This window comes from Engystomops pustulosus, chromosome 1 (assembly GCF_040894005.1).
Source record: "Engystomops pustulosus chromosome 1, aEngPut4.maternal, whole genome shotgun sequence".
Classification (NCBI taxonomy): Eukaryota; Metazoa; Chordata; class Amphibia; order Anura; family Leptodactylidae; genus Engystomops; species Engystomops pustulosus.
Window position 1 is genome coordinate 150,164,031 of NC_092411.1, and position 72,089 is coordinate 150,236,119.

At 40.2% G+C, this 72,089-nt stretch overlaps 2 protein-coding genes across 2 annotated transcripts; both read right to left on the reverse strand.

Moving 5' to 3' along the window:
• Positions 1-11,252: 11,252 nt before the first annotated feature.
• Positions 11,253-33,406, reverse strand: NCLN (nicalin). Its single transcript, XM_072110677.1, has 15 exons — positions 33,014-33,406; positions 30,517-30,707; positions 27,743-27,887; positions 27,552-27,646; positions 26,279-26,359; positions 26,093-26,196; positions 25,536-25,624; positions 25,224-25,363; positions 22,949-23,127; positions 22,323-22,410; positions 22,194-22,232; positions 21,789-21,952; positions 19,472-19,525; positions 11,946-12,024; positions 11,253-11,746 (listed from the first exon to the last, which is right to left on the reverse strand). Exons 1-15 carry the CDS (start codon positions 33,186-33,188, stop codon positions 11,687-11,689), a joined length of 1,683 nt encoding a protein of 560 aa, XP_071966778.1. The 5' UTR covers positions 33,189-33,406; the 3' UTR covers positions 11,253-11,686.
• Positions 33,407-45,411: 12,005 nt separating this feature from the next.
• Positions 45,412-56,235, reverse strand: S1PR4 (sphingosine-1-phosphate receptor 4). Its single transcript, XM_072126557.1, has 3 exons — positions 56,175-56,235; positions 48,256-48,474; positions 45,412-46,951 (listed from the first exon to the last, which is right to left on the reverse strand). Exons 2-3 carry the CDS (start codon positions 48,456-48,458, stop codon positions 46,030-46,032), a joined length of 1,125 nt encoding a protein of 374 aa, XP_071982658.1. The 5' UTR covers positions 48,459-48,474; positions 56,175-56,235; the 3' UTR covers positions 45,412-46,029.
• Positions 56,236-72,089: the final 15,854 nt, after the last annotated feature.

The following is a 72,089-nucleotide window of genomic DNA, read 5'->3' on the forward strand; positions in this document are numbered from 1 at the left end:
ATATTGGGGCTTATTTACTAAGGGTCCCGCGGCCACATTTCCGTTGGGTTTTCCAACGTTTTTGGGGATCGTGCCGCTGAGACAGGCGTTTAGAAGGGGATTGTGTCGATCGGAATTTGGCGCATCGGTGCCGGCTTTCATGCGACAGAAACCACATACACTTACATGCACCAGGAAGGTGGTGAACTCCGGCAGAACTGAGCAGGGAAACGACACATACAGAAAATCAGGCGCATGATCTTAGTGAATCCATGATCGTTGGACAACGCACAGCGGGGACAGGACCGGGTAAGTAAGTGTGCCCCAATATGTTAGACTACTCTGGAAGCGTTTTTCTTTAAGTGTAAGCAACTGTGAAAATGTTTACACCTGCACTGCTTGCACTTCCGGCAATGAAGGAATCCACAAATGTGTTTAAAACAAAAGTAATAGAGTTTTTTTTACTCAGACCGTGACTGGGTTAGGGAGATACAGTATGAAAGAAAAAAAGAGTTGTCCAATTAGAGACTGTCTATATACCCATTAGTCACTAAAATGTAACTTTTATTAACTAATTTAAAAAGATGGATAGTTGTCCATCCATGATGGTTTTTTAAAAAGAACAGTCATTGGTTGACAATCTTAGGTTGACCTTAATTATTGGAGGGACCGAGATATTGTAACCCCTGGGAGTAAATGCATACACATTGACAGTGCCATAGTGAGGATTGGAAACTTTTGTTTTTATTTATTTCTTTATTTCCTTCAGAGAGACCAGCATTTTAACCCCCGATACACCTGAGGACGCCACTCTATGTGACGAAACATGTCGGGGGGGCTACTTAGTTAGGTTTCAGCTCAGCAGTGTTGATGATGGGTAGACTTATAGGGAGGACTGTTAAGAATAATCAGCATTAGAGTGAACCAGCCTACAGAATACAATCAGATTACAAGTCTCAGTTGTGGTTGTACCATCTTCTTCCTCCCTCCAACAGAGCGGGGAAGGGAGGCGGTATCCCATTACCCTGGAACCTGGGGATGGAGATGTTATGGTTGTATTACAGACCACGGAGCCCCAAGTCAGGCAAGCAAGTCTTTAGTGAGTAACTATTGTTGACACATTAGGATCCAATGGTATAGCCTAGAGCAGTGGTGGCAAACCTATGGCACGGGTGCCAGTGGTGGCACTTGGAGCCCTTTCTGCGGGCACTCAGGACATTGTCCAACGACAGAGTTCACCAAACACTGAATCTTCAACTTATGAGATGGTTCTCTCAGCGCTATTTTAAAGCGACACTTTATTGGCTGTTTGGAACTGCAGGGAAAGTAAGAAGGTGTTGACAGAACTGCATTATCATTGGAGGTTGTCCTACTGGTCCCACCATTCTTCCTGTACATAGAGGCCCTGGAGAGCAGGTACAAGGATAGTTTGAATTTGCCTTCCTTCTGGCAACTATATTGGTGGCCTCAGGCGGCCGGTACAATTGAAAGATGTGGAAGAACAGGTAGCAGTAAGTTACTATTTAAAATTCCATGCTGGCACTTCATGGTAAATAAGTGGATCATGGATGTAGTTTGGGCACTTAGTCTGTAAAAGGTTCGCCATCACTGGCCTAGAGCTTGGTGCTGATATCATGTCCTAATAAGTTAATGAATTGGGATCAGGGACAAACGTTACACATTCCCCCCTATAGTGGGAACATGATATAGTTGTACTGGTCTCTCTAAAGGAAATAAAGAAATAACTAAAAACAAAAGTTTCCAATCCTGACCAAAGCACTGTCAACGTGTATACACTTACAGGTGTTACAATATCTAGGGATCAGTCCAATAATTAAGGTCTACCTAAGATTGTCAACCACTAACCAAAACACCATCATGGATGGACAACTATCCATCTTTTTAAATTAGTTAATAAAAATTTTAGTGACTAATCGGTATAGACTGTCCCTAATTGGACAACTATTTTTTTTTCTTTTATACTAAAAATATATAACACATAAAGTAAGAAGCTCCCTTTCCCTGCCAAGGAGATACGTACTCACAGAGTGGCATATATATAGCATAGGACCTATGTGATACGTCCTCCCTTCAAAGGGCTATAACATCGGCTCTGTGGTACCTAGAAACAATTATTTTTGTCATATGAAACAGGAGAATGTCAAAGGAATCTAAAATGTGTTTCTAGGTGCCAGGGAACAAGAGATATTCACGTTTAAAGTGAGAATTTCTAGTGCCATTTTTATATGTAAAAATCTCTCTCCAGCTGTTGCAATGCATTTTGAATTGCATGTGTTAAAAACAATGTGTAACTGCACCCTCACTGCTTGTAGCTTTGTTAATCTATGCACAATTGAAACCAAGAACACATGGGACAGGACTCCATGCATCATAAAGATAGATATCGATATATAAATAACACAAGGCAAACCCAGTGGGTTTGCTATGCCTGATTGCTATATATCCACAGAAATTCATGCAATTGGTAATGAGCACCTGCAGTTTTGCATTTTTATATGCAAAACAGTGAGTGATCGTTACTGATCACAGTTTTTTTAATAGTTTTTTTGTCAGTTTGAGGCATTGTGTTTGGAAATGCAAAGCAACAACTGAGGAGAAGAGAATTGCCTAATTACATTGCTGGTAACATTTGCATTTATAAAACGCAAAGTTAACACAAGTGTTAACATTTCATTAACATTTTGTACTGACCAAATTATACCTTTTTCCTTATTCTGTGAGTTGGTACGATCGCAGGGATAACAAATACTGTATATACTTGAGTATAAGCCGAGGTACCTAATTTTAACACAAAAACTGTGAAAACTTATTAACTCAAGTATAAGCCGAGGGTGGAAAATGCATTGGTGTCAGACAATGCCCCTCAGTATATAGCCTGCCAGACCATATCCCCCAATATATAGCCTCCCAGTATATAGCCAACCCCCTGCCTCCTAGTATATAGCCAGCCTCTCCCCCCTAGTATATAGCCAGCATTCCATGTCCCCTAGTATATAGCCAGCCCCCTAGTATATATCAAGCAGCTTCATGCGTCCTAGTATATATCCAGTGCCTGCCCCCTTAGTATATAGCCAGCATCCCCCTGCCCAGGATATTTAAATAAAAAAACCTCTGTACTCAGCTTTCCGACACCCCCTTACAGGTCCTCTTCTGTAGCTCCAGGTCCCCACATGCCGCCGTTGTATATACCATGACTTCAGTCGCTTGCTGACATCATAGTGTGTGCGGATGGCAGCGCACACACTAAGTTGTCGGCAAGTGGCTGACGTCATGGTGTGTGTGACACAGCAGGAACCCAAAGACGGAGCCATATACTGTAGCATGGCAGTACTATACTATACTGTAGGATCGTACAGACACCCTAGGGTTAAAGTACCCTAGGGTAGTAAAAATAAAAATAAAAAAGTTAAAAAAAATTATAATAAAAAAACTTAAAAATTCAAATCACCCCCTTTCCCTAGAACTGATATAAATAGACAGTAAAAATCATAAACACATTAGGTATTGCTGCGTCCGAAAATGCCCGATCTATCAAAATATGATAATGGTTTTTCACTGCGTTTAACCCCGTAACGGAAAATCGCATCCAAATTCGAAAATGGCACTTTTTTGCCATTTAAAAAAAAAAGAAAAAATTCTATAAAAAGTGAACAAAAGGTTAAACAGTCCTAAAAATGATAACATTGTAAACATAATCAAAATCCGCAAAAAACAGCACCACCCACAGCTCCATACACCAAAGTATGAAAAAGTTATTAGCGCCAGAAGATGGCAAAATCCCCCCCCAAATTTTTGTACAGGAGGTTTTAATTTTTTTAAATGTATGAAAACATTATAAAACCTATACAAATTTGGGTATCCCCGTAATCGTACCGACTCAAAGAATAAAGCAGACATGTCATTTGGGGTGCACAGTGAAATCCGTAAAATCCAAGCCCACAAGAATACGGCACAAATGCGTTTTTTTACCAATTTCACTGCATTTGGAATTTTTTTCCTGCTTCCCAGTACACGGCATGGTATATTAAATACCACCATTTTGAAGTGTAATTTGTAAATAAGCCATCACAGAGCTCTGTACATGAAAAAATAAAAAAGTTATGGATTTTTTGAATGTGGGGAGTGAAAAATGAAAACGCAAAAACGAAAAAGGGCTGCGGCGGGAAGAGGTTAATCTGAAACAGCTTACCACCATATTTTTTGTATGGACCATTTATATATTTAACCCCTTCCCGACATTTGACGTAATAATACTGCATGGCGGTAGGTGCGTTCCCGCAATTTGCAGTATTATTACGTCATACTTCTGGTACCGGCTCCTGAACGGTCTCGTGTGATCGCGACGTGCAAGGGTCCCATGCGCCAAATCGGATCCTCCGCTGTCATCCCCGGGGTCTGCCAGTGCCCCGGGGATACGCAGCTTCTTCCGGGAGCCGGGTCCTGCCTATATCTGTATTACACTGTATTATGTGAAGAAGAGCTTGAGGATCGCTTGTTCAAGTAAAAAAAAAAAAATGTTAAAAACACTTCATATATACATTTATTAATAAAAAGAATTAATTAAATAAAGTTAAAGTATCCTAAACACAAACATTCCCTATACATATCTAATAAAGTAATAAAACACAAAATCACCAGAAAAACCCCACATATTTGGTATCATCGCGTCCGTAACAATCTGTACAATAATTCCGTAACATTACTGGACCCGCTCGGTGAACGCCGTAAAAACAAAACACGAAAAACTCGCCAAAAATGTCCATTTTTCATAAAATCTCTGCACAAAAATGTTCTAAAAAGTGACCAAAAAAAGTTATGTACGCCAAAATGGTATCACTGAAAAGAACAACTCAACACTTAAAAAATGAGCCCTAAACCAGCTCTGTCAACCAAAAAATATTAGCGTTATATCTCCGTAAAGATGGTGATGCAAAAACAAATGAGATTTCCTCTATACAGGCGGTCCCCTACTTAAGAACACGCGACTTACATACGACCCCTAGTTACAAACGGACCTCTGGATATTGGTAATTTATTGTACTTTAGTCCTAGGCTACAATAAACAGCTGTAACAGTTATCACAGGTGTCTGTAATGAAGCTTTAGTGTTAATATTGATTCTTATGACAACCCAATATTTTTAAAATCCAATTGTCACAGAGACCAAAAAAGTTCTGTCTGGGATTACAATGATAAAATATACAGTTCCGACTTACATACAAATTCAACTTAAGAACAAACCTACAGACCCTATCTTGGGGACTGCCTGTACTAGTTTTTTTTCCAGTAAAATTGTAAAAATAAATGAAAAACTATATAAATGAGGTATCACCTTAATCGTAGTGATCTGTAGAATAAAGATAATATAGTATCTTTAATGTACGGTGTACAACCCCCAAAAAATACAAAAAGAAAGGAAACCAAAATTGACAATTTTCTTTTCACCCATACATTCAAGAGTTAATAAAATCTCATTAATAAGCTAATGACCCACTAAAATGAAGTATTTGTAAAGTGCATCTCATGTCGCAAAAAATAAGCCCTTATATGTCCAAATTGCCAAAAAAATAAAGATTGTATAGCCAATAAAAAGTGACTCTGCTCTGAATGGCGCAGCTTCCCTTCGATGCCCCGGCGTGTGCCCATACAGCAGGTTACTACCACATATGGGGTAATGTTATACGCGGGAGGGATTGGGTATCAAATTTTGTGGAGCATTTTGGTATTTTATCCACTGAGAATTTGTAAATTTTTTGAAAAACACATTAATTTAGCCCAAAAAAATTTTCAGAATTGTATCTGATTTTGATTTAACCCCTGTAAAACAATTAAAGGGTTAACAAACTTCATAAAAGTTGTTTTACATATGTTGAGGGGTGTAATTTCTATAATGGGGTAATTTATGGGGTTTTACTTTTATTTAGGCCTTTCAAGTGACTTGAAACCTGAGCAGGATTTGGGGTTTTTTATGAAAATGTGAAAAATTGCAATTTTAAAATCACTTGGATATGTTAAAGCGTTCCAAAGTTATAACCATTTATAGTGACACAGGGCAGATTTGAAAAAATTGGCCGGGTCAGGAAGGTGAAAAGTGGCTTCAGCGTTAAGTAGATTGCATGCTGTTATTCAATTTATTCAATGTTATTCAAATGATCTACTAGTACCCCCAGCTCCTTCTCAACAAGGGACTCTCCCAGATTTACTCCCCCAAGGACATATTTTGCCTTTAGATTACTTGCCCCCAGGTGTATAACCTTACATTTATCCACATTAAACCTCATTTGCCAAGTGGATAACCAAACATTCAGTTTGTCAAAGTCACCCTGCAGCCTATGAACATCCTCCATAGACTGTATTACACTACACAGCTTGGTGTCATCTGCAAAAATAGACACAGTGCTATTAATTCTCACCTCTATATCATTAATAAATATATTAAATAGTAGAGGACCAAGCACAGAACCCTGAGGTACACCACTCATAACTGGTGACCATTCTGAGTAGGAATCATTGACCACAACTCTCTGGATACGATCCTTCAGCCAGTTCTCAATCCAATTGCAAATGATTTCTGCCAAACCAATAGACCTTATTTTACCCATCAGGCATATGCTCACCTCCTCATAAAAGCAGATCAGGTTAGTTTGACAACTTCTATCCTTAGTACACCCATGCTGGCTGTCACGTCACTCAATATACTATTTGATGTCACATACTCCAATATATAGTTTTTTACTAACCCTTCCAATATTTTCCCCACAATGGAAGTTAAGCTTACAGGCCTGTAATTGCCTGGCGAAGTTCTAGAGCCCTTTTTATACACTCACCGGGCCACTTTATTAGGTACACCTGTCCAACTGCTCGTTAACACTTAATTTCTAATCAGCCAATCACATGGCGGCAACTCAGTGCATTTAGGCACGTAGATATGGTCAAGACAATCTCCTGCAGTTCAAACCGAGCATCAGTATGGGGATTTGAGTGCCTTTGAACGTGGCATGGTTGTTGGTGCCAGAAGGGCTGGTCTGAGTATTTCAGAAACTGCTGATCTATTGGGATTTTCACGCACAACCATCTCTAGGGTTTACAGAGAATGGTCCGAAAAAGAAAAAACATCCAGTGAGCGGCAGTTCTGTGGGCGGAAATGCCTTGTTGATGCCAGAGGTCAGAGGAGAATGGGCAGACTGGTTCGAGCTGATAGAAAGGAAAACAGTGACTCAAATCCACCACCCGTTACAACCAAGGTAGGCAGAAGAGCATCTCTGAACGCACAGTATGTCGAACTTTGAGGCAGATGGGCTACAGCAGCAGAAGACCACACCGGGTGCCACTCCTTTCACCTAAGAACAGGAAACTGAGGCTACAATTTGCACAAGCTCATCGAAATTGGACAGTAGAAGATTGGAAAAACGTTGCCTGGTCTGATGAGTCTCGATTTCTGCTGCGACATTCGGATGGTAGGGTCAGAATTTGGCGTCAACAACATGAAAGCATGGATCCATCCTGCCTTGTATCAACGGTTCAGGCTGGTGGTGGTGTCATGGTGTGGGGAATATTTTCTTGGCACTCTTTAGGCCCCATGGTACCAATTGAGCATCGTTGCAACGCCACAGCCTACCTGAGTATTGTTGCTGACCATGTCCATCCCTTTATGACCACAATGTACCCAACATCTGATGGCTACTTTCAGCAGGATAAAGCGCCATGTCATAAAGCTGGAATCATCTCAGACTGGTTTCTTGAACATGACAATGAGTTCACTGTACTCAAATGGCCTCCACAGTCACCAGATCTCAATCCAATAGAGCATCTTTGGGATGTGGTGGGACAGGAGATTTGCATCATGGATGTGCAGCCAACAAATCTGCGGCAACTGTGTGATGCCATCATGTCAATATGGACCAAAATCTCTGAGGAATGCTTCCAGCACCTTGTTGAATCTATGCCACGAAAAATTGAGGCAGTTCTGAAGGCAAAAGGGGGTCCAACCCGTTACTAGCATGGTGTACCTAATAAAGTGGCCGGTGAGTGTATATTGGCACCACATTTGCCTTGGGCCAGTCACTTGGCACCACACCAGACATTACAGAATCCCTGAAAATTTATGGGCAATAACCGTTTTTATATACCGTAATAGATAAAATATAATCAAAAGAGGAGTATGCGAACGGTTGGACCAGCGGAACACTAAATAAAGCACCCAAAGTTAAACTATAGCTCATGTCTAGTTTTATTGATGCATTCTAAACCACACTTACAGGTGACTTTATAGATCATTGCATGGAATCTAATGAAGTCACGTGTACTATAGGGTTTTTAATGAGACATCACTGTAGAAATATTTGCCAACTTGAACATGCACATATGCAACACAAACTACTCTTGATGCAATTAACCCCTTAAGGACGCAGCCAGTTTATAGTTTAAGGCTCAGCCACATTTTTTTGCCCCAGGAATCCAAGTCAGAAGTTATAGGGTCGTGTCTATGGGCAATTGAAAAGGTGTACACCAGGACTGATAGAGACAGGTTGGATTTATATCTGTGAAATGCTGTATTTTTGTTAATAACATTGAATTAAGAGAATTTGTTATTTTGTTATCCTGAGTACATTTAAGAAACTTGTCATTATGGGATTACCCCTATAAAATCTATCTTTCAGAACTTGGCTTTGCTAAAATAAATCTTGATCATTTCATAGCCTGTGTTGGAATTTATAAACAGTGCAGGATGCCGGGGTAAAGGAAAACTGCTCTCTACTTACAAGAGCACAGGATAAAACTTGCATATCATAAAATCTTTAAAACGCCAAAGACACCACCTCGTCCTACCTAGGTTTCGCCTCTTCAGGCTTCTTCCGGGGCATGGTCTTTGACGCCATCTCCGGCATTATAAGCACACAAAATTTGCATATTTAAAAAGTTTACATACAAATATTTAAATATTTAAGACAAAACAAAGATTAAAAAAGCGTTAACAATTGCAGATCATGATATTAGGTCAAATTCAGACAATAAAATACTGATTTATGTACTAACGGAGCTTTTATATAGCTCTTATGTTGATATCGTGTCAAAGGGCCCAGTGTCATCATTGGAACCAGATCGACAAAACCCTATTAATTTATACATTTCTCCGCTACTGAAATACAATATTCTACATTAATACCGAAAACCCTCATTCTACGTATGGGCAACCAATCCCGGAATCGGACTCCAACAGCCAATCATAGGTCAAAGGTAGTTCACCGCCCCCACCCACCTTTTCTCCAATCGGAATACTTCTGACATAAATGATCCTACCCATCTTTTTATCATGAAATCTCCCATTCCGATCCGGTTCCTATAGTATAGCAAGCAGGTGTTCATCCTATAAATTCATCTCTACCTGCTCCTTCCAGGAGGGATGAGGAAACACCGTACATAAAAGTCACAATACCGTTACCTTTTATGCAGCGCCCGCTGTTTTGGGGCTAGGCCGCTGCAGTGTTCCATCACAGACTGCTAGTGGTGCGTGAAGAGGGCGTTTTGAGACAGCCGGCTCAGTCCATACCGTCATGTAAGGAAACTTTTTAATTCAAAGTCTATGTTCAGACCGTGCGGTTGCAAGGTCTCTAGGTGGTAGATCCAGAAAGCTTCTCTGGTGTTGAGCTTTTTATTTAAATCTTTACCCCTCCAGTTAACCCTAACGTGTTCAAGACCAAAGAAGCGCATTCCTTTTGGGTTATGATTGTGTTTTTCTCTAAAGTGGGCTAATAGACTATGTGTTCTCAAACCTTTTTTTATATTCCTGGTGTGCTCACCAATTCTTGTTTTCAGCTTTCTCCCCGTCCTCCCTACATACTTTAACCCACACGGGCAGGTAATTAAATAGATGACTGCAAAAGTAGATAAGATAGAGGGACCGACTCCTCTCTTATGCAGTTGCGACGTTACGGTGCTATATACCTCCATCCCACAGGATATGGGGGTGGAGGTAATTAAGAAATGCCTTAAAAAGATGGGTAGGATCATTTATGTCAGAAGTACTCCGATTGGAGAAAAGGTGGGCGTGGCTGGGGTGTGTGAACTACCTTTGACCTTTGATTGGCTGTTGGAGTCAAATCCGGGATTGGTTGCCCGTACGTAGAATGAGGGTTTTCGGTAATAATGTAGAATCCTGTATTTCAGTAGCGGAGAAATGTATAAATTAATAGGGTTTTGTCGATCTGGTTCTAATAATGACACTGTGCCCTCTGACACGATATCAACGTAAGAGCTACATGAAAGCTCCGTTAGTATATACATCAGTATTTTATCGTCTGAATTTGACCTAATATCATGATCTGGAAATGATTGGAAGACCATGCCCTGGAAGAAGCCTGAACAGGCGAAACATAGGTCGGGCAAGGTTGTGTCTTGGGTGTCTTAAAGATTTTATGATATGCGAGTTTTATCCTGTGCTCTTGTAAGTAGAGACGATTAAAGCAGTTTTCCTTTACCCCGGCATCCTGCACCATCTGTTTATAAATTCCAACACAGGCTATCAAACCACGAGTGAGGAGGTGACACATAAGACACACTGCATATGAAAAACTGAACGTGTGGACGCATCCTAAGTAATATAGTAATAGTAATATCAAGGAAGAATTACATAGATTCTTGCAAGCAGGGCTCTCACTGCTATTGTTCCATATGACCATATGGATTTGTATATGTCCACTAAGAGTTGTGAAGCGCTATGGAATATGATGGCGTTATATAAAAATTATTATTAGCCAACCAATTATACATGAGATATTACTTGTTCAGCTAACAACTAGTTCTTTATTGCTGATGGAATATGGACACAACCTTTGAACCTACTGTGGTTCATTGTTGCTTTAGCATGCATGGCAATTTCCGAGTTGCATCCATACAAACCCCCCCCCCCCCTGAATTTATGGCAACAGTCAGTGGGGGATTAAGGTCTTTTCTAACTGATAAAAGTGGTAAACATTTTATCACATGAAATGGTTATGTGATAAGTTTGGAAACGTGATTAGCAAGTTCTCATCTTACCACTTTTCAAATGCAACAGCAGAGCCACCCTTTTAGAATATATGAAACATGCCCTTTGCAGGAGGGTAAAATGTAAAAAAAAAAACCCAAAAACATTTAACAATACCTTGTTTTGCACACTTATATTAAATATGAATTATTTCAAAATAACTTTTTGAATTAAGACTCCTATAACTGTGCTGCAGTTTTGCATGATGTTATGGATACACATTCACATTACTTGGTTTCCTTTATTATTTCATCAAGTCAGTGTCTTTTAGACTTTTATCCTCATCTTTAATTAAATTATCACAATGGGGCAATTCAGTGCATAAACAAAAAAAAAAATAAATGAAAAAGGCAAAAAGGTGGGATATTCCCGGGTATCATAAATAATTAAAAATATTCAACCTTCAGAGTTAAATCCTGAGTACCAGCAGAGAGTAGTCTGTTTCTCCAAGGCAGATGGAAAGATCTGCATACTGTGATAACTATATTTAACTACCAAATTATTCTGCTGAAAAACATCTCGTGTTGAGATCCATGCAAAAGGAGTATAAAAGGGCCATGGCAAAATTCAGCTTCCAGTGCCTAAAATGACAAGTATCAGAAACCCCTTCTCAGGTGGTATTATGATCCCAATGGCGGAGACTTGGCAAAGGAATGTGTCTTCACAACTGTTTTGGTTTCAAGGCCACTCTCTGGACTAATTTATAAAGTACGCCAAAATTCTGTAAAAAGACCAAGAAGAGAATAATTAGATATTTATGATTTTCAATATAAATTGGAAAGAATTGGACATGCAAAAGCAGGAGCTGCCCAGAGTAGCCACTCAGAATTCAGGTTTCAGTTTTAATACTGCTGGTGAAAACCTTGCTCCAATTGCCTTCTTTGGGCAACACCTATACCAATTGGCTTAAAGTCATATACCTGAACAGCAAGATATGCCAGACCAAGGTAAGCTGCGATGCACATCGCCAACAGGAGATCAAATATTGCCGGCTTCACTCTGGAAAAAACAAACAAACAAAAAAAAAAACTAATTAACCAACACATATGCTTTCAGGTGCCAGATACCAATAATAATAATAATCTTTATATAGCGCCATCATATTCCATACCCCTTTACAAATCATAGGGGACAAATACAAATATAATAGAACATGACAGAGCACAAACATTCGTATGGAACAAAAGGAGTGAGGTCCCTGCTCGCAAGTGCTTACAGTCTATGAGGAAGAGAGGGGTGCCACAAGAGGTAAAATAATATATAATGGTCCAACCATTCTTCATAATGGGATAGAACAAAACATAATAAATAGAAGTGCTGTCGCTTGACCCAGTCATCAGCCGTCATCTTATATACAAAGTATCAATATTAGACCACCTCAAGCTCTAGACCTACCGTATTTTTCGGACTATAAGGCGCACAAATAATCCTTTGATTTTCTCAGAAATCAAAAGGTGCGCCTTATAGTCCAGTGCGCCTTATATATGAACCATACTGACAGACAACAGCTGCCTTGAACTGTGCACAGGTCTGCCACCTGCTGGTCATTCATCCTTATAATCAGGTGTGCCTTATATATGAACCTAGATGTTTCAGCAGGCATTTATTGATGGTGCGCCTTATAGTCTGAAAAATACTGTATTTTGGGTGTCCTATTGCCTTTTTTCTGTGAATGCACACAGTGGTAGGATGCAGCCAATTCTATAGCACCCAAAAGTCTCCATAATGAAAATTTCCTGAATGTCTGCTTTGGCATGGGTTTTTATGCATCCTCTCATTTTGCAAGTTGCTATAATTTGGTGGTTTATAATTGTGTGCAACTTTTCACATTTTTATGAAAAAAAAAATGGCCAATACCTATTTACAGGGTAAAACAAAAATCTAGACAACCATTACCTGTCCCACAGTCTTCCTTTTCAAAATGCAGGGATAGGGAAAATAACTGTAATGTTTGTCAGGACATAGAGCAGCACATAGGCTGCCCTTGGTACTCATGATGCAGCGAGTGCACTCAGGAGCATGTGACACTTGTCCATCAGGAATCACTCATCACATGGCAGGCTAGTTTTCAGCACTGCACAGCATATGTTCTGACAAAATGGGGCAGATTTATCAAGCTGTATGAAAGTCAGAATATGCTTAGTTGCCCATGGCAACCAATTACAGCTCAGCTTTCATTTTACCAGTGCTCATGAATTTTTCAAAGCTGTGATTAGTTGCCATGTTGCAACTAAGAATATTCTGACTTCACACAGCTTGATAAATCTGCCCAATGAGTGTAGACAGGATCCAGGAGAGTGCACTCTGTTGCAGGGGGCATGGCCTTTAAAGGGAACCTGTCACCAGGAGACCCATTTTTAGCACTCCCCCAGTCCCCACAGAGCATAGTACATACACTGCCAAAGTGTTTTTGTATTAAAAATTGGTTTTACAGAAAAAAAGGTATGTTATATTGTACATTTCATTAGCATCTGCTGTGTGACTAGGCAGTTGCCGAATAGGAGGGGCTGGAAAGGAGCAGCCCCCCCCACCCTTGGGAAACAAGTGACCTTTTCAAATATATGAAAAACTCCCCTCACTCGGGATTGGCTGTAGAGGAGCAGGGGGCGTCGCTAAGCCCAGTGATGGGTGTTTTCATATATTTGAAAAGGTCACATGGAGAAGCTGTTCCCCAAGGGTGGGGGGGGGGGGGGTACTGCTCCTTACCAGCTCCTCCCAAAAAGGCAACTGCCTAGTCACACAGCACATGCTAATGAAAGGTACAATATAACATATCTTTTTTCTGTAAAACCAATTTTTAATACAAAAACACTTTAGCAGTGTATGTACTATGCTCTGTGGGGACTGGGGGAGTGCAAAAAATTGGTCTCCTGGTGACAGGTTCCCTTTCAGTGACTTTGAGAGGCCAAATAATAGTAAAATCCTGTAAATTACCCCACTATAGAAACTACACACTTCAATGTTTGAAAAAAAAAAAACTTAAATAAGTTTGTTAACCGTTTAGATGCTTCACATGGGTTAAAACAAAATGTAGGTGCAATTTACAAACTAATTTTTTTTAGACAATACATTCATTTTGGCCAAAATTAAATTGACGAAAAGCTCCCCAAAGTTTGATACCCAATTTCTCCCGAGTGTGGAGATTTCTGATAAGTGGCAGTAAATGTTGTATGGGAAAACGGCAGGGCAAACAATCAAAGGTGCGACATTTAGAGCAGATTTGCAGCGTCACATTTCACAGGCTAAATTTCTTTTTTTCATTGTAAAAAAACAAATGGGGGATTGTTATGGGGGCCGAGATTCACTTTTTCAGGTACATCATTTAGGGGGATTCAATAGCTAATCACTATAAGTTGTTATAACTTTGGAACGCTTTAACATATCCAAGTGATTTTAAAATTGTTTTCTCGTGACACTTTGTACTTCATGTTAGTTGAAAAATTTTGGTGGTATGTTTTGCATTTATTTATGAGAAAATCAGATATTTGGTGAAAATTTGGAAAAATTCTTGATTTTCGAACTTCAAAATGTTTTACTTTTTCCATACATAGTCATAACCACAAAAATACTTACCGTATATTCCGGCGTATAAGACGACTTTTGAAGACATACACGGGTCACGCTGCATGGAGAGGGCTCATGGTCTGAGCCCTCTCCATAGCCGGTAAGTCTTTGCTGCATATTGCTAGCACCGATCACGGGCGTTTTCACAGTGATGGCTGCCGGCAGCCTCAAAAAGATAGCGGTGCATGGGCGCCGCCATCTTACCTGGGATCGCCGCTCCCCGTGACGTCATCGGGGGCGGCGATCCGTCTACACGGTAGCCTCGGGTCTTCAGAAGACCCGAGGCCATTTCGTTTTAACCCCTTCATTACAATGTGCTGATAGCTGCCGGAGGCTTCAAAAAGCATCTTGGCGCGGATCTTCGCTCCCCGATGACGTCACAGGGAGCGGTGATCAGTTGCCATGATAGCATCGGGTCTCACGTAGGCCGAAGCTGTCTCGTTTTAACCCATTCATTACAATGTGCTATCAGCACATTGTAATGAATGAGGAGGGAAATCCCCATTTACTGCCATACTGTAGTATGGCAGTATATGATAGGATCGATCAGACAACCTAGGGTTAAAGTACCCTAGGGAGTCTGAAAAATAGTATAAATAAAAAAAAAAGTTTAAAAAAAAAAAATTATAATAAAAACCCTAAAATTAAAAATCACCCCCCTTTCCGTAGAACTGACATAAATATAAATAAACAGTAAAAATCATGAACGCGGCACGGTGGCTGAGTGAGTAGCACCTCTGCCTTGCAGCACTGGGGTCCTGGGTTCGAATCCCACCCAGGTCAACATCTGCAAAGAGTTTGTATGTTCTCTCCGTGTTTGCGTGGGTTTCCTCCGGGTACTCCGGTTTCCTCCCACACTTCAAAACATACTGTTAGGTTGTTTAGATTGTGAGCCCCATGGGGACAGGGACCAATTTGACATGCCTGTGCAGCGCTGCGTAATCTGTGTGCGCTATATAAATAAAGAATTATTATTATTATTAAACACATCAAGTATCGACGCATCCGAAAATGCCCGATCTATCAAAATATGATAACGGTTATTCAATGCGTTTAACCCCGTAACGGAAAATAGCGCTTAAAGTCGAAAATGGCACTTTTTTGCCATTTTGAAAAATATAAAAAAAATATATAAAAAGTGATCAAAAGGTTGTACAGTCCTAAAAATTATATAATTGAAAATATTATCAAATTTCGCAAAAAATTACACCACCCACAGCTCCGTACACCAAAGTATAAAAAAAGTTATTAGCGCCAGAAGATGGCAAAAGCCAAAAAATAATTTTTGTACAGGTGGTTTTAATTTTGTTTTAATGTATGAAAACATAAAACCTATACAAATTTGGTATCCTCTTAATCGTACCGACCTAAAGAATAAAGTAGACATGTCATTTGGGGCGCTCAGTGAAAGACGTAATATCCAAGCCCACAAGAAAATGGCGCAAATGCGTTTTTTCACCATTTTCATTGCATTTGGAATTTTTTCCCCGTTTCTGAGTACATGGCATGGAATATTTAATAAAATAAAAATTTAAGGTACAGTATGGTAACATTTACAGTAAAATGGACGATGGTAATGTTGTTGTTGTATGCCTTATGTTTATGAGCGACAGTTTTCCTGCTATATGCCTGCATGTCATAAGAATTTAAATTAAAAAAAGGACCATGTTAAATTCAAATCTGTTTTTTTTTTTTTTATTATTTTTACCGGTGTTTTGTATGCGTTGGAAAAGGGGTAGTCTTATACGGCGAATATATCTTAACTCTATATTTAAAACAGGAAAGTAGGGGGGCCGTCTTATACACCAGGTCGTCTTATACGTGGGAATATAACTAAAATTCACCGAATGTCTAATTTATGTGGACATAGTTTTTTATGCACACTTATTTTTGTAGGATGTTATGAGGCTTTGAACGTTAGGTGCGATTTTTCACATTTTCATAAAAACCGCAAAATCCTGCTATTGAGCGACCTGCTCAGGTTTCAAATCACTTTGAGAGGCCTAAATAAAAGTAAAACCCCATAAATTACCTCATTATAGAAACTACACCCCTCAACGTACGTGAAACAACTTTTGTTTGTTTGTTAACCCTTTAAATGTTTTACAGGGGTTAAAACAAAATAGGATGCAATTTTGAAAGTGAAATTTTTTTGGCTAAATGAATGTGTTTTTCAAAAAATGTACAAATTTTCAGTGGATAAAATACCAAAACACTTCACAAAATTTGATTCCCAAATCTCTCCCGTGTATAACATTACCCCATATGTGGTGGCAACCTGCTGTATGGGCACACGCCAGGGCATCGAAGGGAAGCTGCGCCATTCAGAGCAGATTATGCATTGTCACTTTTTATTGGCTATACAATCTTTATTTTTTTGGAAATTTGGACATATAAGGGCTTATTTTTTGCGACATGAGATGCACTTTACAAATACTTCATTTTAGTGGGTCATTAGCTTATTGATGACATTTTATTAACTCTTGAATGTATGGGTGAAAAGAAAAATGTCAATTTTGGTTTCCTTTCTTTTTGTATTTTTTGGGGGTCATATACCATACACTAAAAATACTATATTATCTTTATTCTACAGATCACTACGATTACGGTGACACCTCATTTATATTAGGTTTTCATTTATTTTTACAATTTTACTGGATAAAAACCAATATAGAGGAAATCTCACTTGTTTTTGCATCACCATTTTTTCGGAGACGTAACTTTAATATTTTTTGGTTGACAGAGCTAGTTTAGGGCTTATTTTTTTACGTGTTGAGTTGTTCTTTTCAGTGGTACCATTTTGGCACACAACTTTTTTTGATCACTTTTTAGAACATTTTTGTGCAGAGAAAAAAAGTACATTTTTGGCGTGTTTTTCGGGTTTTGTTTTTATGGCGTTCACCGAGCGGGTTCAATAATGTTTCAGAGTTATTGTACGGATTGTTACGGACGTGATGATACCAAATATGTGGGGTTTTTCCTCACTTAATTGCATGTGTATAGGGAATATTTGTGTTTAGGGGACTTTAACTTTATTTAATTATTTTTATTAAAAATGTTTTTATTTCATGTTTTTAACTTTTTTAAATGTACTTTTACAGGAAAGCTTGAACAAGCGATCCACTGATCACTTCACATTGCACAGTGTAATACAGATGTATTACACTGTGTAACGTAACACAATGAGCATGCTGCGCATGCTCAGTGTGTTACAGCCGGGTCCTGCCAGAAGGCACAACGTACGACAGCGGCATGTTAGGGGTTAACACCCGCGATCGGAGAAGTCTCTGATCGCGGGTGTTAGAGGCAGATGTTGCCTATAACATATAGCCGACACCCGCAGCTTCTGGCCCCGGCTCCTGAACATAATAGTACTGCATTTTGGGGGAACGCACCTCCCGCGATGCAGTACTATTACGTCAAATGTCGAGAAGGGGATAAAGAACTGTTTTAGGGCTTGTTTTTTGCGTGATAAGATGTACTTTTATTGATATAAATGTTGGGGTAGGGGGTCGGCGCTGCGGAGAGGAGCAGGGGATGAGCGCAGCTCACCCCCCCCCCTCTACATAGGCATATACAGCCACGGCGCCCGTACAGTGCCGTGAGCCCATAGAAGTGTATTGGGGACGTATATATGTCCCCCATACATGTGTGTGAATGTAGCCTAAATGTTACATGTTCAGTTCACTTGGACATGTCGATACCCAATAAGTAATGTTTGTATGGCCATTTTTTTTTGTTTGCATGTGTTCGCACAGACGCTTTTCATACTATGGTTTAGACCTTTAGATTGCTTCACGTTTTTGCCATCACGTAATACATAAAAAAATTGGAGGCATTTGAGTGCTATTTTCCATTACAGAGTTCATTACCGGGAATAATAGTTTTTATATTTTGATAGATCAGACATTTTTGGATGTGTGATAAACAAAATCATAAACATGTTGGCTATGTTTTTTTAAAATCTGTTCTAAAGAAAGGGTGGTGATTTAAACTTTAAGAATTTTTATTTATTTATTTATTTTTTAAACAGGTTTTTAGGCCCCTATGGTATTTGAACCCTAGGGCAGTGATGGCAAACCTTTTAGAGACCGAGTGCCCAAACTACAAGACGGACCCGCTTATTTATCGGAAAGTGCCAACACAAAAATTTAATTTGTGATTTATACCACCACCCTGAGGACAACAATAAAGCAGAAAATAGTCCCAGGTAGAGCTGTCACTTTAAAATGGCTCTGTGCACAGCAAGTCCTGGGCCGTCTGGGACTGCAGGAAGATACCTGGAGTCATCTCTGGTGATGGCCTGAGTGCCCACAGAAAGGGCTCCGAGTGCCACCTCTGGCACCAGTGCCATAGGTTAGCCATCACTGCCCTAGGGGGTATGATTGCTCCTACCATGTATTGCAATACTACTGTATCTAAGTATATGGCAGTTTTGTACATGATCTGTATATATCTATCACTGACCGACTGTTACAGATCTGTTTAGGTCCTTCAGTCTCACATAGACTCCAGGCTGTCATGGCAACAACTTGTGGCCCTCTGTCAACCCTGAGTTGCATTGATCTCAAGCTTTACAGAGAGGGTTCAGCCCATGGGTCTTCTACATACCTCTTTAACAACTAGTGTTAACAAATAATAACACCATGTGTCATTAAGTGATTCAAAGCTAGGATAAGCATTTTCATCCTGGTTCCTAAAGTGATACCATGTCCTTGGTTCTGATGCACGTCACATACATTTATGTGTGGATAAACTAAATAAATACATTCCCCCACATACATTATATAGAGGCAAGCAGTTAATAACATCATAGAACACCGGTTCAGAATTATTATTTACAAAAACATATTAGGGAAGTCCAGTCTAACTTCATACTCACCTGTATGCATTCATGGTTTGTTTTAGCTGATCATAAAACACAAATTCTGGGTCTCTGTGGGGCAAAAAAGAAAAAATAAGAAAAAAATCCAAAATATATATACACACACACACACACACACACACACACACACAAATAAAAAATTTTAAGAAGTGCTGAACAAAAGCATTTTTTTCCTTGCACCAGATAAATCATATTGGATGATGTATACAGAGTAGTTTAGAACTGTAAAGTCTATTCTAGATCAGCCTTTAGTTGGTCTAGTTTACATCTGAATTTTCTGGTGCCCAGAAAAGGTAACACCTCTCTTCTGAGGCCACACCTTTTTTTTTTTTTTAGATACTGTCCAAAAATGGTCCAAACCCCTCAAATGTTTGATAGGTCATTTTAGCTCAATATGACTCCAGAATTCTAGCGTTGTACTTCTATCATAGAATTTTAAAGTGCCATTTACCTTAGGTTTTTTCGTCATTTTTTTGTAAGTGTGCAGGGCAGGATATTAGGTAATTTACCAATATACAACTATTGAAGAACAACTAAAGTATAAAAACTTTTGCTCAACTCTGCACTAGGCTAAAACAACCAATTTTTTAACTCTCATTAGGTATGTGCAGACGTTTGACTGCTAGCAGGTGTTTTACCTTGTACTCCTGGCTGTTCTTTGTTTATATTGTTAGCCATGGGAATCCTTATCTGTACTCTGGAGAGGAGGGTTGGTGGATCTTGTTTGGAGGGGCACTAGTAGACAATCTGTAGTTGTTGGGTGAAGGATAGCGTTGGGTCGTTCGCGAAGAGCTCTCTCTTTTGCGTGAACGAGGGAGACGGCTCCCTTCAGTGAGCCGATAGCACACTTAACCCTGCCCCTAATAAGCTCACCATTTGCAAATACATTATGGATTATAATAGGTGAGAACATATCATTGAGAAAAGCTGAAAACTGGTTTGGACATCAAAAAATGCATGTGTGGGTGTACCCTAAAAGTGAGGTGACTAAGTGGCCTGAGGCTCTCTAACATATATTTCATAGGGAGCCGTTTAGGAGCCCGAAGAGCGGCTCCTCTTAGTGAGCAGAGGCTCATTACCCAGTTCACTGAGACAAACCAGACTTCCCATCACTATTGCAGGAGAATATCGGTCCTCATTATTGCTGGCAGGATGTAAAAATTTCCAGGACCTTGAGTGACGTCACAAGCACATTACTGATTACATGCTCCAGGTCATCCAAGTAGAAGGAGGCAGACTTTTTATACTGGCCCTAGGAATAGTATGTAGCATAGCCGATTGTGTTTGAAAGTTTGAATGCAGCAGAATTGTATGTGTGGAAGTTTGAATGCACAAATAAAGGCTCCCCATCGATTCTCAGGAATCAGATCCTGCACACATACTGCGATGTTGCCATGTGTTTATCTTTTTATTCCTATATCTATCAGCACTACATTTCAGGACAGGAAGAGGCCAAAAGCAGGATATAGGTATCGTTGGAATTGTTGTCAAAGGTTCTCTCCAGCTGTGCTAAAACTATTTCTTGTGAAGTAACTTTACAGTTATATTTTAAAAGTTATTTTTTGATATGTAAATTGAAGCCTGGTCTTTTACCTCATCAGCCAAACATTCCTTACCATGAAATGGCAGTTGTAGGGTCACCCTACCAGAACCCTCTAATATAATTCATGAATACAAGATTAAGGTACTGGAAGGATGATTGCTCACGGACAGATAGAGATAACATGACCCTACATCTGTGGCCATTTTAGGGTTAGGAATGTCTGATGAGGTAAAAGACAGGAAATGTCACTTAACATGTCAAGAAAGCCATGCAGAACTTTTCAAAGAATTATCTTGATTAATTACCTAATATTTTGCCTCTTTCAGTTACACATATCCCTTTTTTTATTTGATGAAAAATGTCAATTTCTTTGTCAAATATGAACAAGACATTTCTTCTATAGGTGAAAAGACCGGCATCATTATCGTACTCTTATGGAAAATATCTGTGGCTTGAAAGCAGAGACATCCTCATTTTTATATGAATGCTAATTATTATTAGGGTGCACCATGGGCAAGGCCACAAGGCCGCTACACCCACTCTGGCTCATTTTTACATCATGAGCAGTACACTGTCAAATGCAGGGGGAAAGTAAAATAGTAAAACTGGGCAAGAATGTCCATTGAACCTACCAGCCACTCCCATGGTGCACAGAAAATTATAAGCAATATGGAATCACTTACAATGTCGAGGAAAGCACTTGTGCCTTTTGTATCTTAACACCATGTAAAGCTCTATCACTTTTTCTGACTTCTAGATCTCCTTATTTACCTTTTGTCAGCCTTGACATGATAAAGTTTGACATCTTTCAAGTATCTGCTCATGTAATATTCCAGAGTGTTGAGGACATTGCTGTCCTTGTCTACCAGCTGTGCTGCACGAGGTTGGCTGGTCAGCCACTGCATCACTGCTTCTAGCTGTTCCTTCTGAACTTGCTGCAAAAAAAACAAAAACATAAAGATGATAGAAAAAAAAAAAAAAAAAAAAAAAAAAAGAAGACTTCCTTCCAAAGTAATGGATCATTATATCCTCCCTGTCTACAGCATTTAGATTCCAAAAAAAAAAAAAAAAACAGCACAAACGTATTGATTATTATGTACTGATAATACAACATCTGTGACTTATGCCCCTGCAGCCATTCACCCTCCTTTAACTTGGCCTTAGTTTTTTTCTTACCATCTGTTGTGTGAAGATCTGTAGGTCAGATGGAGCTCCCTGTAATCACAAAAAAGCAAAATGTGGATACAGACTTGAGATAAAAAAAAAAAAAAAAAAAGAAGATAAAAGACAATTTAAGTAAAATACCTTCTCTGTGAGGTTGTATATGACACGGGTGAGTGCTTCAGCAAGTATACGTGTGTTACGGGCCAGCACCTCGGTGTCTACTTTCCAACTGCAGCACACGGCAAATTTAAGTTTACAAAGTAAATTACACAATTATATCAAAGTACAAGATTCTGAATATCATAATTAATGTCAATGTAGGACTAGAATAAGGGGTTTTTAGGGTTTACCATTGTGCCTAACAGCCTTAATATAATATTGACCTATTGTGCAGGTTATCAATACTGAAGTCAAGGAAAACCGCTTGGTGTGGTACAGGAGGACAAAGGTTAATGGGGTGTTCTCATTTCAGCAAATATACATTTTTGTTTGTATTATTATAACAAGTTATACAATTTTCCAATAAACAGGCAGTCGAGAACACTCGACTTACATACGACCCCTAGTTACAAACGGACCTCTGGATATTGGTAATTTATTGTACTTTAGTCCTAGGCTACAATAATCAGCTGTAACAGTTATCAAATGTGTCTGCAATGAAGCTTTAGTGTTAATATTGATTGGTGTTGAATTTTGTACCTTTACATCACTACTGACAAAAAACATCTAGTGAGACAATGTGCTTTAGGTAGAATCCCGTAACTCACCTTAGATCCAGAACACTGTTGCGGTGACCAGTACGGTGTCCATCCAAATGCGAGACCGTGAAAGATGGAAGTCTGCGGATAGCAAAGCGTTCATGCTCCCACGCCAATGTGTCTTCAGCCAGGTTTATTTTCTTATGAACCATGGAAAACTTTACCTCAGGAAACTGCGTTGAAATAATCTGGGTAAAGAAGTTAAATATTTTAATTAAAAAAGTCTTCCAGGTAATTAAAAATACTTATTATTTGAGCAAAATTCAATATCTAAAATGTAATGACGCTAGGTGGTAAGGTCATACACCTATTTTTTTGCTTAACCCCTTAATGACCGCCGTATTGGCTTTTTACGGCGGTCATTAAGGGTACTTCTTCTGACGCGTACACCTTTCTACGGCGGCGCGTCAGAAGAAGATTTTGGGACACCGGGTCCTGCAAGTGCCGGTGTCGGGCTGTGATTTTACAGCCCAGACCCGGCACTAACACCCGGGATCGGGAAAAATCCGATTTAACCCCTTATAAGCCGTGGTCAAGCATGACCACGGCGTGCAAGTGTGTCCCCTGTGGATCGGATCCCCCGGTGTGCTTACCGGGGGATCCGATCGGTCCTGCTGCTGCCCCCGGGTCCGGCAAGTGACCCGGGGCTACCGGCTCCTCTACCCGCCGGGTTCTGCCCTCCTGGCAGGACCCGGCTGTAAGTAACTGAGCATGCGCAGCATGCTCAGTTACTTTCACTATACACTGCAATACAAGTGTATTGCAGTGTAAAGGCTTGAACAAGCAATCGGACAATCGTTTGTTCAAGCCAAGAAGTAAATAGTTAATAAAATCTCATAAGCTATAGACCCCCAAAATGAATTATCTATACATTGTATCTCATCCCGTAAAAAAAATAAGCTATCGTATGTTTGCATTACCAAAAAAAAAAAAAAAAAAAAAAGTTTATAGGTCGTACAATGTGACAATACAAATCTGCTGTGAATGGTGCCTCCATTCATTCTATACTCGGCCGTGCGCCCGTACAGAAGTTTACCACCACATATGGGGTATCAGTACACTCGGGAGGAATTGGGCATCAAACGTTGCAGTGTGTTTCATCATTTTATTTATTCTGAAACTGTCAGTTTGGCCTAAATGAATGTATTTTCCAAAAAAATTCCATAGTTTCTAAATCGCAGGTCCATATTGTTTTAACCCATGTGAAACACTTAAAGGGTTAATGGACTTAATAGAAGTTGTTTTACATATGTTGAGGGGTGAACTTTCTATAGTGGGGTAATTTATGGGGTTTTACTATTATTTAGGCCTCTCAAAGTCACTTGAAAGCTGAGTTGTCCCTCAAACTGTGAGTTATAGCAATTTTCATTAAAGTGAGAAAAATCGCACCTAAAGTTCTGCGCCTCATAACATCCTAGTAAAGTGAGAGGATGCATAAAATATCATCTCAGCATAAAGCAGACATTCCGTAAATGTTAATTATCAAGCTTTTTGGGTAGTTTTACTTCCTGTCTGGAAAGCAGAAGATTTCAAACTTGGAAAATTTGAATAATTTTTACAAACTTTTGCCAAATTTTCACTTTTTTCAGAACAAAATGGCAAAACTTATCACTTAATTTTTATAACTAACATGAAGTACAATGTATCAAGAGAAAACATTCTCAAAATCACCTGGATATGTTAAAGCGTTTCGAAGTAATAACCAATTATCATGATAAATCGAGTCTGGTCATTGAGCTGAAAACTAGTGTCGGTGATAAGGGGTTCAAGGAAATCTACCATTTGTTTTTATGCATTTTGAACCAAACATACCTTGAGAATGCTGTAGCTACACTAATGCAGACACTTATCTTGTTTAATCTCTGATTTAAGTGGTTTTGCTGTGTTTCACTGAGCTTGTGCAGACTGGACTAATCGACCTGAGCTGGACGACTCATACACAGCAGCTGGGAGATGATGCAGCAATTGATTACTTCTGCCTGTCAGTGACAACACAGTGATTACATCATTCTCTGAAGCAGTGCATAATTAGGGCAAGAAGAGAAGCACCGGAGCAGCCATTCGAGCGACAGAGGCTCATTATCATAATTTTATAATAATTGTTTTTCAGCAAAACCACTCAGTTCAGGGATTAAATAAGATATGTTTCGCATCAGCATAGCTACAGAATTCTCAAGGTATGTTTGGTTTATAATGCATAAAAGCAAATGGTACATTTTCTTTAAGGTTTGTCCACGCCAAAAGTCTGCCTACCAATTCAGTAGTTGTCACCTTCTTAAATTACCATTTCCAGCTCTCTGAGGAAAGCATGCTGTAAAGTTCCTTCTTTAGGAGGCTTAGACACATGTAGATGCAAAGTGTTACCATTTCCTACAGTATCCAGGCACAGCACAAAAGCCACATTATCTTGAAGTAGGCTTGAATCTAAAAAAAAATAAAAATTAGAGTAGCAGCTAGTTTGTATGCAATTTTACATTATTGTCCCTAGCCCGTTTTCTTGCATGCTTTATGACCAATACAGACCTAGGGACACGAACCACCCATAGAATCACGTTGTCCCCTTTCAATGTCGCTTATACTCATTCTTCATTCATACCTGTGTGGTCCAGATGATCTTCCAACCATCTCTTTGTTCCCTGATAATTAAACTTCCCTCCTCCCGATGCGAAAAACAGCAGATTGTAACTGTGCATAAGAAATGCAAATTTAAAAGCCGATGACAATCACAAACAGACTAACCTGTCAGTACATAGAAGCAAGAATTATGAAGAATGCTCTAAACAATAAAAGAGAAATGCCCAATTACTTAAAAACATGTAAAACACGTGCTAGCACCGATAGCTGGTGTTACCGGTAAGCCTTTGCTGTAATATGCTGCAAAGGGCTTGCCCGCGAGCCCTCTCCGTGCACCGGGACCGGGATACTAGTACGGCACGCGTCGGGAAGGGGCAATATGCAGCAAAGACTTACCGGCTATGGAGAGGGCTCTGCCCGCATGGCACTGACATTTTACAGTCCCCCCTGAGCTGGATACATTATTTTTATAAAGGCTGGACAACCCCTTAATTTCAAAACCACCCAAATCCATTTCCTAGCTGACCATGACCAAGCTGTAAAACAAGGTCAAAGTTTCTGGGCGTGGTACTTGCTTACCTGGCATGTGTTCGCTTGTATGTATACAGCCGAGAGAAGAGGCGTGCCAGCTCCAGAAGGATTGCCAAACCACTGCCATTAGAATCTGCTCCATAAGACAACCACTAGGGAAAAATAATATATATTGTAGTTCGGGAATTTATATCATTGACCGGTCTCACCCTTACATTTACAATACTGACTTACTGGTGCAACGCCAAAAGCATCATAGTGAGCTACAATGACAATGGTAGGAAGATCCTCTGAACCCAGGCCTGTCAGACGTCCCTAAAAAAAAAAAAAATTTTGCATTTTAGGATTACTCATTAGAAAAGCAAGCCCCAAAAGTAATATGCTAGAATAACATCAAACTTACACTCCAGGCAAAAGTGACTTGTTTTAACAAATAAAATGTTATAACAAAATGTGACATAATGAATATGAAATGATGACTGAGATACAAGATTGAAATAAGTTGGTCTAAATTTCTTGCCTTACCTAAAGTTTTGCAAACTGTACAAAGAAGCAGGGATGCTCATGATATATTACACGTTATGGAAACTTTATTGTAGGTAAGTATCAAAACACATACATTTAAAAACATTTAAAAAACACTATCAGTGCTAGAACAAGCCAGTAGACCCAGTGTCTAAGAAGTAATGAGTAATAGCTATAATCAGGTAAAGTGCAACAGCAGTAGAAGAAGATAAATATCATCAAATAAATATGTCCACAAGTGTGGTATAAGTCAAGCTGCTGTGCAGCAAGTCAAACCATAGTTACCTATGTAGCCTAGATGTAGGAGTCCCCACGCGTTTTGCCTGCTTAAACAGGCTTCCTTTAGCTCCTGGTGCCTAGCTCCTACATCTATGCTTGACTTATACCACACTTGTGGACATGATATTTATTTGATGATATATTCTTCTACCGCTGTTGCACTTTACCTGATTATAGCTATTACTCATTACTTCTTAGACACAGGGTCTACTGGCTTATTCTAGCACTGATAGTGCTTTTTAAATGTTTTTAAATGTGTTTTGATATTTACCTACAATAAAGTTTCCATAACTTGTAATATATCATGGGCATCCCTTCTTCTTTGTACAGTTTGAAAGTCCTATCTGGATGCCGATAGGCTATTACTTTCAGACCCTACTCTACATATTTAATGGTAGCTAAAGTTTTGCGTAGTCAATGCTTTGTACTGCATCTCCTCTTTTGCCGTTTTATGCATGATACAAGCACATGGTCTGTAATTTGTACTATTTTGATCTGCTTTCTATTGTCTGTTATATACACTACAGTGAAGGATGTATGGGGAGGAACAATCCTAGTGAGAATCATTCATTCAACACTGACTGTCACCTGCTGACATCCTATCAAGAGTCCCATGAGTTGGTGGAAAATCATTTTTACACGGAACCCCTTGGATATATGTAGTATAATGCAAATACAAAAAAACCTTCTAAGAGACACTTACCTCAACACTGGTTACCAGCCAATCACTGATTGCCTTACTCTGAGCTCCACTTGTCACCATCTGGAAACCATTTGCAGTAGCAGTGTGAAGGAGCACTACATGGACAAGCATGGTGCAGTCAGTAAATTACATTTTGGATAGCATCTGACATCTTTTCACAAGGTTTGTCATCTACTAATAGAATGACTCACCTTCAGCAGCAGAAGAGGTGCCCTGGTTAGCAGAAGCTGAAAGTGTCTGTTCATATATAGATAGAATTTCTGAATCCTCCACAGCAAAGTAAACAGGAACCTGAGTCTCCATTGAAAGCATCTCAGGCTCTATATCCATGAATTGCTTGAATAAAAAAAAGAAAAGCCAATTATTGGTTCAGTTTATCCATTTACTACAACTGAATTCCATATAAAATATATATATATATATATGAAGAGTACAGGTAATACAATATTTTAAACCCAATAAGGATTTATAATTGGTGTGTACATGTGTATACATGTCTTGAATTAAATAGTTGTAGAAATAGTCAGAAGTTAGTAGAGTCTTATATTTATTTTTTTAGGAATTTAAAGGAAACCTATCACCAGCTTTTACACCACTATGAACAGCCCATTGGGTAGTTCATGAAGTACCTTTTAAGCACAGCATACTTTATGTTAAGAGTGTTACCCATGAAAGAAAGTTCTCAAATTTTAATCCCCTTGTGATGTTAACACAATTATTTTTAACCCCTTAGTTATTTTTAAACTCTTACCTTGCAATTTTAGTCAGTTGTATTGCTGTTTTTATTGCCATCACTGTCTATAAAGGTCAGTGTAAAATTCAGCAGTGTGGGCGGGCACTAACTGAGCAGACACTCCCTGATCACTCTGTGCTATGACATGCTGTGTACCTGTACCTAAAGAGTGGATGTTTTTTTAAAGAGCAACTGTAAAGGTTTTTTTTTCCCTTACACAAATCAATAGCTCTTGGGATGTAAAACAACTTTGCCTATTATCTTTGTTACCTAAATCAAGCAGTTTGATTGATGCTATACCCCACAGATTACCTCAGTGCTGCAGGAGCTGCTTCCCTGCTTGAGCTAACCAGCCTTGGAGTCCATAGAATAAACAAACTCTACAAACTGGACGGTTTCATAAGAGGTGAGGGGCTGCTGCTACCAGCTCACAGGGGAGGAGGTCATGTGACAGAGCTCTCGGTGTATGTAGCAGAGCTGAATGCGTTCCAAGACTGTTCCAAGATTTCCCCTGTTACCTATCAGTCCCTCCATCCCAGTCTGATTCTACAGAATGTTCTCTGTCTCTCTCTGCACCTCATGCTGCTCCCCTCCGCCACATTGTCAGTGCACTTTGTGCACTGTGAAGATAAGCTATTAGCTAAGCTTGGTGCTCACACAGCACAGGTAATAGACTTGATGTAACTGGTTACTTGTGATTTGTACCACTAATTATAGTTCCCCTGCTCCTGCATGTGATGGAAGCTGCCAGGCTGTCATCATATACAACCTGTATGTGCAGTGTTCAGTGAATTTACTTGTAGGAAACTTAATGGATTTAATTCTACATTACTTTGAGAAAGAATACAAGGCATCATGGGATCTGTGGCCAACTGGCCTCAGCTTGAGGGCATAGACAGACATAAGTCTACACCCACTTTACCTCTGGTAAGAAAGATTTTTGTAAAACACTTTCAGAACAGAAAATGCCATAACTTTGGAAAGAAAGGGACAAGCAGAACAAAGCAGGCATCATTCTGTTTGTTTTTAAAGGGGGGGGGGGGGGTCACATATAATAATTTGGTAAAATCATAACTTTTCTCTACCAACTAGATTATCAGGGTACAGGGTTTAGCTACACTTTCATTTAGCTTTTGAAGATTCTACTAGTATCTGCACATAGAAAAAGAGAGAGGAGAAAGATAAGAGTCACAAGATGGATGTAAGACACATCCAGCTCTGCTACCTCATCTATAGAACACACAGTCAGCATTGCTACGCTGCCCCCTTCCCGTGGATGAAGACCTTATCTTTTCTGTAGAGCTTTTGTCTCCTTTGCTGCTGGACAGGCAGCCTCTCTAGTGCTCTCTGCCTCTTGCAGTACAAGAGAAGCAATTCCTGAAAGTGGCAGCTGCCATAGTACAGGAGTTTATGGTCTTATCCAGGGACAACCAAAATGTAACACCAGGACACAGGTTGGAATTAAATCTGTAAAATGTTGTATTGTATACGTTTTTGTTACTAACATTGAATTAGATAATCTGTTATTTTGTTATCCTGAGTATATTTAATAATCTTTTTGTGGGAATACTCCCTTAAATATGGCCCATCTGCAGTAGTGGATTATGATATGAACGGTTTGTGCGGCACCTGGTTACACGAACCACTCACGAATTTATACTGAGAAGGACCTTCACCCATCAAATCCTTGTGGATCTGTTCATGCTCTCAATGCTCATATCCACAGCAGCCATTTCAGGTACTTTAATAGATCCTCTAAGGGTGCTGAAGCCACATATTGAAAGCAGACAGAAGAAATGTATCTTCCATTTCCCAAAAGCTTGATTCTAGTACTACATATAGGAAGTGAATTCCAGACTTGTAGGGGTTATAATATTCATACAACCCAGGGCCCATAGCAGTCTTAATCCGCCTTTGTCCGTGTGTATGTATACATGAAGCTCAACTGTAATGGTAGCGTAACCCTAATAGTTAGGCAAGTTGTTTGTTTGCAACATGGAACTATAAATGCAATACAGGCAAACAGCATTGTCACCGACAACCTAGCTGTAAACCAATTCTATAAACATAGACTTAAACCAATTCCATGCTACACACAATTATTCATCACATGAGTGACTACCACCATTGTTATGAGTGTCTGAGAAAAGCGGCCTTAAATCTTCACATCAAATTTATTCTAGAAGAGTATGTTAAGTAAAAATATAAAACAATATTAAAAAAAAGTCCCACCTGTACTATATCTTGTGGCAGAGCTGCCATGTCACGAGGAAGGATGATAACTACTGCACCAGCTGACTGGCGCAGTGCTTTCTGGTACTGCTGAAAAGAGAAATCTGCTAAGCGCATGAGCACACATCGCCGGCTGAGTACATCAGCCTCTGCTGTACGAGCTTCTGTGTTAAGAACCGAATTCCGTGTCCCTGCAAAAGAGAAAAATTACAAGTCAAATCTTTTGAAATATAGTTTTACTCAAACAACCACAAACTATGAATTTATGTATATAACATAAGGAAAAAAGGTAAGAAGAACATTTTATCAGATGAAAAGCTTAATCTAAACCTTTAACATGTGTCTTAGCTACACTTCTTTCTAGAGCGCAAGCAAGGTGGCAGCCTCATGAACATGAGCAAAGAAAAAACAAAACACTGAAGGGAACACTGAAAAAACATATCCTAAATCTGAATGGATTAAATATTCTCATTGAATACTTTGTTCTGTACAAAGTTGAATGCGCTGACAACAAAATCACAGAAAAAAAAAAAAATCAAAGGAAATTAAATTTATTAACCAATGGAGACCTGGATTTGGAGCCAACCACAAAATTAAAGTGGAAAATACACTACAGGCTGATTCAACTGATGTAATGTCCGTAAAAAAAAAAAAAAAAAAAAAAAAAGACAAAACGAGGCTCAATATTGTGTGTGGCCTCCATGTACCTGTATGAGCTCACTAAAAAACCTCGGCAAACCTATACATGTGGCACAGGTACAGCAGCTCATACAGGATGGCACATCAATGTGAGTTGTGGCCAGAAAGTTTGCTGCGTCTGACAGCATAGTGTCCAGGGGTTGTAAGCGCTACCTGGAGACAGGCCAGAACACCAGGAGACGTGGAGAAGGTTGTAGAAGGGCAACCCAACCCAACTTCGTGCAAGGAGTAATAGGAGGAGCACTGCCATGAGTGACTGCATGAGTCTGCACAAACAGTTAAAGACTGACTCCATGAGGATGGTATGAGAGCCTGACGTCCATAGACGGGGATTGTGCTCACAGCCCAACACCATGCAAGAAGTTTGGCCTTTTGTCAGAGAACACCAGGATTGGCAAATCTTGAGAAGCCGTAGAGTGATCTGCTGCATATAACATCCTTTCTCTAGAAAAGGCACGTGCGTTTGGGCCGAGGACCGCCCCCTGTGCGCTAGCGTCGCGTTAGGAACGGACGTCTAGCGGTACGTGTGACCGCGGCCTTAGTCTAGGTCTGGGAGGAGATCACTCAGGGAACCAACCGCAACCTCATCAGGAGCATGCTGAGGCGTTGTAGGGAGATCATACAGGCACGTGGAGGCTACACACACACACACACACAATACTGAGCCTCATTTTGTCTTCTTTTACAGGCACTATATTAAAGTTGGATCAGCTGTAGTGTGTTTTCCACTTAAATTTTGTGTGCGACTCCAAATCCAGGCCTCCATTGGTAAATTTTAATTTCCATTAAGGAGTCAAAATGTGGTGACAACAATGCATTAAATGAAAATATTTCATTAATTCAGATCTAGAATGTGTTATTTGCATTTTTTCAGTGTATTTTGTTATCTGGTTTTAATGACAAAACTAAATCCTCAGGGCGCGTTCACAAGTTGTGCTTTGGTTGCATTTTCATTGCCTTTTAAAACGCATTACAACAGCTGAGGAAAGGTGATTTGCCTAATTACATTACTATTTAAATGTGTTAACGCTATGTTAACACATGCATTAACAAAACAAAATGCATTTTGTAAACGCAAACATTAACAGTAATGTAATTGGGCAAATCACCTCATCTCAGCTGTTGTAATGCGTTTTAAAACACAATGAAAACGCAACGTGTGAACGCGCCCTCAGCCTCAGGGTGGTGCCACACGTGGTGCCTTTGGACCGTTTTTAAAAATGCAACCGCCAACGCATTCTAAACAGTAAAAAACGCATGCGTTTTTAAACGGGTCAAAAACGTGACATGTGGCATCACCCTAAGCACAAGTCGTCTCAGAAAGCGCTGCGTTTCCAGCTTCTCAGACCTCCCCCACCTTGTCTAGCAGGACATGTGTAAGGTTTTCAATAAGCAGTGGAGAGCTGCCTCCTCACAAATCAGAATTATATTAATATGTCATAAATATTTATGATGTGGTAATCTCCATGAATGCTGTAGTCTGAGGAAATCTATCCTCCTCCCCCATGCCCCACCTTGTGTTACACCATCTCCATTGCCCTCTTCTTTCAGAGACATTGCTTCTCTTAGTTGTAAGCGTCAGATCAGTAAAAGAATGAATGAAAAACTCGATTACTACCTATGTGGCGTTTTATAATAATAATGTGTAGCCTGTTTATAGAATGTGAGCACTCCCATAACTATAGAACCCCACACCAAGCTCCCCTGACAGTGGTCACACAGAAGGCAAGAGCCGCCGCAATTGTCACTTAATAACCTCCGCAAGCTCCATGGCGGACCGAATGGGCGCCTCACTAACCGTAGCTCTGGCCCTGGAGGTCATACTGCTGCATGCGGTACACCGTGAACTCATGGGCGGCCTCGGCCTGGAGGGGAGACACGAGGAGGAGCACTGCCGGGATGAACACGATGATCGTCAGTGGGAAAGACGCCTTCAGCATATTATCAAACACCTCGCCGGCTTCTTCCAGCATCCTGCCGCTGACTACCGAGCTCTCTTCCGAGGTAACGAGGGGGCACCTAGCGAGGAGGCTGACGAGAACTAGTTCTATGGCGACAGCGCAAATGCCTACAGCTTCCACAGCAGCTGGGGACCAGCAGGCACTGCTTGGACACCTATCCGTGGGGCCTGCTGAAGTGGCCAATCACATAACGACAGGCGATACGTGGACACCCAAATTGAGGTCCTTCATTACGGGTCAAAAGAGAAGAAGATAGAGGGCGAGTGGGCGGAGTCATAACTAGTTATGATTTTTTTTTTTTTTTTTAAACGGGAAATAGCCGGTTTTCCTTCAGCTGCTACACATAAGGGGAAGGACATTCGCGCCCCCTAATGGACAGGTCCTGAGTAGTCAGCTAAAGCTGATTTTGGGAACAGCCACATTAAAGGGTGGGGAAATCTTTCACTTTTAACCCCTTAAGGACGCAGCCATTTTACAGCTTAGGGTGCATTCACATGTTCCACTAGCGTCGCGTTCATAACGCGATGCTAGCGCACAGGGGGCGGGGCTCGGGCCAATTGCATATGCATTTCCTAGTAAACGCATGCGATTGATAATCCGAACGCATGCGTTTCTCTGGAAACGCATATGCGATCGCCCCAAGCCCCACTCCCTGTGCGCTAGTGTCGCGTTACGAAAGTCCCATTTTTTTGGATTCTGACTTGCGTCGCTTTATATGGTTATAACTTTTGAACACTGTTACTTATCAAAGCGATTCTGAGATTGTTTTTTTTTTTCCCGACATGTTGTACTTCATGTTAGTGGTAAAATTTGACTGATAAGTTTGCATTTATTTACAAAAAAAAAAGAAAAATGATTAATTTTTTTAGAAAAATTTGCCATATTCGAAATCATTATGTTTTCAGGCAGATAGATTTACCACCTAAATAAGGTGCTGAATAACATTTCCCATATGTCTACTTTACATTTTCATAACTTTTGAAATGTTTAGGATTTTAGTTTTCTCATTGGCCCCTTTTGTAGGCTATAAAAATTTTAGCTTTATCGTTTTTGGGGCCATGTGACGGCATTTTATTTTTGTGGGATGAGATGCTTTTTCCAGTGTTACCATTTTGGGGTTGGTATCCCCTGTTGTTAAAAATTTATGAAGGAGTAGAATAGCATCAATTCTGTACTGGATTTTTTACTTTTCTATGGTGTTCATCTAATAATCATGTTATCTTTATTCTATGGGTCAATACGATTAGGGGGCGGCAGGCAGGTGTCAGCTGTATTATACACCAGCCATATATAGAGAGAGCTCTGCACTGCAAAATTCTAAATGCAGTGAAATTGGTGATGAAATGCATGTGGGCCATTTTCTTTTGGCTTGGATTTTATGGCTTTCAATATGCTCCCAAAATGACATGTCTCTTTTATTCTTTGGGTCGTTAAAATCAGCGAGATACAAAATTTATATAAGTTTTATAATATTTTCATACGTTAAAACATCCTGTACAAAAAATTCTTTATTTTGCCATCTTCTGCCGCTGATAACTTTTTTTCATACTTGAGGGTATGGAGCTGTGTGTGGTTTAAATTTTTGCAAGATGAGATGATGTTTTCAATTCTACCATTTTGAGTGAATCGCGGCACAGTGCATTATCATTGGACAATGCACTTTCTGTGAACTACAGAGGGGAATGTAAGTAAATGTGCCCCAATATGTTATATGTACTCTATGGTTCATTATGATTATGGTGATACCTCATTACGGTGATACCTCTGATCATGACTAAGACGCACAAGCGTCGAAACTCGTCGATCTTTTAAGCTGTAACTGCATGTTGTTCCGGAGATGTGAATAAAGAGTAAGAAATCAATTTAAACCAAACCTGGTGGCTTCATGTGTGAGTGCTGAGATTCCTTGTACCTTTTGCTGTTTCGGGACCCGGCGGTGGTCTTTCCTTTTTCGTGCACTAAGGCTGATGCCAGAGCACCGTGGACCATCACACTGTAGGGTGAGCTGAACACGCACCTGTTAGGGTGCTATCTACACATGTTTTTTTTTTTACCTAATTTATATAGTTTACTTTTAATCACCCAATTTTACTGATTTTACTCAACCCCTCAAACAAAGGTGCATAGTGAACATTTTGACCTTACAGATATTTCATAGAATCTAGTATCCTGGGTCCATGAAATTGAATGTATGTTGCTTTAGCCCAAAAGGGGAGAAATGCAGCCTACAGTTTGTTACATAACATCTCCTGAATTTGGAAATACATCACTTTTTGATGGAAACTAGTGAAAGGGCACCATGGGAATCAAAAGGGGAATCCAAAATTATTATATTTATGATGATGGCTTGTTTTTTGTGGTAAGATTTGAATTTTCCAATGGATTATTTTTTATGGTAAAAATAGCATAATGATTCAAATTAAGTTTTTAAGGTTTTTAACACTTTTATGCAGTTCACTGCAGAGTATAAAGTATGATAAAATTATTCTGTAGATTAGTACTATTAAGGAGACAACAAACTTTACAGGTTTTCTTATGTTTTTCTACTTAAATGGCTATTCCCACAAAGAGAAGTACTCAGGATAATAAAATAACACCTTATCTAATTCTATGTTATTAACAAAAATCTAGCATTTCGCAGATATAATTCCAACCTGTCTCTATCATTCCAGGTGTACATAATTTCAGTTGCCCCTGGTCAACCCTTTAGGGTCAGAAGGGGGTATATGCAAGGGGGTAGGCATTGGCTATATACAAGGGAGCTGCTGGCTAGATACTAGGGGGTAGGCTATATACTAGGGGGCTGCTGGCTTTATACAAGGAGGCTGCTGGCTATATACTGGGGGGCAGGGGGCTACTGGCTATACACTAGGGGACAGGGGCTGGCTATATACTGTATATGCTAGGGGAGTGCTGGCTATATACTAGGGGGCATGTGCTTGCTGGCTATATACTGGGGCCAAAAGCTGGCTGGCTATTTAGTGGCGAGGCTGGGACCAATGCATTTCCTACCCTCGGCTTCTACTCAAGTCAATAGGATTTCCTGTTTTTTTGTGTTAAAGTATACTTGGGTCAGCTTTTATACATATGATTTGCACATTATTTTGTGATCTATTAATTTTGCTGCTGTATTTATTTGCAATGTAGGTTTTTATCCCATCCCCTGAGCTAATTTAGCTCACTACCAACACATGGGATCTTCCTCTATAAATGGATGCACCACACCATACAGATACCCCTGAGGAAGCCACAGCAGGTGGCGATATGTGTGGGCCATTTATCCACAGCTCCCTCTTGTGAGTACGTTTGCCGCACAGGTAATACTTGCTTATTCCTTGATTTAGGCTAGCAGTGTGGTACCCACACATTTACTTTGGCTTGCATTGACTCATATTCTATACCAAAAAAAATTTTTGTAACTTTTTTGCAATCTTCTTGCATTGTATATTTATACATTGGTACCGCATTGTCCCTAGTCCACTGTGTAATTCCTTATAGGATAATATTGTTGTATCTCTTTGTGTGTTACATAAGGCTTTAGTCTCTAGGGGGAGCTGGTGGTTCCAGGATCACTAACACTATCACATGTTTGGTTTTCCTGTGCTAGATTATTTTGTGACTCTGTTCACATTTTTAATGGTTTTTATTTTCTTGTTTGTTGTGGTGTTTTTGATATGTGCATAAAGAATTTATGGTTTCGGTCATTTGGCAGGTATCCTTTCTTTTTCTTTTTCTTGTGGTTTAAACTATTTTTACATACATTGACCTTTAGACTCTTTACCTGACTTCATTTTGTGCAGTGATGGTCCCATTTTATGCATTCTATATGCAAGGGGACAGGCACTGACTATATATACAAGGGAGCTGTTGGCTAGATACTAGGAGGTTGGCTATATACTAGAGGGCAGTGGGCTGGCAATAAACAAGGGGGCTGCTGGCTTTATACAAGGAGGCTGCTGGCTATATACTGAAGGACATGGGTTGTTGGCTATATACAGGAGCAGGGGGCTACTGGCTATATACGAGGGGGCAGGGGCTGGCAATATATGCTAGAGGGGGGGGGGGTGCTGGCTATATACCAGGGGGGCATGTGCTTGATGGCTATATACGGGAGGGGGCAGTATCTTGTGGGCCCCCTGTCATCTACCCCCTCTTGGCCTTCTCTACTTAATGCAGCATAATTTAAAAAAATAATAAACATCAGATAATCACCTCTCCACATCCTCTTGTCTTCTGATGTGTGTGGCTGTGATGCTTGCGGCGATAACTTAATCATATTGCACCTGCTGCCCATAACAGCAGAGAGGCATAATTCTCATAGCTCTGTGCATTAGCATTGATTTCACTTCTATCTGTGTCTGGAATAAGGAGGGGGCGCAGTCAGTGGTGACAAACGCCCGGGGGGGGGGGGGGGGGGTCAGGGCCCATTGGTGTACCAGTGAAATTACCACTCGGTTATGACATGTGCTGACTCTGTCCCTGTTTGGCCCTGATTTCCTCTGTTGTGACTGACTGGCCAGCTGACTCCTATGCCTGTATATATTCCTTTGTGCGTTTATTCTCATGTTTGTTGGCTATCATTTATTCATTATTTATATGTATATTACTGTATTTCCATAGCTCTCAACCATCCCGATTTTGCCGGGAAAGTCCCGTTTTTCTTACCTTTGCCCTGCGTCACGGGCAGCTATGAGATTGTCACGGATTTTCCCCCCAGGTCCCGCTGTGTCCGCATAGTAAATACTTTGAAAGCCAGAACTGAATGGCTTCTACAGACATCGGGAGGGAATCCTTTTCAGAGAAGTGTCGGCTTAGCAGAGAGCACGTCATCAAGTTCAGATAAGCATCTGTCCATACATGGTCTCCAGGGCTTCTCCAGACACAAGCTCTTTATGTAATTAAATAAAGTTTTGCCCAGGCTGAGATTCAAACCTGGGACCCTCTGCACTGCAGACAGGAGCCTTAACAAACTGAGCTATAAGCCCAGTGATACAGAGCTGAGGATTTCTGGTAACTAAGAAGTGTTATCTGCCACTGTTACATTGTGATACAGACTAATGCACTGATATATAGAGAGGGATCTTCTCTGAGATTATTTATGTTAATTATTGAAACTATTATTATTATTAAAAATTTATTATTTTTATTATTATGGAGACGATTATTAATAATAGTAAAAATAATAATAATCATCTCAATAATAATAATAATAATCTCCATAATAATAATAAGTCTCAATAATTACAATAATCTCTGAGAAGATCCCTCCCTATATACCAAAGCATTAAATCTGTGTCACAGTGTAACAGTAGTCATAGTTCTTAGTTACCAAAATTCTACACCTAGATAATCACTGAGATTACAGCTCAGTTGGTTGGGGCACTGTGTCATTATTGTACATGGACACTGTAGGTTCTGGGTTCAAATACCAATGAGGATATATATATATATATTTTTTTTTTATTGAGATGATTTTTATTATTATAATATGGCTAAAATTTGGGGCGTGGCCAGGGAGTGATTGGGGGTGTGGCTACGCGTGCCTCCATTTTGTCCCTCTTTCCCTTTCACAAATGTTTGGAGGTATGTATTTCTACATATCCATATACCTCTTTTATTTTTCAGTTTAAGGCATAACTCAAATGTCATATTGATGTTTACAAAATGTAATCCCCCTTCAAAAACAAACAGAACTAAGCCCTATTGTGAAGCTCAACCTTTTGTTTTTAGAGTTATGACATTTTCTGTTCTTAATCTGCTTGTCAAAAATCTTCCCCAGAAGCAGTGGTGGGTAAAAGCTACCTTCTTCCTGTATCTGCCCACAGTTCGCATGATGATCTACATAGTGATCTATATAGCAGCTAAGGTGTGTATTATGACGTTCATGAGCAGATGAGATGTGTATTATGATGTTCTGAAGCAGTTGAGGTGCGCATTATAATTATAATGATTTTTTTTATATAGCACACACAGATTATGCAGCACTGCACAGAGCTTGCCAAATCGGTCCATTATCATGTTCTGCAAAAGTTGAGGCTTGTATTATGAAGTTCTCTCAGTACCAGTCAGCTATTTTCATGCAGGACAATGTCCGCTGTCACACAGCAAAATGGGTAAAGCAGTTCCTTGAAACAGAAAACATTGAAACAATGAAATGGCCATCCCAGAGTCCTGATCTAAACCCCCTGGTGAAGAAATTATGACTAAGTACAATCACAGAATTGTGGAAGAAACAGGAAGAAGAGTGGATCAAAATCACATCAGACCAGTGTGAGAGGCTAGTGATGTCCTGTGGCTGCAGATGTGCTGAACTCATTCAAAGAAAATCCATAAAATCACATTGTATAAATTATATAAATGTATTTGTACTTTGAAGTGAGAAATAAGTATATGATCCATCTTTATGCGTCAAGATCGCCTACAAAAGAAAGTTATAATTAGCAGCTTGAAGCCTAGGGACTAGATGTCTGGCAGTCCTGGTTGATAATTATGCATGCTCCTGCACCTCCCTTTTCCATGCTGGCAGCTCTCCCATTGGAGAACGAGGTAAATTCATTCCTCTCGCGTGATGTTACCTCACTCTCCCATGCTCCCAGCATGGCAGAGGGAGGTGGCGAGGGTGTGCGTAATTAGCAGCACGGAGCGGCGGACATCTCGTCCCCACACTCCGTGCTGCTAATTAAAAGTTTCTAGGTGATCCTGGCGCGTCAAGCCTGGCGACGGAGAGCACCGGGATCAAGGTGAAGAGGAGCAGGGGTGATTATTAATAGGTTTTTAAATGTTCTTTTATGTAATAGCAAGACCCCTGACGAAGCCAGGAGGTGGCAGAGATACACGTGGGATGGCAGCCTCTCCCTGCAGCATACACGGTTGTGATATTAAGCAGTTTATTTACATTTTAAGTACCTGCATTCCTTTATATACCTGATGCCAGTGTGTATCATTTGGTCCGGACAATAGCGCTACATGTAACATGCAAAGTCCAACAGATGTGTGCCGCATGTCCCATGTTAAAGATGGACCAAAAAAGTTGGTGCACTCTGTCTGGGCAGTGCAGGGGGTGCCAGATTCATGATGAACGGGCACCACAATTAATGAATCTGGTGAAGGTGAATCCACCTTGATGTTGACAGCTGGGAAGGTGTTCTTTGGGTCATAGGCAGCATTTCTCTTTCTCCAAACTTGGAAAGTTGAGCTACTGCCAAAGTACTCAATTTTTGTCTCTAAAATAAATCCTCCCAGCAAAATAAATTCATATAATTTATACAATATGATTGTCTGAATTTAATTTTGATATTTTATTTCTCAGTGCTAAAATTAACCTACCCTCAAATTTATAGACTGCTCATGACATGTTCAGCATGGGATCAAATAATAATTTTCTCCAGCGGCATAATTATCAGAGGCTGGGCCCCACGGCAGACTTCTGAATGGGGCCCCCTTTATTTAAAATTGTCATTGTAACTAAATATATTAGAACAGTACCTGCTGAGTTCTTAGTCCCATAGTAGCATAGATTATCAGTATGAGATGCATGCGACACCTGTCACCACTGCTGATCAACTAAGAACAGAACTGGCAGCAGTTTTACTACACACAAGACACAGCCAGAAGCAGGCAGCACTGTACACTGTGTAGTGGCTGTGCGGGGCTACTGCAAGGGAGGCTGTCACTGAAGTGAATAGTAGCTCAGCCTGCAGCCGCCCCACAACTATCAGTACATATATTATATTTCTGAGTTTCTCCCTTTAATATATATGCACACTTCATGCACATATATTTATACACTCATACATACAAATGTATATACTTTTATATACACATGTGTTCACTCTTACTCATATACAAACCTATACACTTAAATATACACACATTTATACAAACATACAAACAAGAATACACTCCTACTCCTATACACGTGAAAATACCCATTCCTGTATACACACATGTATACACTCCTATATGTTTACACTCCTTTACCTATACACACATGTATATACTCCTACACACACATGTATCCACTGCTATGTACACACATACATACAAATGACCTTTCGATCACTTTTTATTGAATTTTTTATATTTTTCAAAATGGCAAAAAACGCAGTGAAAAAACGTTATTATATTTTGATAGATTGGGCATTTTCGGACATGGTGATATCTAATGTGTTTATGATTTTTACTGTTTATTTATATTTATATGATTTCTAGGGAAAGGGGGGGTGATTTGAATTGTTAGGTTTTTTTAATATAATTTTTTTAAACTTTTTTTATTTTTTACTAATTTTCAGAGTCCCTTCTGGTACTTTAACCCTAGGTTGTCTGACTGACCCTAACATATACTGCCATACTACAGTGGGGATTTTGCACACAATCTATTATAATGTGCAAATCGCACATAGTAATAGATAGCCTAGATCATGATAGCCTCAGATCTTTGTGTGACCCGAAGCTGTCATGGCAATGGGGAGCGGCGATCGGAGCCAAGATGGCAACGCCCAAGCAGCTTTGCTGGCGACGATCAAAGGGTTAACACCCACGATCGATGCTAGCTTCATTTTGAAGCAAGTGCCCGGTGAGTATGAAGAGAACTTAGCCCGTGAGCCCTATGTACACTATGCACCCTATATTGACATTAAAAACAGAAATGTATTAAGCAAGAAAAACTGAAATATCACATTGTCATAAATATTCAGATCCTGTGGCACTCACATGCTGTCCATTTCCTTTTGTACCTCCTTGAAATGATTCTATTTCTTTATTAGAGTCCAGCTGTATTTAATTAAACTGATTGGACTTGATTAGGAAAGGCACACACATGTCTATATAAGACCTCAAAGCACATGAGAAGCATGACGTCTAAGGAAGGAGCTCAGAGACAGAATTGAGGCAAGGCACAGATCTAGCCAAGGTTACAAAAGAATTTCTGCAGCACTCAAGGTTCCTAAGAGCACAATGGCATCCATAATCCGTAAGCAGACGAAGTTTGGGTCGACCACAGCTCTTCCTTGACTTGGCTATCCGGCCAAACTAATCAATTGTTGAAGAAGAGACTTGATGAGAGAAGTATGGAAGAACCACAAGATCCCTGTGGCTGAGCTCCAGAGATGCAGTAGGGAGATGGTAGAAAGTCCCACAAAGTCAACTATCACTGCAGCCTCCACTAGTCGGGGGTTTAATGGCAGAGTGGGCCGACAGAGATCCTGGATGAAAACCCCTCCCAAGTGCTCTGGACCTGAGACAGGGACCAAGGTTCACCTTCCAACAAATAATTTGAGCAAAAACTATCTACATTGTTTTCTGTCAAGATGTGGTGCAAAGTGTACATTAATGAGCAAAAAAAAAAAAGATCTTCTTTGATCTTGCCAATTTACTAAAAACAGTACAAACTGCATTATCTGCAGTTTGCCTGTGCAGTGTCTAGAGGGTGCCAGATTCAAGATTCGTTTTGAATCTGGCACCCTCTGCACTGCTCCGACAGTGTGCACCAACTTTTATTTGGTGCACTTTTAACATGGGTCACACAACACACTTCTACTGGTTTTGGCATGATAAATGTGATGCAGGGTCCAACTGAACACCCATTTCAGTGCAAAAATTTGTGTCGTGAGAAGAATAATGCAGCTGCGCCACAAAAGGGTCGCATGCAACACAATTATGGAACAGAGACTGCTAAAATACATGTGCAAGCAGTTTGCACTGAAAAGAATATCCAAAGTCCTCTAGAAAACTGGTGCAAGCACCTTTGTAAATGTGGGCCAGTGATTTTGCTTATAAGCTCCGTCCAGCATTCTTCTCACTGCAGCTCTTCTTATATGTGCATAGCTATTCCATTGAGGTAAGGTAGTCTCACCAAGGAGAAGGGCGGCAGCACATCAGAGAAAGCTTTCTGGTGCTGCTGTGCTGCCATCCTCTGCCCCTCCACCTGCATTCCTTCTCTAAGTGGACTGCTCAGAATACAAGTTTGTAATGGGCTGACCAGGCTCCAACTTCCCACTCAATTAAAAGAACAGACTATGTGCTGTGCTGTATCATATATCATGCAGCACAGCACATTTTTCACTCTATTCAGCTGTGTGGAAACTTGGGTGCCTGATTGGGCCCCATAGTAGCTGCTATGATGGTAGTTACACCCCTGTTTCCATCAGTGTATATACAGTGTGTGACTCCCCTAACAAATATATATAAACTCACCAGCCACTTTATTAGGTACACCTGTCCAACTGCTAGTTAACACTTAATTTCTAATCAGCCAATCACATTAGGCATGTAGACATGGTCAAGACAATCTCCTGCAGTTCAAACCGAGCATCAGTATGGGGAAGAAATGTGATTTGAGTGCCTTTGAACGTGGCATGGTTGTTGGTGCCAGAAGGGCTGGTCTGAGTATTTCAGAAACTGCTGATCTACTGGGATTTTCACGCACAACCATCTCTAGGGTTTACAGAGAATGGTCCGAAAAAGAAAAAACATCCAATGAGCGGCAGTTCTGTGGGCGGAAATGCCTTGTTGATGCCAGAGGTCAGAGGAGAATGGGCAGACTGGTTTGAGCTGATAGAAAGGCAACAGTGACTCAAATCGCCACCCGTTACAACCAAGGTAGGCAGAAGAGCATCTCTGAATGCACAGTACGTCGAACTTTGAGGCAGATGGGCTACAGCAGCAGAAGACCACACCGGGTGCCACTCCTTTCAGCTAAGAACAGGAAACCGAGGCTACAATTTGCACAAGCTCAGCGAAATTGGACAGTAGAAGATTGGAAAAACATTGCCTGGTCTGATGAGTCTCGATTTCTGCTGCGACATTCGGATGGTAGGGTCAGAATTTGCCGTCAACAACATGAAAGCATGGATCCATCCTGCCTTGTATCAATGGTTTAGGCTGGTGGTGGTGGTGTCATGGTGTGGGGAATTTTTTCTTGGCACTCTTTGGGCCCCTTGGTACCAATTGAGCATCGTTGAAGCGCAACAGCCTACCTGAGTATTGTTGCTGACCATGTCCATCCCTTTATCTCACAATGTACCCAACATCTGATGTCTACTTTTAGCAGGATAATGCGCCATGTTATAAAGCTGGAATCATCTCAGACTGGTTTCTTGAACATGACAATGAGTTCACCGTACTCAAATGGCTTCCACAGTCACCAGATCTCAATCCAATAGAGCATCTTTGGGATGTGGTGGAACAGGAGATTCGCATCATGGATGTGCAGCCGACAAATCTGCGGCAACTGTGTGATGCCATCATGTCAATATGGACCAAAATCTCTGAGGAATGCTTCCAACACCTTGTTGAATCTATGCCACGAAGAATTGAGGCAGTTCTGAAGGCAAAAGGGGGTCCAACTTGTTACTAGCATGGTGTACCTAATAAAGTGGCCGGTGAGATATATATATGTATGTATGTATAGACACAAAAAAAATCAGTGCCCACCCCCCTTTTTAAGGGATATTCCAGTTACATTTTTCCTGGCTCACCGTTACCATGAAGTGGCATGTAAATGTCAGCGACCACATGACTGGCTTCCATGTTTATAAGCAGGAGAATGAATTACATGAGCCAGAGGAACTTTTTATATATTTCTTGGTTCTAACTCCTGCTACCCAGTTCTTTTCCAGTGTATATGACAAACTGAGTAACTGATGTGATGTGTATATTGTGGAACTGTATCACTTAATTATTATCTGATTTTCATAAAGAAAAGTGAATAAAAGCAAAAAAAAAAAAAATATAAAAGGAGATTTATTGGGCATTGCTATAAAATATGCAGTTCAAAATAAACTTATAACTTATAATAAAGTTATAGATCACATATATGTGTTTATATATACAAATATATACATTGTTGAAAAAACAAAGCACTGTGCTATATAATGTAAGAATAGATGTTTTCTTGTAAACTTCAGTATATAAGCTACAAGATGTACCATTATTCTAAGCAAATATACAATTTATACAATTCCTCCATAGCACGGCTCTCCCTGTAGATATATATATAGTACTATAGTATCATACCTCTTGGAGAACAAGCAAGGCTCATCATTCACCATTTTAATGGGCTATTGTAAAGACTATACAAGAAGTTCTAAGTATTTACAAAGTGCAAACTATACTTTAGCTTCACACAGTTGATACTCCTGCCAACTGCAAACCAAAATAATCTTTTAAAGCCATATTGTTGTGTGCTCTTAAATTGTTTTTTCGGCATGTTGATATTGATGACCTCTCAATCAAATTGGTAGACCTACATTTGGGACCCCACAGTCGCTTATTGCTACCTCTGGCACCTAAATTACCAGGGGAAACAGAGTTGGAGAAACCGTCCATTAGCTTGAATAGGAGCTGAGCTGCTGTAACAGAACTTCAGCCACTACACAGAAAATGAAACTTTAAATTATATATTTAGATATGCTGTAGTGCCTGGCATTTTGATTTTTAACTGAGGTCCACGCCAATACCCATCTACTACAAGCATGATTCCTCAGGTCTGCAATTGGGGACTGACTAAGAAGAACATTGTCAGTTCTGATGCTTCTTCACTAATATTCATGTCTAGCTGGTGTTTGTGCTATAAGATACATGTTTTTATTTGTGCCATAGCTTATAAATAGCATTTGGAATAAAAACTTTCATGCGTCAGTTACAGATTACAGAATGTAACATGTTAGTACATAAGCAGTAAAGAGTTTAGGCCATAATATAATGTTGCAAATGCTTGTGCCATTCTCATCAGTCAAGATGTTTTACATAGCTTATTACTTGGAAGATGGATATCACAGAAAATAATCTATTTAATCTTCTTTTCACATCTAGCTATCTTGCTGTAGTATGGTGTCCAAAATACCTACATTCATTATTGACTGGGAACACTAGAAATGCTGGTAACAGGACTTCTGAAACTTAATGCTCGTGAGAGGCGCACACTGCTTTTTCTTCTGAGTGAACTTTCATTAGATGAACCAGAAGTGAGATCCATGCCTTGCTGGTAACATGCTGGTAGCTTAACTCCAGCCATAGTGCAAGCACAGCAAAGGAATGCTACCATTGCTTTACGTACTTCAGAACTTCTACAGGAATAAATCAATGGATTTAAGGCTGAGTTTAAGACAGCTAATGCAAGCACCCACTCCATTCCTACAGGAGATTGGCAGGATGGAGGCGTGCACGAGGAATCCACTATAAGATAGACAAAAAGTGGACTCCAGCAGATGACAAATGAACCGAGAATGATGAGAACAGTTTGCAGTAAGTGCACGGCACGCTGACTTGTGATTGCATTCCGTTTGGCATTACAACAGACTAAATAATAAATAGTGCAGTAAAAACCAATAATCCCAATCAGGCTAATGGATAGAAGCCCAAGGCTAAATAAAATATATTGCCTTGAATAAAGGGGGAGAAGGCTTGAACAGGTTTCAATGTGGCATAGGCAATTCCAACCAAACAAAGGTAAAATTCCAACAATTCCTGCCAGCACCCAACATATAAGAATCAAGCCCTGTGCACGCACTACTTTTTTAGAGTGGCTCTCTGAAACAAGAGACCCGGCCACCATTGTACTATATCGCTCCACTGCAGTTATAAACAGGCTGAAAGTGGAGGCAGCTAAAGTGGTAAAGAGAAGGCCCTCTCTTAGAAACCATTGTTGTGGGGTCAGTCGGAAGGTAATTTCGCCTGAAAGGCATATATTTAGCAAATATGATATGCCTGCCAAGAGATCACTAAATGCAATGTTTGCCAAACAGCAGTGAACCCAACGCCTCAAACGAAGGAACCTAAAAACAAAAGAAAACCATAGTTATTTGTAATGCTAATATCTTATTAAAGTTTAAGGTATTGTTCAATTGGGACACACTAAGAAAAGGCAAATCTTATAGTGAAGGTCTCCGTGACTTTGGAAGATAAAAAGCATCCATACACAACATAGAAAGCTGCTCATGTAAATGTCTGGAATATAATGGGGCACACTTACAAATAGGGTTAGTGGAGTCTACTGAAAGAGCATAGTCCGTCCATAATGCTGCATGCGGCTATTCACTAAGATTGTGCACCAGAAATCATGAATGTGTCATTTTCCCACTCAGGTCATTTTTTGTGGTGCAACTTTAACATGTGGCGTGCCACACAATTTAAAAGTTAAATACTGCGCTCTGTCCGAATCAGTCTGAAAGTCCGACGGCACGCCCCCTAATTTGTGTCGCATGAAAGCCAGCGCAGCTGTGCCAAAAAAGGGTTGCATGCGCCACACTTGCAGCGCGCACACTTCTTAACTACCTGTGCAAGCCCCAAATAAGCCCCAATGCTTAATTTTGCTAAGAGCTGTCACTGCAGATGAAATAAGGAACTAGCTGTGGCTGATCAAATTAGCTAGTTTTACATATGGGAAGAACGTAATAGCAACAGGTACCTATTACTCTATGGGATAGATTTATCAGAAGTGTCCGAGAGCAAAACTCTTGCTCAGGGAAATTAATCAGAGCTGATTGGTTGCCATGAGCAACTAGAACAGTTCTGCTTTCAGACACTTCTGATAAATCTCCCCCATTTTGAGCCAGTGTATTATGACTGCACTACCAATCTTGATCCAAACCTGCTTTTGGCTTCAAAAACTGCATCTGATAAACTGAACTTGTGAACACACCTTCATGATGGTTAGATTTATATTCACTGGAAGCAAATCATAATAATAAATACATTATTTAGATAGCACCAACAGATTTTGCAGCACTGCCCAGAGCTTACCAAATCAGTCCCTGTCCCCATGGGGACTTACAATCTAATCAACCTACCAGTATGTTTTGGAGTGTGGGAGGACCCAGAGGAAACCCATGCAAAGGCAGATAGAACATACAAACTCTGTGCAGACGTTGACCTGGATGGGATTTAAATCCAGGACCCCAGGGCTGCAAGGCTGTAGTGCTAACTACTGAGCCACCAATCTGCATCTGTATATGTAAACCAACCAGTTCTGTTTTAGCTTTTCAATTGATATTAAAATAACTATAAACCTTTTTTTCTTCATAAATGTAAACATAAAAAAATGATCTTTGGTTGATGTTTACTGTAAGCGTGTTCTCACCTTAGCAGAGCCACTAACACAGAAAGGTTTTCAAAGATGATGAACAGACTGATTAAGATGCTGATTATCTTCAGAATAGCATTTTCACTTGATCGACCAATTAAGCGTCCCGTCAGATTATAATGCAATAATATAATGTTAACATTTCCTATGTCCACCAGCTCTAAGCACTGGTTAAATGTCAGGTTAAAACTCAGGTTCATGATAGCATATATGAGTCTGTAAAAAAAAAAATATATCACATTGTGTCATTATTTGCATTGTATTTTACAGCCTTTACAATTACAAACTTGTGGCATTTCCTGTACTTTTGAATGTAGGAATACTTTCCATAATATATATAATTCAACAGATAAATAAGCAATTAGTTTAAACAATTTACTTACCTCTCTCTAGTCCTTTGGCCCAGAGTGGCGCCTCTTATCTATGCCAGCCACTGTTTGTATAAAGAGGCTCAGCGGTGATGTCTGCTAGTAAGGCCGGTATTTTGCAGCAGACATGCTCTGTCATCGGCACTGGGCAATTATACCAAGTGGCTAAAAATATATTAGTCGATCTCCAACTACCAGTGACAGACGGCCTTTATGTATACAGGTATCTAACTTACAATCATTACTGCACTCTGCACTGGGTCAGCCTCCTGAACCTTTTAAAACAGCTTTTAACTAAAAAGCACATTACAGGCGGTCCCCTACTTAAAGGGAACCTACCACCCCGATTCTACCTATAAAGGTAGAAGGGGTGGTAGGTGGATGAATGGGACATGAGGATAGCCCTTTTTGGGCTAATCCTCACGTCCCGGCTATCTTTTTATAAAGTTTATTGCGGGCATATGCAAATTTATTTATGCGGCTACTGGGGCGTGGAGTAGCCGGACATGAGGCTACTAGTCGCGGCTACTCCACGCCCCAGTAGCCACATTACTCTGCCTACCATTTAATCTTCGGCGCGCAGCTCCTCGTAGCTGCGCGCCCTCGTCCGAGTCCCCCGGCATCTGCGGCCTACTGCGCATGCGCAGTAGCTCCGGCCCCGGAGCCGCGGCTGCGCAGCCAAAGACCTGGGTTCTGCGCATGCGCAGAAAGCAGGGGACTCAGACGAGGGCGCGCAGCTATGAGGAGCTGCGCGCTGAAGATTAAATAGTAGGCGGAGTAATGTGGCTACTGGGGCGTGGAGTAGCCGCGACTAGTAGCCTCATGTCCGGCTACTCCACGCCCCAGTAGCCGCATAAATAAATTTGCATATGCCCGCAATAAACTTTATAAAAAGATAGCCGGGACGTGAGGATTAGCCCAAAAAGGGCTATCCTCACGTCCCATTCATCCACCTACCACCCCTTCTACCTTTATAGGTAGAATCGGGGTGGTAGGTTCCCTTTAAGAACACCTGACTTACATACGACCCCTAGTTACAAACGGACCTCTGGATGTTGGCAATTTACTGTACTTTAGCCTTAGGCTACAATAAACAGCTATAACAGTTATCACTGGTGTCTACAATGAAGCTTTATTGTTAATCCTGGTTCTAATGACAATCAAACATTTTTAAAATCCAATTGTCACAGAGACCAAAAAAGATTTGTCTGGGGTTACAATGATAAAGTATACAGTTCCGACTTACATACAAATTCAACTTAAGAACAAACCTACAGACCCTATCTTGTATGTAACTCGGGGACTGCCTTTATTCTTTTTGTGCTATTAGTTTCGGAATGGGTTATGGCATACAAATGAATGCAAATATGAAGAAATTTTGAAGAAACAAATGTTCTTAATGGATGCCGGTAGTTTTATTATTTATTATAATAACCCAGTCTTGCAGAATTCCATTTTTTTCCAATTTTACACAATCAATAGTGATTATCGGAGAAAAATGCTTCTATCTCTTTGATATCTTCAATCCATTATGCTTTTCCAAAATAGACTGTAGCTCACAAATCCAGGAGATAACAAGTATGTTATCAGCTAATGGCATGTTCTTATAGAGCCCTTACCCTTATCAACTTTATCTTGTATTATCTGGCATTAGAGGGGGTATGTCCTGCTCAGCTGGCCCATCCCATCTACTCCTTTTCAGCATGTCACGTGGACCAAAGTGATGTCATATTCACGTAACATCACCCCTGACTAAATCCAGAATACTGTCTCCAACCTCATGTCCTCTCTCTTCTTGAAACGTAAACTGAACTTCTTGTCTTTCCACCATCTACTAACCAACCCAACCATGATTTCTCAATCTCTGTGGGAGAAGTCTGTGGGATCACTATAGAACCGAGGCAGCAGGCCCGCTGTCTCGGGGTTGTGCTGGACTCTGACCTCTCCTTTTCACCATATATTCAATCTCTTGCTCGCTCCTGCCGCATGCATCTCAGAAACATCTCCAGAATCTGCCCATTTATGACAATTGAAACTTCTAAAATGCTAATTGTTGCCCTTATTCACTCTCAACTAGACTACTGTAACTCCCTACTAATGGGTCTTCCACTTACTAAACTCTCTCCTCTTCCATCTATTCTTAATGCAGCAGCCAGGTTTGTCTTTCAGACCAAACGCTGCACAAATGCCTACAGTTTGTGCTAATCACTGCACTGGGTGCCTGTCTCCTTCCATATTCACTTTAAAATGCTAACCCTCATCCACAAAGCTCTGAATAAAGCTGCACCTCCTATCTCTCTCTCTTCTCTCATCTCAGTCTATCGCCCTACCTGTGTTCTTTGATCTGTCAGGGATATTAGATTTATCTCTACCTTAATTCGAACCTCTCATGCACGTCTCCAGGACTTCTACCGAGTTGCATAAATTCTCTGGAATGCCCTTCCCCGGACTCTCACACTAATACCCACCCTCCAAAGCTTCAAACGGGCTCTTAAAACCCAAGTTCCAGGCTTCTCTGTGGTCACTTTCACCTTGGTCCTTGTAAATAAGATTACGGCTGATGGCTGGTTCAAGCAACAGAATTTTCATTTATTAAATTATTTATTTATTATTATTAAATTATTTTATATTGTTCCCTCATAAAGAATAACTGGACCAATCTCTTTTACCTCTTCTGTCAACACCTTCATCCTCATAGAATGTAAGCTCTTGCAAGCAGGGCCATCACTCCTATTGTTCCATATAAATGTTTGTACTCAGTAATGTAATATTATATTTGTCCCCTGTGATTTGTAACGCGCTACAGAATTTGATGGCACTATATAAAAAAGATTATTATTATCTAAGGTCCTGTTACATGTACAACATCTACAGCGTATATGCATCTGATCACATGAAATCACAGCACGCCTCCGTGGATTTCTACTCTTCACCATGCCTTCATGGAGGCATGCTGTGATTTCATGTGATCAGATACATACATGGGTTAGACATTTCAAATGTAACAAGACCTTAGATGACATCACCCTAGTCACATCACATGAAGTGCCCAATGATGTATCAGAGCTCTCACTCAATGTTATGCACTGCATGTCTTAGCAGTGAGACCTGTCAATCAGAACTAGGGAGACAGGCAGTACAGTATTTATTTTGTGTGGGTTGATTTAAGTGTCTATGGAGAGGTAAGGAGGGATGAGCAAGAGCTGACTTGGAGAAAAGGGGAGACATAGAAACAGAGGTTGCTGTAGCTAATTGTATCTCTTAATATACTAGTCTCCTGATAACTTTCACTATTTCTGCTTGCTATCAATTTGCTACACTGTGTGACCTCTGCTTTGTGTGGCCGGGAGGGGGCTGTTTAAAAAAATAAACATGCACTTACCTCCTGGCGCCCTCTGAGTGTCCAGCGCTGCTATCTCTCTGGTCCGTGCCCCATGTAAACCACGGAGGCAGTGCTGCATTCAGCTTCCGACCGGCCGAGGTGGCCGTTCACACCGACCCGTCCCTATTTACAGCATTGTATATGCAGGATGGATGGTGTTGGGTTTGGCCGGAAGCTGGATGATGCCCCGCTTATGTGGCCATGTTTGTGTACATGGGGCACGGACCGTAGCTATAGCAGCGCAGGACACCCAGAGGGTGCCGGGAGGTAAGTACATGTTTATTTTTTTTAAGCAATTGTAAATCGCACAGGCACTCTGGGCTAATAACTATACACTCCTACAGTGCATCACGTAGGAGGCATGCATAATTATGAGCCAAGACTGCTGGGCTCTCTCTCTGTATGTTACACAGAGTGCCCAAGACTTATTAGCATATTTTTAAAAGTTTTTTTTTACTTGTACCCAACGTATCAAGCTTTATGTGCCGGGATCGCTGAGAAGATGACGACAGGTACATATGTTTGTGTTAATCGGTTACAAATAACAAATGGTTGATTTTCTTTAAGATGGTAAATCTGCTTAGTTTTGGCATGGCAGTTTGACACACAGATTTTCAGGATTCTGTACGAATATAGGGAATATTGCTTCTAAATGGGTGCCATTTAGTGCCCTACATCATGCTATGGCATTTCATCCTGGGGGTCTTGACTAAAGCAAAACACCATTATATTAAGTCTATTTTAAGGGGGTCTGTCAATTTCTATAATTTTTACTTCAATTTCAACATTCTGTATTTATATTTTTGTATATATTTTTCTATATATTTCTGTATATATATTTTTTCAGATGTCTGAATTAATTCAATGTATAAACTGATTGTTCACATTCAGAAACGAAAAATGCTGAAAAACTATGTTACTCCCACAATGTGTGATTCATTATGAGAAAGGTTATCATAAAAAGTGTTTTCTGGTGTTACAGATGTAAAAGGGCTCCACAAGGTACTGTCAACATAGCAAACATCTGCTTACAAGATCACCATTCTAGTTAATGAATGGATGTAGCATTTTAGAGCTTTCCTTTTGTGTCAGGAGACACAGGAAACTATGGAGCAGAGGGAAATTGGGCAGTGTCTGTAATGGATCAGCAAGGAATGAGGGAGAGGTAAGTAGCCTCTTGTTCTGTTAATGAACCCACATGGAGCCCTTTTACATCTACTTTTGCTTTTATTGTTTGGATATAAACCAAAAGAGATTTTTAGGTAAGAACTTTTATGACATATCGATTCCTAGTATCTGATAAGGGTTCCCAGGTCTGGTTCGAACATTGGGGGTCATTTACTAAGGGCCCGAATCACGTTTTTCCGTCGGGTTACCCGAATATTACTGTTTTGCGCCGATTTTCCCTGAATTGCCCCGGGTTTTTGCTGCACGTGATCAGATTGTGGCGCCTATCGGCGCCAGCATGCGTGCGACGGAGATCGGGGGCGTGGCCATCAGAAAACCCAACGGATCTGGAAAAAACGCCATATTTTTTTTTAAAAAGTGTCGCTTGACATGCGCTTACCTGCACCCAGCAACGGATCATGAACTCCAGTGAACTCCGGCGGACTTCAGCGCAGCAGCGACACCTGGTGGACATCAGGAGCACTACCTTAGTGAATCGCCGGAAGACCCGAATCCTCCACAGTGAACGCGCCGCTGGATCGCGACAGAAATGGGAAAGTAAATCTGCCCCATTATGTGACTTAATAGGGGGATTTTAACAATGTGTCTCAGGTTCGGTCAGTCTGTAGCTGGAAATTTTGCTGCACCAGATTTATTACCGTGATGATGAATTCTGGTGCAGCATAAGACTGTTGGTTCCTACTTTAGACCTACTTTTAGTTGGTCTAAACTGTGATGATGATTTCCCACAATCCACGCCCCTTTCTAGTGAGCCCACGTCCATCTCCCTAATAGCCTTGATAACTGTGGTGCAAGGCATTTTACACAGTGTTTTTGGCGCAAAACCACCAGAATTGTGGCACAAGTGCATTTATAAATTCCCCCCAATATATGATGAAAGTTGTCATCAGAAAACCTCATCAAGCTTATATTTCAAGAATATATATGATTTGCATATTACACCATGCACATAAATAAAAATAATCAGTACTTAACTAAAACTGTAAAGGTAAGCAACTAAAACCTGCATCCATGTCCAGAAATTACACAAAATAGCCTGCTACCATTGTTCTTGAAAGACTTCAGAGATATTTGTGAGGCTGTACAAAAACAAATCTTTAAAGGTTCAAGCAAATCTGCACGTGGCACTGAAATTTTTTGTGGTTTACACAGAGTGACACCCAGGAAGGGTGGAGTGTGTGAAGTTTCACTGAGCATGGCACACATTACTTCCAAGCAGTGAAATGCCTGATCATGCATTAGTGCTTTTGCTATAATTTCATATTATACTTTAAACTAGATTTGAACTATTAGGTATTGCATTTTAATGCAATTTTGGAGTTATTTAGGTATCCTCTTATAATAATATTATAATATATCACTAAGATATGTTTTATTATTGTGATTGGTGGGAGTCTAGCCTAAAAGACACCCATCCTTTCATGGTTAATAAGGGCTGTGGTCATATTGGTTTATTCTCTGCTCAGTAGATCTCCTGACCACAAGCTATGCAGAGAATTAAAACACATGTCTTTTAAGTGAGCACAGTTGTGATACTGTATACAGCACATTCGGAGGCTTATAGAGTCCCAGTAAAGGCAGCAGAGCTATATAAGGGCTGCTTCTCCTTATTCAATCTGACTGTCAGATCCCCATTATCAGTGAGTGATGGCATATCATAATGTTTGCCATCAATTATTTTTGTTTTCCCTCTTATTTCAATTTATTTAAAGGGTTTTGTTTAACTATGGAATGGAACATTAAAGGATAGTGGTAATGAAGCAGGATCCAAAAGTTGGTCATTTTGTACTTGTCATAAAGCATACAAACAAATACAAAACCTAATATATTTCTATTGTTTGTTTTGTAAAATGTGTTTTTTTATTATTTGTTTTGTCATTCATTATTTTTATTAAAATAAACATTTACATCAGTCTGATAGCCCAAGTTACAGAATGCAGGATGTTACTGTTGCCATATCTCTGCTAAGCTGCTAATCGTACGATACCAAGTTTTCCTTGAGGAGAGGGACCAGAGGAAAAAGGGACCAGAGGAAAAAGGGACCAGAGGAAATAGGTAAAAACGACAGATCCTTGGGATGGCGATAGGATTTCTTATAGTTTAGTTTTATTTTTTTATTGTTGTATGTGATACTGAAAAGATTGTTACATATTGACAAAAATAATCAATCAATTAAAAAATATTAACTTTATATCCTTTTTATTTGACTTCTTTGTATTTATTTCTCCCAGTTTGGTTTCCTCCTACACTGTAAAGACAAACATCATGTTTACTGATGGTAGTCTAGCCCTATTTACAAGCTTATGCAGAATTGTTCTTCTTAGAAGCTCTATGATTATAACCCTGTACGCAGTGCTTGTGGTGATATAGAGTTATAAAAACTATGCAAATCAGTCTGGGGTACTCCGGCTTACATCACTAGAATGTCTCTGAACCCCTTGTCTCATAATTTATTCACAACCAAGCGGGACCAGGTGGGACTGGAAGAGTAATGGGGGAGTGAATAGAGTATACCCACAGGTACCCACAGGTACTCTGGTGACGTAAGCTTAAGTACCCCAAACTGATTAGTATAATTTCTATAAATCTATATCACCAAAATTGTGGCCTATAGGGTTATAATAAAATAAGTTCTAAGAAGAATAATTCTGCACAAGCTTGTAAGTAGGACTAGTCTACCATCAATAAACATGCTGGTAGATGTTCTTTAATCCCTTAATGCATATGCATATCTATATATAGGTGTCCTGAAAAATATTAAAGAATCATCATATGATTCTATGGCTGCCTTTAGTCACATGATTTTAAGACTGTTGCATTAGTAACAATAGATTGAACCATATACCCATTTTTCTATTCATTTATCTTACAATTATTATTTTATCTTTTTTGCTCCACCTCATGTATTTCAGTGGATAGCTAAAATTATTAAGCTGTATGAGCTTCCCATAAAAAGAATGAACTAAATCCCTGCTCACCTGTCATCTGATGGTCACTTTGTGCATGCAGGCAGGTGATGTCTGAAGAAGTGACAGCTAATTGACGTCTAGAAGTTATAACAGGAAATATTGTAACCTCTACCACAGGTTTCAGGATGGACCCCACCCAGGGGAGAGGCATGAGTACTGGTAATTGCTAAAACAGTCAATACTTAGGTTTTTGTTTGCATATTAAATCAGTCTGTGGTCTAACTGAGTTCATATCTTTTATAGATCAAGGTTTCTTTCTGTTACATTTTCCTTCTCAATGACTGTAAGCTTTTCCAACGGGACCCTCCCTCCTTATCCCTGATATTATGATCATGTAGCTCTGTATGACAACACATCTTTCAGAAATAATAATTATCTAACTTTTATCCAACTTCTCAACTTGATTGAATTGATGACCAGTTTAATATACTCCAATCTAGAGATCATAGCAAGATCCCTGATACTTGGCATTCGGTGAGGAGGCACTAGCTGCCATTTAGTTTGTTACAATAGCTCTTACTACAGTGAAAACACTTTTACATGTGTAAAGGAGTCCTGCAATCTCCATAAGGGATTTACTTCCCTTCCTGACCCATGTCTCTGGCTGCTCACCTCAATGAATTATGTTGCTGAAACCTGCTGTCTACAGTTGGGTGTCTACTCCGTTTGGAAGAGACTTACTGGTTTTGATATAATCCCATGCCATGTGTAGATAACTGCATAGGAGGTATAGTTATCATTTTTAGATCCTGGAAAATTTATTCAATATTCCTTAGGCAGTAAACTCGTTTGAAGCCCTCCATACACGACGTGATCCAGTTGGTGAACGAATTTGGCTCTTTCTCAGGTCTGAGCATCAATTGGGAAAAATCAATCCTTCTGCCTTTGGATAGCGCTGTTCAGGAGGGAGGAGACTTGGTTAAGGTCCTCAGGAGAGATGAATCGTTTAAATATCTGGGGATTCATGTTTCAGTGGATCTGGGACGCTTTGCTGAATTAAATATTATTCCGCTTATAACTAAAATCAGATATAGTATTAATGGCTGGCTCAAAATGCCTCTCTCCAGAGCAGACAGGGTAGGGATAGTAAAAATGGTTCTACTCCCGCAGCTCTTGTATCCCCTCTCGGTCTCCCCGGTCTGGCTACCCAACAGATTGTTTAGACTGATGGAAGGATTAATCAGAGATTTAATTTGGGGGAAAAAATGCCCCAGGATTGGGCTGTCTTCTCTTTGCTGCCCAACAGAAAAAGGGGGTTGGGGGTCCCATACCTCTTTGGGTATTTTATCGCAGCCCAGCTTGCGTTTTTAAGTGAGTTCACTAGGGATTCAATTTTTAGCCTTTTGGATAGCGGGGAACTTGGGCACGACAGATATAGAGGCACTTATATATGGAAATTGTTGGATAAGAGTTGGATTGCGTATAAGAAAAGTAGAGGTATTCAAGGTAATTTTTGTTTCCCTCCAATTTGGGGGAATTATCACTTTGAAGAGTTTAGATCCATTCCGGACTGTAGATACTGGATGATAAGGGGGGTAAAATTTCTCACACAACTCACCAATTCAGATTATTCACTGAATTTTTTAGATGTTCTTACACTAAATAGAAGTGTTGATATATGCTTTTTAAGACTTTTTCAATTGCAGCACGCATATAATTCGGTAGAGGATAAAAGTAGGTTTAACTTATGCACAGATGCAGGGGTAGAATTTTTATTGGGATCCTCCACTTTGAATAAGGTGGTAGCACATGTTTATATATATCTGATCCAAGGACTCTCAAAAGGAGGGGGCTATCGCGGTGTTCACTTGGGTTACAAGCTCCCCTTGTTCTCTTATGCTTGTGATAAAACTTTGATATAATGTTTTATAATGTTTTGTAATCCGCGTTGCCAATGTAAATGCATTATTTTCATAATAAAGGAAAAAAAAAAAAAAAACTCGTTTGAAGCCATTAGAGCTTCTAAATAAAAGTCCAAATGTACACAATAGTATCTGAGGTAGTTCACAGTAATTAAATGTAACACTTGCAAAAGGAGGACTAACCAAATCGTTATGTATATAAAATATATTTTTAAATTTTAATATCATTCAAATTAACATCATACACATTGGGGAAGATCTATCACCACCTTGTCTGGTTTCTTTTATGAGACTTTTTGGCCTCAGTTTTGACTTTTTGAGAACAAAGCCCCAACTGAGACCAAAAGACTCAAACAGCAGTAAAGGAAACCAGAAAACGTGTTGATAGATCTCCCCCATCATGAGCTAAAAATAATGGTCCAATTACATGTAGTGGAAAAACAGCACCTCAAAACAAGTGGCAGTAACATAGGCCTATATAAAGTACATTTAAAGGGGTATTCTCATCTGGGCACTCACATTCAGTTTCATTAATCTGCCATATGTAAACATTTCTTCAATTGGATGTTATTAAAAAAATGTTTCTGTGTGAAGATAATTTCTCATAAATGTAGCCATGTTGTCCCTTAGAAATGAGATTGCTTCCTCGGATACGGCCACCTCTGATGGATTGAGTGCACAAAGAAACAAAAGGTTACTGTATATGAAATGTCCAGGAGTTACTACATGTCGCACAGCCATCCTGTGGTAATGATCGCTGAATCCTTGTGGTCCAGCAGGACTCTAGCGCAAGTCTGGCCACCGCTGCCAGAGTGTGACGTGGTCGTATCCGAGGAAGCTATCTGGTTTCTAAGGGACAACATAGCTACACTTATGAGAAATTATCTTCACACAGGAGCATTTTTTTTTATTAACATCCAATTGAAGAAATGTTTACATGTGGCAAATGAATTTAATTAAATGTAAATGCCCAGATGGGAAAACCTCTTTAACTGCACCATTTTCTAGATTCTGGTGGTCCATAAATGTTCAGTATGACTTGAGTCACCTCTCCTGAAAAAGTGAAATTGTGCGTCAGGGCATTGGGAACTTGCACCAGTCTCAAGGTGAGAAACTTCTTTATTACACCTCTGTGCCTTTCCTGCCTGGTCAGTATAACTATGTTTGCTCTAGTCATATTGTCTTCTACTGCACATTTATGTTCCAGATGGACACCTTACCAAGGATCTACAAAATGGTGTATGTAGCTAAAAACCTAGATCTTATTGCTGCTATACCCAGGGCCCAATTAAGGGTGGTGGGGTAATGAATATAAACAGCTCTGCCAGTAATGACTATATACAGCTCCTCCACTAATGAATATAAATACAGCACCACGTTAATAAATATATATAGCTCCCAGTATAACAAATTTATAAAACTTTACATACCTTCTCCCACTCCCCAGGTGTGCAGCACAACCTCCTCCTTCTTCAAGCAGTCAGATGTTGGCACAAGCATCACAGTGTGTAATGTCACTGCACTACCTACACCACGGCACTGACATCCGGTACACTCCTCAGTCTATGGCAGAGCAGGGAGCGTATTATTCCCTCGCTCTGCCATCGATACCAGTTTGTGGGAGGGACCTAGGTCAGCCTCCGATTACCACCCAAAATGCCCATACTATAATCCACCATTGATTGGTGGGGGCCCATTTAAGAGGAAACTGGTGGTGGACCCGGGGCGCACGCCCTCGGAGCCCTCCACATAATCCGACCTTGGATATACTTGTTTGAAGTTGCCTGTTTTCCCCATGCATATAATTGAACTGTTCTTTTTAGCTCATAGATAATATCAACATAAAGAATATACTAAACTATTTGGTTTATTAGCCTTAATTGTGTAGATATTATATTTGAAGCTATACAGCTGAACTGATCACATATGATATAAGGGAATATTTTATTAGAATGAGACGGCCAACTAAAATATATAAGGGAAGTAATGATTAGGTAGGACAATGGCCCAGAATTATCAAAAGTGAGGAAAACTGCACTAAATACTGGTTGCCTCATGAATGTGCACCATGCAGTGCACCATCTTCTTTTAGGTGCACCTTTAATGTACAGACAGTATGTGAAACAATTCTGTTGAGTTGCTGTATTAAATGTGGACCAAACTCTGACTAGGTCAAATTTTTTCTGTCTTGTCGGCACAGTGCAGCCGAAACACAAAACACATAAACACTTCTTATATACAGGCAGTCCCCGGGTTACATACAAGATAGGGTCTGGAGGTTTGTTCTTAAGTTGAATTTGTATGTAAGTCGAAACTGTATATTTTATAATGGAAGTTCTAGACAATTTTTTTTCTTTTGCCCCAGTAACAATTGGAGTTTCAACATTTTTGGTGTAATTGGACCAAGAATTATCAATAAAGCTTCATTACAGACACCTTACAGCTGATCATTGCAATCTGGGACTAAAGTAAAGCATCCGGAGAGCTTCACCAGAGGTCACAGTGGGCAGAGGGGTCCGTCTGTAACTATGGGTTGTCTGTAAGTCGGGTGTCCTTAAGTAGGGGACCGCCTGTACATGCAAAAATATGCAAGCGCTACATCCATTCTTTTCAGTGCAAAGTAGGACAGAAAACAGGCGCAGCAACTTGAATAGATCTGGCCTATTATATTGATATTCATGTAGTCATTGGGAATGATACAATCAAGTGTGGCAAAAAAAGAGAACTGGACACATTACATACTACTAACCGAGATAAAGATTTTATCCATAGCAAATAATTCTAATCATGAGTCTTTGCTCCCTTGACCACCAGAGATCTGACCATAGAAACATAGGCTGTAATATTTCTAATGCTGATTTCCAGAATGCAAGAACTGGCATTGAATAGGGTGCCTGGGTTCTCCACGGATGCACAAAAACAGGGACCGGTGAAGAGAGAAGAGGTAGAAGAGCGCAGAGGACTCAAGTGAATTCTTATTAAAAAAATGAAGAATGCTAAGGAAAAACTCTCACCTTGTGCATTATAGTGAAAAGCATGTCACGCAATTGTAAGCATTATGTTGTTCGGAAGAGGAGCTGCTGCCTACGAGACCAGGATCGTTCATCCAGAATGGCGGACTTTGGCATTTTGAGAAGTAGATGTCCATGAGGGTGAGTCTCGGTAGATACGGCGCTGCTTCTCTCAATGAAGGAGTTTGTTATATTATATCAATAAAAGTACTATATTGGTAAAACACAACTCGTTTCTGCTCTAAACCATGTACCATGCACATGCTAGTTCCACAGTCAGTTTTGTTCTTTATTGTTACATTACTGTCTTTCAGGTCATATATATATTTTATGTAGGGAATGGGAAAACACTGATTCAGTTATGTATGTGTCAGGACCAGGAGTAGTGGACCCACAGGACCACCGCAGACAATGACGTAAGCCGACCCCTGGTACCCGACTTTCACCAGAGCCCACTGCAAAGTGGGCATGGTATCACTAGGACGTTCCACAGGCGCAACTTTGTCCATGGTGGAGGTACAAAATCGTCAGGAAAACTCAGGCAGTGGGTCAGGACAGGCAGCACAGGATCGGAATCAAGAACGGAATCGAGGTCACAACAGGAAATCAGGATAATCACAAGGAGCATGGAACAAAGCTTTCTCTTAGGCATAAAAGCATAAAGATCCGGCAAGGGGTCACAGGAAGGGACAGAAATTTATCTTGGCAGTTGGCCAGCCAGCACCAATTATTGTCGAGTTAGCTCTTTAAATCTTACAGAGCCAAAACACAGGGAGCGAGGAGACTGCCAGTGGAGCCGGGACAGGTGAGTCAACAAGTAGGCAGGTTCCGGGGGCACAGTAAGGCGCATGGGTACGGCTGCGACCCAAGTTATGGGGCACCCAACGCAGGGGCACCCATGACAGTATGTAGTAGAAATTGCATAAATTAATTCTGCAGATTGATATACACAAATATATAAAGAAAGCTCCATTGGCATCAGGCCAAGTTGAGTTAAAGCTGGTATAAATCTTTACCTCCAGTAAATACTAGTCAATAAGTAATTCTAGCTTTAATTGTCAGGTTCTTAGGGGAGAATGCTGGGACTTCTGGTTCTTCCTTCGATGCTTCTGGTACTAGCAGCATTCTCCGACTTCCTACACGTCTCCGCGCAGACTCCACCTCTTGTCCGCTACCAGCGGTCTCTGCCGCGCGCTCCGGGCAGCAGCTGCTAAGACATTTAGCTGTTTAGGGGTTGTGTTATGGACTGCTGGGAGTTGTGGTACCTCTGCATGGTGCCTGCGTTTGTGCTTGGTTATTCTGCACCATGAGGGGTTAATTCTCAGGATTTGTCCAGCTCCTATCAGGTTCTGGAGGTGGGGTTTTGGCTGCATAAATTGCAGCTTAACTAGTCACCTGGGCCAGTGTTTGAAATCCCATTCTTCACTTGCTCTCTGCTATAGGTTTGACCTGCTCTTGTTCTGTATTGTTGTGATCTCGGCTAGTTTTTTGACATTGACCCCTTTGCTTACTGATTTTGCTCTCGACGTACCCTCTCGTTGTGACTCCGGCTAATTTACAACTCTTTTGTGTTTTATGTTTGTTAGTCTGTTCGTGTTGTTCCCTTCCCGCACTTATCTAGTGTATTCTGAGTCTTCAAGTAGTCGCCCCACGGTTTAGCGTGGGGGGGCTATAGAAAGGGACAGAGGTTGGGGCGAGCTCAGGACACACTATCCCCTTCTTCACATTAATGCTGTGGATTCCTATGTATATTCTGGGTAAAGTTACAGCTATGTTGTTTCCTTGACATTTTGTAATTATTGTAGTGATTGATTTTGGATTCATCTCTGACCTGTAACCTCATATGGTGGTATTGTTTCCACAGCATGCGCCTGTTGTTTTGCAAGTCTTCAAATATACACTACCACTCAAAAGTTTGTGGTCACCCAGACAATTGTGTGGTTTCCATGAAAACTCATACTTTTATTTCAAATGAGTTGCAAAATGAATAGAAAATATAGTCCAGACATTGACAAGGATGACATTTTTTTTGAATTTATAATAATAATTTCCCCTTCAAACTTTGCTTTCATCAAAGAATGCTCCCTTTGCTGCAATTCCAGCATTGCAGAACTTTGGCATCCTAGCTGTTAATTTGATGAGGTAATCTGGAGAAATGTTACCCCTTGCTTCCAGAAGCCACTCCCACAAGTTGGATTGGCTTGATGGGCACTATTTGTGTAGCATATGGTCAAGCTGCTCCCACAACAGCTCATCTGGTGACTGGGTTGGCCACTCCTTTAAAGATAGAATACCAGCCGCCTGCTGCTTCCCTAAATAGTTTTATGGTCACATTTCTAAGTGACCCCAAACTTTTTTTTCCTGTCATTTAAATACACATTAGTATTTTACAATTAACATAGTTTATACGGGGAAGGAAGGTTAATACAGTTGAAATGTGTTACATATGTAGGGGATGATGTTCCTCTTGTCCTGATCTAATTAAGGCTGTTTCCACTTGTTCTGGAGATGAATCATTGCTAGACATGTATGACAACAGAGGTCTATGGCACCCAGTCACAGTGCAGTGAGCACACTCAAAGCACAGTGCCATTATCAAGCAAAGCGCCTGTACCGTAACATCTAGAACATGTGCTATATTTTGCCATTTTCACAGTGCAGACACTCAGCTTTTAATTGAGAGCACTCATCCCTCCTCCTTCCGACTGCATTGTGGCCCGGGTGAGCATACATTTGTGTGCATAAGGCCTAAGGAGAATATGTAAGTAATATATAATGTACGTAATCTATGTGTTGTAAAATGTACTATCCATGCCAACTGGTTACTAAGCACAGTGATACTCCTCTAAGGTAATAAAAAATGAAAAGGATGAAAGTTTGAGATGGGAGAGTGGAGCATTATGGAGAACTTTAGGGGAGGAGAGCTGTACATTTTACTTGGGCAAATACAGAAAACAGTGATAATATAAGATAAGATAAATTTTATTCTCCCAGAGGTCCATTTGTCACTTTGCTATTAAAAACATACATAAATAAATATACAACAACAGTTAACAATTAACAACATTTCGGCATATTAATGTTTTCTAGATCTCTGCTTGCTGTCCTTCTATAGAAAGCTTCTATGTTTACTTCCAGTGGACAGAAATCTGACCATGGTCACACAGGTGTGCAGCTCGTTAGTATCATAGAGAGTAATCAGAGCCGTGTGATATAATGAGCTGTGCACCTTAGTGACCGTGGTCAGATTCAATCCACTGGAAGTAAACATAGAAGCTTCCTATAGAAGGACAGTAAGCAGAGATCCAGTAAACAGGTGCACCATGCACAGTCCATGGACAAACTGCAGTTTGCAATGTTTTTAGTAAATGTGGGCCACTATTATTTTTGTCCCTAATGCACCCAATGATCACGGTATCATCAGAGTAGTTTCGGACAAAGAAATCCTCGTCACTTTTCATAAAATCAGATGCATACATTGAAAAAAGAAACAGAGCCCAACACTGTTCCTTGCTGTATTCAATTCTGACTTATAGTCAAATCATAGAGTGTTTCCTAACCGTACCTTCTGAAGCCTGTCACTAAGGTACCTTTTAATCCATGACACAGTAAGAGAGTCAACTTTCACTGCTATCAGCTTATTACACAATTTATCAGGAATAATTGTATTAAAAGCACTACTAAAGTCACAAAATGTCAAACTAATAGCTGTGCCTGGCTTCCCAACTGAGCATATGCTCTATGAACAAGACGAATAAGAGCATCCTCTACTCCTAGACCCGCTCTGTGTGCAAATTGGAGATTGTCCAAAAAAAGCGCCACCACGCCAGAGAGATATTTCAAAACCAGGCGCTCTAACACTTTTCTAACAAAAGGTGTTAGAGCAACTGGTCGATAGGCGTTTAGCTCCTGTAGTTCATACTGAGAGAAAAAAATTCTCGCAAAAAAAGCACATACAGTAGTTGCTCACTACATAATCTCATCTTCAATTTGTTTAGCTCCTTATAGACTTCAAGTGATGATATTGACTATTCCACAATTTCCTCCTGATTCCGAACAAGTACAGTTCTTGTCGAAACTAGTCTTTGACTCACTCCCTATTTCCACATTAATAAAATCATTAGTGAAACTATTTAAAAAAAACTATTCAAGTTATCAGCCAGCTCTTTATCTCCTGGACTTGCCTTCCCTGGTAGTCCAGTCAACAGCCACAAACCCTTTCATACTTTCTCACTGTTGTGCTCGTTCAACTTTTTCTCAGCCTTTACAATTCCTTACACTTCTTTATTTTATATTTATCCTCTTTTACGAATCACCTATGACTCACTTCATCCTTATCCATGTGTGCTTTATGATTTTTAACTCCTTCAGGTCAGATGTCACCATTGGCTTACTATTAGCCATAAATTATATTGTTCTGACTTGGTGCGGACACAAACATTAATGTAGCCTAAGATTAACTCTGTTATAAGCAGAAGACATTTGATATTACAATCATATATGATTCAGTTACAGGTGAAGAGGGGTTTGTAGGTGTCCTAAAACGAAGAGGTTCTTTTGGTGAAAAATCCAAGTGGCAACATGGCAATTCAAGCAGTAACTTTTTGCTCCCTGCTATTGTTTCAGCTTTTAATCATATCGGTGTTGTGGGGATACCATTACAGTAGAAAGAAGGGGGAGAAATTTGGATTATTATTGTTCATGGCACATACTGGGTGTCCTTGGAACTGCAGGAGGAGGCCTTGAGTCTTCACCTTTGGTGTAGTTCTCTGGTAATTTATTGAACTTTAGCCCCAGACTGCAATGATTAACATAGGAGCTATCCAAGGTTCTGCAATGAAGCCTGATTGTTAATCCTTGTTCCAATGACAGCCTAAAATTATAAAAATCCTATTGTCAAAGGGACAAAAAAAATATTGCCTGGAGTTATACTTACAAATTCCAACATACATAGAAATTCAAATTGGGCAAAAATCTACAAACTCCATCTTGTTTGTAACCCTGCCTGTTCCGTATTTACAGCCTTTAGTGGCTTCCATAACATTCACACTCTGTACAATATCAATTGTAGACACCTATACCCAGGGTCGGCTCCAGGTTTTAGTAGGCCCCTGGGCGACAGAACCTTAGTGGCCTAAGCCTCAGGTGGTGGCATTAAAAATTCTGAAACTAAAACAGTCTCCTGTTCCCTGTTCCCTGTTATTGTACCAAACGGCCCCTTATTTTATATATGGTTATTTTATATACAGCCCCCTTATAATTATTTTATCTAAAGCCCCCTCATCCCATATGGATTCATTAGATGCAACCCCCCTCACCCCATAGATTTCTTATGTACAGTCTTACATGGGGCCCCCAGGAGCCCTGGGCCTGGCACTTGTCCAGATATGCCCAATGTTGGCGCCGTCCCTGCCTATGTCCCTGTTTCCTCTTTGGACGGACACTTACTTGATGCAGTTTCCTTCCTTTTGGTGCCTCTTATTTACCCACCATGCTTGTAGTATGTGGATTGTAGTAGTGCTTGGAGCACACTAAACAGACGACATTACCTTTAACCCTCCTCATTATCAGACACAGCAAACAATGCTAGCCACTGATGGCAGAGCTGCTGTGTTGTCTTTATCAAGCGTGCTCCTAGTGTTTCTTTGCTGGAAATTCCATAAACCCCTGCACGTTCTTTTAATGACATACAAATATTATAATCCAAAAGATTATAGGTAAAATAGGTAAAGACATAGACTTATATAGAAATGTACCCAATCATGTGGCACCCCACAACATGGGTAGGTACCAACTAACCCTATCCAATTTAATGGTTGGGCAGCTTCATTCACCTCCATGATGAGTACGCGAGGGAAGGCACTTTCCTAGGGTGCCACCCTGCTTCCCAAATTGAGGGTGCTGCCCCAGACTGCAAATCTAAAAAAGTAATCAACAGTATGTGTATCTTTAAAATGCATATAAGGATTACGGTATGCAGGCAGCACAATGATATGGCATTGTGTAGTCAGCGAGCTCTGTGTAATAGAGAGGATGCAGGCAGCAGTATAAAAATGTTGCTTGTGTCCTGTATGCACGCTGAAGAGGATTTTATTATCTTTATGCTTAATGGCCATATTATGGTGCAGGAGTGTTTTTCTACTTTAAGAGGAGGTGCTAAATGGGAAGATGCTACCCATCACTTGGCTCCTCTACAGCCTATCCCGAGTAGGGGGAGTTATTCATATATTTGAAAAGGACACATGGAGGACCAATTTCCCAAGTGTGGTGGAGGAAACTGCTCCTTTCCAGCCACTCCCAGGGGACGAGTGCTGTGCCACACAGCAGATGCTAATGAAAGGTACAATATAACATATCTTTTTTTCTGTAAAACCTATTTTTTATACAAAAACACTTTGGCAGTGTATGTACTATGCTCTGTGGGGACTGGGGGAGTGCTAAAAATGGGTCTCCTGGTGACAAGTTCCCTTCAAGGGGGGTTTCTGTGATACATTGAGGGAGTTGCTGTGCTACATAAAGGGGGTCTTCTGCTACATTCAAGTGGGCGCTGTGCTACATTAAGGGGGGGCGGCAGTGCTACATTTCTAAGGGGTTGTGCTACACTACATTTGTAATGAGGGTGCTGTTCTAACTATGGTGGTGCCTGTGGTAAATGTAAATTAATAAAGGGGAAACTACTGTAGAATATACTATAACATAATTAGGGATCAAAGTTTACTATTTGAATATGTGGGGTATATGTCGTGGTCAGCTTTGAAAGGTAAAAAAGCTATTGTCAGGCTCCAGGCTCCACTGGACCAATGTGGACGAGAATGTAAGCTGACACCTGGGACCGGATTCTAAGTGGTACCTGGTTTTCACCAGAGCCCACCGCAAAGCGGGTTGAACTTGCTGCATTGTGGTACCACCAGGTCGTTCCATAGGTGTGACTATGTTTGCGGTTGAGCAGAATCATAGTCGGGAAAAGGCATGAGGTCAGGACGGGCAGCAGCGGGATCAGAGTCGGGGACATAGCAATATTTCAAGGCAGACAGAACAGGATCAAAGCCAATAGCAGAACGGGAATACAGAACAATAGCACGAGGCCAACAAGCTTTTTCTAGGGGTGTTAGGCACAAAGATCCATCAGGGTATGCAGGGAGAGGCTAGATTATAAAGGATTCTGGGCATGGCCAGCGCCGATTAACAGCATGATGGCCTTTTAAATCTTCTGAATCCGGTGCGCGCACGCCCTAGGGCTGGACCGGAAGCACGAGCGAGAAATGAGTAGAAGCTGCGGGGTGCTGGGGCACATGGTGGGGCATGCATGAGCCTGCGACCCGAGACATGGGTCACGGGAACACCCGTGACAGCTGTTTTTAACAGTATATGATGTCATGATGTAATATGTTTATTGCTGGTATACATTTATGTTTGGTTATTGACTGCTAATATATATTTAAGTGTTTGATACATTAAGTGTTTGATACATTAAGTGTTTCATTGCAGGTGCATATTTATATGTGCAGTATATTCATTATAGGTATATATTTATATGTGGTATATAATTGCTGCAGGTATGTATTTTTTTAGGTGCACAATATTTTGGCTTAATTGTAAATGATCCCATAGCAATTGGCTTCTTTAATTTCTTTAGTATGATTTTGAATGAAGGGAGAGCACTATTTAGTTTTTCAGATCAGCCTGGAATCAAACTTTAAATTGTTGCATTTTTGCAGCTTTTTTTTGTGTGTGTGTTTGGGTAAAATGGCTGCCAGGGTGACAAAATGCCTTGCCCAGCCCTACATCAGTCAATCTTCTATAAGAACCAGGGGCTGTACTGCAGTTCCCTAGAGGCAAGGATTTTGATTTTAGGCGTGAGGTGAATTTGCACCTCCACCCAATGAATTTATATACAAGTGAAGTGAAACTTCTTTGAGCGGACAGCAATGTTGCACAGATTGGCCTTTTAAAGTGATTGTCTGCTTATAGGGGGACAGCTTTCATAAAGTATGCAAAGCCTTCTCAAAGGGGTGATTTTCTGGAGAGATTTCACTGTAAATCATTTTATATACAGGCAGTCCCCGGGTTACATACAAGATAGGGTCTGAAGGTTTGTTCTTAAGTTGAATTTGTATGTAAGTCGGAACTGTATATGTTATCATTGTAATCCCAGACAGAATTTTTTTGGCCTCTGTGACAAGTGGATTTTAAAAATGTTGGGTTGTCATAAGAATCAATATTAACAATAAAGCTTCATTACAGACACCTGTGATAACTGTCACAGCTGATCATTGTAGCCTAGGACTAAAGCACAATACATTACAAATATCCAGAGGTCCGTTTGTAACTAGGGGTCGTATGTAAGTCGAGTGTTCTTAAGTAGGGGACCGCCTGTATAGCAAAAGCTGGATAACTATATGATAGCCACTAAAATAACAAGAGTTTCTTACCCCCTCAGTAATCCCTGGTGCCTATAATAAATTAGTAAATTGACAGCAAGGGTCAATAATCTTGTATGGTGGTAGTCAGTTTGCACCCATAGTGCCTTGATGATGATCGACATAGGCATAGCTAAAATGATTAAAAGCCATGTTTCTGCATAAAACAGTAGTTAATATGCTATGGATTCACCCATATCTCCCATGTCTCATTATGAAGGGAGAACATGAGACAGTAGGTTAGGATATATGTGGCATGCTGGGAGCTAGAGGAAGGGAAGATGAATGTTAAAATAGAAAAAATGTATTTCTTCCTGCTGATATTTCATGTAGACATTGCAACTATAAATCACAGAGGGTTAGCCAGTGGCTACCAGTGTGACCCCAGATTAATCTTAAAACATAAGCAAGGAAAATTCCTTATTATGGTGAGATAAACAAATTAAGAAGGGCAAAGGGAATTTATTTCCATGTATTATTTCACTGACTAATAATGCATGATCATTTGTTTGCTGGGTAGAACTGCTAATAAGTAAAACCAAAGTAGGAAGGTTAAATAACATAGTTATAAGTGAAGTCTGCAGCATTTACAATAATGAGGATTATGTTACTAACACAGGTATGCAAAGAGGAAGTCAACTAGCAACATGATGATATCAGAAGGGAACAAGAGGAAAACAGGAAGCCACAGTCTGATAAGTTATGGCAAGTAGTGAAACGAAGCTTCTATAGAACTCTTGCAGTTAATTGTTTTATTAACATCCTCTGAAAGACATGAACTGAATTTGATTTTGAAGGGGAAACCTGCTCCATAAATGTCATTCACCCGTTCAGTTCATGTCTTTCACCTGTTAAATTGACAAAACTGCACCTAAAACCAACTCAAAGCTGATTGCGATGCAGTTTTAACTGCAACGTGTGAACGCACCCTTAATGTGCAACAGCTGTTCTTATTTCTTCTAAACCTGCCAAATGATCCTTTCAACTACATTTTGTAAAAGAGGGGATATATCATTAAATAGGATTTTTGCTTTATGTATATAAAGTTGCACAATGGTGTAGGAGGCATTCCACTATAGAAACTTTTTACCTCTACTACTTAATAAAACTGCTTATGTAACAGAAAATGCTAGTAAAATATATAAAGTATGTAACAGAAATGTTTGTGCAGCCTCATCCACTAAAAGTTTTGAATACAAAGCAATCAAAATATCAAACACTACCTATAATGGTTTTAACCCCTTAAGGACGCAGCCATTTTGTAGCTTGAGGGCGCGTTCACACGTTGCGTTTTGACCTGCGTTTTCATTGCGTTTGAAACGCATATACAACAGCTGAGGAGAGGTGATTTGCCTAATTTCATCACTGTTAACGCATGCGTTAACAAAACGCATCGTAAACGCGATGTTAACGCATGCGTTAACAAAGTGTTAACGCATGCGTTTTGTTAACGCATGCGTTAACATTGCGTTTACAAACGTAAACGGTAATGTAATTAGGCAAATTACCTCACATCAGCTGTTGTATATGCGTTCCAAACGCAATGAAAACGCAACCAAAACGCAACGTGTGAACGCGCCCTAAGGCTCAGTCCCATTTTTGGGATTCTGACCTGCGTCTCTTTATATTGTTATAACTTTTGAACATTGTTACTTATCTAAACGATTCTGAGATTGTTTTTTCCCCACATTTTGTACTTCAGTTTAGTGGTAAATTTTGGCTGATAAGTTTTGCGTTTATTTACAAAAAAAAAAGAAAAAATTATGAATTTTTAGAAAAATTTGCCATTTTCATAATTGGAAATCATCGCGTTTTCAGGCAGATAGATTTACCACCTAAATAAGTTAAACACCTAATGACTTCATACGCAAAGTCAATAAATCAGAATAAAAATATACAATAAAACATAGTAAAATTTATTACTGATAATCAATGTTACATAAAATACAGTAAAACTGCAGGCAGTGTAAAGGGACAGACAGACAAAAAAAGAGTACACACAGTTCAATCAAGGTAACAATAGACACTAAGTATTCCCAGGTAAGTATGGCTACGGAAAGTAAATGGTGGACACAAGTAACGCCACTCACACCTAAATCCGCAGTAAAGTAACATAAATCCAAAGTGGAGGCTTAGGGAAAACAAATATGCAATACAGACCAAGAGCGTGTGTACCACCCCGACACGTGTTTCGCACGATAGGCTTCTTCTGGGGACTCTGCGGGTGAGCTGATGCAGAGCTGTGTAGAGCGCTAAGGGGTTAATAAATACTATAACCTCTTAATAAAAATAAATATAAACAGTTCAAAACAAACCTGAATGAAAATTAAATATTCAATAGAGCCAATGGGAAGCACAAGCTGTATCACAGAAAACAAGTTGTTATTGCCTTGGACTATACACTTAACTTCTTGATTACAGAGGACGAAATAGATTGTCCTAATTTGGACGCATTTGGATGATCTATTTCGTCCTTTGGATTGTGCTGACACTGCCAGTGTGGCATTACGATCTTTAGCAGGAGACTGTTACATACAGCGTGGTCCCTGCTGCGTCTTCCAGGCAGGGAGATCTCTCCTTACCGAGCAGTTTAACCCCTTAACTGTAGCAATCAAACACGATTGCAGAAGT

Bases quoted from the DNA above. Each gene is read 5' to 3' on its own strand.
- S1PR4 (XM_072126557.1), bottom strand. From the start codon at position 48,458: ATGAACCTGAGTTTTAACCTGACATTTAACCAGTGCTTAGAGCTGGTG. The intron at 46,952-48,255 runs GTGAGAACACGC...TTTTGTTTTTAG, and splicing joins GTGTTAGTGGCTCTGCTAAG to GTTCCTTCGTTTGAGGCGTT.
- NCLN (XM_072110677.1), bottom strand. From the start codon at position 33,188: ATGCTGGAAGAAGCCGGCGAGGTGTTTGATAATATGCTGAAGGCGTCT. The intron at 26,197-26,278 runs GTAAGTCAGTAT...ATTTTTCCCTAG, and splicing joins ATGCTTTTGGCGTTGCACCA to TGGTTGTCTTATGGAGCAGA. The intron at 12,025-19,471 runs GTGAGTATGAAG...TGTTTTTTCCAG, and splicing joins CAAACCATGAATGCATACAG to AGTGAAGCCGGCAATATTTG.